Raw genomic sequence first — 72089 nt, 5'->3', positions numbered from 1 at the left:
CCACCCCTCCATGTATGTTCCTGTCACTTCATTGGATGTGGTGGGTGAATATCCTGCCTCCCCCACAAACCCCCAAAGCCAGTGGGCACACACAGCCCACACAGAGGCTGCCCCTTGAGTATCGGGCTCTGGTGGCTAGGTGGATTGCATTTCTGAGCCCATGGTTCTGAAACAGAGACACTTCAAGAGACAGCCAATAACTAGGACAGGATTTAACAATAAAGCTCATTGCCAACATGGGGCCACCTCTTCCAGACTGGGAGAGATAGCTGTCTTACCTAACACAGAAACAAACATGAAGAGTCAAGCAAAATGAGGAAATAGAAGAATAGGTTCCAAACAAAAGAGCAAGATAAATCTCCAGGAAAAAAAAAAATGAAATGGGAAGATAAGTAATTTACATAATGAAGAATTCAGAGTAATGGTCCTAAAGATGCTCACTGAACTCAGGAGGAGAATGGAAGAACAGAGAGAACTTCAGCAAAGAGATAGAAAATATCAGTATAAGTACTAAACAGAAGTCACAGAACTGAAGAATACAATAACTGAACTGAAAAGATACATTTATAGGGGTTCAACAGTGGGCTTAGATGAAGCAGAAGAAAAAAATTAGTGATCTGGGAGACAGGACAGTGGAACTTACCCAAACAAAGCAGCAAGGAAAAATAAAAGATGGCTTAAGGGACCTGTGGAACAACATCAAGCAAAGTAATATTCATATTATAGGGGTCCTATAAGGACAAGAGGCAGGGAGAGGAGCAGGAAACTTATTTGAAGAAATAATGGCTGAAAACTTCCCTAACCTGGGTAAGGAAACAGATGTCCAGATCCAAGAAGCCCAGAGAGTTCCTAACAAGAGGAACCCAAAGAGACCCACACCAAGACACGTTGTAATTAAAATGCCGAAAGTCAAAGAGAATCTTAAAAGCAGCAGGAGAAAAACAATTTGTTATGTATAAGGGAACCCCCACAAGACTAACAGCAGATTTCTCAGCTGAAACCTTGCAGATCAGAAGGGATTGACATGATGTATACAAAAGGCTTAACGGAAAAAACTTCCAACCAAGAATACTTTACCCAGCAAGATTATCATTCAAATTTGAGGAAGAGATCAAAAGTTTTCTAGACTAGCAAAAGCTAAGGAAGTTCATCAACACTAAACTGGCTGTACAAGAAGTGTTAAAGGGTCTTCTTTCAGGTGAAAAGAAAGGGTACTAATTAGTAACTAGAAAACATAGGAAAGTAAAAATCTCACTAATAAAGGTAATATATAGTAAAGGAAATGGATTAATCACTTATAAAGCTAGTATGAAGGTTAAAAGAGAAAAATAGTAAAAACTATACAATAATTAGTTAATTATGGATACACAAAAATTTTTAATGTAAAATGTGACATCAAAAATATAAAATGGGGGGAGTGTAAAAATGTAGACTTGTAGAATGTGTTCACATTTGCTATCAATTTAAAATAAACTGTTATATATAGAGACTGTTATATGTGAGCCTCATGGTAACCTTAAAGCAGACACCTATAATAGATACACAAAAGGTAACGAGAAAGGCATCGAAGCATAACACTACAGAAGATCATCAACAACAAGAGAAGAAAGCAAGAGAGAAGAAACAGAGAGGAACTATGAAACAGCCAGAAAAAAAAATTAACAAAATGGCAATTAGTACATACCTATCAATAATTATTTTAAATGTAAATGCACTAATTTCTCCAACCAAAAGACATAGGGTGGCTGAATGGATAAAAAAACAAGACCCACCTATATGCTGCCTAATCTAGTAAGAAAAAGAATCTCATCTGTCTGGGCAGGTTATACAGAAGGTAACAAACAACTACTTCTTCTGAGAGCAGACTGAATACTGCTACACAAATTTGTCATTTTAAATAGAGAGAAAATGACATTCTAGTACTGTGTTAATGTAATATTTTAGCAGTGAAGACTTCATGAGGTTTTTCTCTTTATCTTACAAATAAACTCATAAAAGCTGAGCCGACTTTGCCAACATTTTAATGGCTTTCATTGCTTATCTTCCGACTCATCATTTGCAGTTATTATAAACTAAGACAGTTAATTTTCTTGAAACCGTCGAAACTTTCTCTGCCCATACAAGTTTGCTACTGTCTTCTTTAACTTGCTGTACAGAATATTTGCTTTAAGAAGAAACTACTCTTTTTTCCCACTGATAAATAAAAATACATCCCGTTACTTTGTCTACATATTTAATCTTTTAATCATTGTTCCCAGAATAGCTTCAACACTCATTTTAAACCAAAATGTCCGATTTATTTTTCGCAAAGAAAATTGAAAGATAAGTAATAACTGTTTCATGCACAATCTTGTTAGCATACCAGCAAATTTCATGAACACACAAAAAACAACTACCTACAGCTACAAGCACCATTTTTACACCTTCAAAAAGTGGCAAAAATGAACATGTTAAGTAAAGAAAAAGTATTTATGTGAATATGAAAGAATATGTGAATAATAAGAAAACATAAATATGTAACTAATAAGCAAATACTGGTGACCAGTATTTCAGTATTCTATTTTATATAGAAATTATCCAAGTATTCAAAGATTATTTATTAATTAATCCAGTGTAATATTAGTACAGGGTTTTAAAGTTAACTAAAAAACTTGGAAACGATGTCTAAGCAGATATGCCACTGAGTATAATTACTATTGACAAAAGAAGTCTGTTAGAATTATATTTCAGTTTAATTGAATACAACTTTTTTTTTTGCATTGGTTTCACCACACCCCCCGCATGCTTCTCAAACATGTAATCTCAGAATTTACAACCACACAGCGAAGTAGACCCTATTAGCCCTGTTTAAAGATGAATTAACTGAAACACTTGGATGGTAAGTGGTGGAACCTGTATTCTATCCTCAATCTATCTTGCTTTCCAACTTGCCAAGCTACTTCTGAATGTCTGCGTAACTTGAAAGCTCATATTCCACATTTCACACTTGAACACTTTATTATATATCCTGCCTTATATTATTCACTGATTCACGTGACCAGTCTTAAGTAAGTCAGTGACATTTAGTCTTTAGAATACATTAGGATCACTTAAGTGCTTACTTAAAATACATGTTTTTGTTCTCCCTACCATACCCAAGGTTCAGTTTAGTAGGTTTATGGTAAAGCCAAGGGATGTGCATTTTAACAACTTCTTTCCTTTCCCCACCCCCATGATACTAATTCAAGTTTCTTTTTGAGATACATTGAATTAAACTAAATTTGAGGGACAGAACCATTATATATTGTGCAAGGACTCAACTGTTGGCAAATACTGATATATTTCTATTTTCAACTGACAGTTTATTGGTAGGTTATTAGATACATTGTTTTCAGCTGCACAGAACAACTCCAACCAAAGTGACTTAAATGTAAGGACATTGATTAGCTCACCTAAAAAAAAATCTACAGTTTGGTTAGTTTAGAGGCTTAACAACATCAAGCTCCCGGTTGTTTCACGGGGTCCCTCCCTCCCTCCCTCCATCCCTCCCTCCCTCCCTCCCTTCCTTCCTTCCATTCTTTTTTTTTTTTTTACCTTTTCACAGCCTTCACTCATTTCTCACACCCCTGCCCTTTGCCACCTACCAATCTGTTTTCTGTACCTATGAGCTTGATTTTTATTTTTAAATTTTTATTATCATATTTTTTAGATTCTACATATGACAGGTCACATGGTATTTATTTGCCTTTTTCTGCCTAATTTAGTTCACTTAGCACAGTGCCCTCAAGCTCTGTCCATGTTACCCCAAATGGCAAAATGTCATTCTTTTTTATGGCTGAATAACATTCCACTGTATATGTATACTACCTCTTCTTTATCCACTCATCCATCTGTAGACATTTAGGTTGCTTCCATGTCTTGGCTGTTGTTGATAATGCTGTAATGAACATGGGTATGTAGATATCTTTTTGAATAGTGTTTTTGGTTCCTTCAGATAAATACCCAAAAGTGGAATTACTGGATCACATGGCAGTTCTATTTTTAATTTTTTGAGGAATGTTCATGCTGTTTTCCATAGTGGCTGCACCAATTTACATTCCCAAAAATAGTGCACAAGGTTCTCTTTTCTCCACATCCTTGACAACATTTCTTATTTCTTGTCCTTTTAAAAAGAGCCATTCTGACAGGTGTGAGCTGATATCTCATTGTGGTTTTGATTTGCATTTTGCATTTGATTTGCTTTAATGATTAGTGATGTTGAGCATCTTTTCACATACCTGTGGCCATCTGTATGGAAAATAAATATTTAGATCTTCTTCCCATTTTTAAAATTGGATTGTTCGGTTTCTGTTTCTGTTTTTTTGCTATAGGATTGTATGAGTTCTTTGTGTGTGTGTATATATATGTATATAGGATATTAATCCCTTATCAAATACATATTTGTGAATATTTTCTCCCATTGGGTAGGTTGCTTTTTGATTTGGTAATGGTTTCCTTTGCTGTGCAGAGCTTTTTAGTTTGATGTAGTCCCACTTGTTTATTTGTGCTTTTGTTACCTTTGCTTTTGGTGTCAAAACCAAAAAATCATCACCAAGACCTATGTCAAGGAGCTTACCTCCTATGTTTTCTTCTAGGAGTTTTGAGGTCAGGACTTGATGTTCAGATCTTTAATCTATTTTGTGTTTGTTTTTGTGTATAATGTAAGATAGCGGTCAAGTTTCATTTTTTTGTATGTGGTTGTCCAGTTTCCCCAACACCGCTTATCAAAGATATTGTCCTTTCCCCATTGTATAGTCTTGGCTCCTTTGTCATAAATTAACTGACCGTACATGCGTGGGTTTACTTCTGGGCTGTTTATCCTGTTCCATTGATCTATGTGTCTGTTTCATGCCAATTCCATACTGCTTTACTACAGCTTTGTAGTAGAGTTTGAAATCAGGAGCATGACGCGTCCAGCTTTATTCTTTCTCAAGATTGTTTCAGCTGTTCTGGGTCTTTTGTGTTTCCATACAACTTTTATAATTTTTTGTTTTAGTTCTGTGAAGAATGCCACTGGTATCGTAAGTCCCCTACATATGAACCTTCAAGTTGTGAACTTTGAAAGATGCAAACGTGTTCACATGTCCCATCACATAAGTTAGTACAGTACTATATAGCTGACTGTGTTAGTTGGGTACCTAGGCTAACTTTGTTGGGCTTATGAACAAATTGGACTTACGCAGTCTCTGAACGGAACTCATTCGTATGTAGGGGACTTACTGTATTTTGACAGGGATTGCATTGAATCTGTAGAATGCTTTAGGTAGTATGGATATATTAATATTATTAATTCTTCCACTCCATGAGCATGGAATATCTTTCCATTTGTTTATGTTTACTTCAGTTTTTTCCTTAATGTTATGTAGTTTTCAGTGTGTAGATCTTCCAATTCCTTTGAGAAATTCACTGAATAAGAGTGTTTCTCTTTGCTGGTATTTTTATAGGTAGTTAACTCTGCCTGTTGAAGCAAGTAGCGTGGGTTTTATAGTGAAAAAAAAGTACTGTCTTTCTCATCCCATATTTAATATGTTTAGAAACATATAAAAGCCTAATATTACTGACAAGTTTAATATCTTTAATTTTTAAATTTAAATCATAAACTAGGAATCTTTAGGTTATTTGCAACAGATATCCACTTCTGCTTGCTTAAGTTGAAAGAGGAAATTTACAATGAGGATATTCAGATATGTTGAGAAAGCAAGGAGATTTGAACAACCAAGCCTCGGGAAAAGTGAAAACCAGGGTAACTCGAGGGATCTCCTGTGGTTTCTTAGTTCCAGTTGTCTCTCAGAGTCCAGTTGACTGTTGGATCTATATGGTCATCCTGGCAGGTTATAGAACAGAGCAGTAGGGGCTTACTTCACAATCAGTGTACATGGGTGAAAATATAAAATTCAGGAATGATCCTTCCTCCAAATAGATGTTCCAAAGAATTAAAACATTTTGTTTTATACACAGGTGAATGAGTCTAAGGGGATACCCTTTTTTTAAAACTCACTGAACTTATGCATCCTCTTTATCCTAGTACTTGGCTATAAAGAAAAAAGTATACAAAAATAGAACAGGCTGAGTTCAACATTTTCTTTATATTTTGTTTGGGAAAATGTCGGACATAGTGCTTGTCAGAGGCAAACGTTTCCAGAGAGCTACAGTTAGTGGCTATAAAAAGATTAAGAGAAGCGTCATATTGAATGTTACCCTTAGCCAGTAGATCTAGCTGAAGAAGAAAATGACAAAAGAAAGGGATGTTCTAGACTACAAAGGATATGATGAAAAGTCAGAGCTCCCAGTTTGGAGAAATCAAAAAGTCCGTGTTTGAGTTTTAACGCCGCCTTTCTATTTGTACTAGCAGAGGGAAATGGATTTGACAGAGCCTAGGGCGAGCCGGCCTGAAGCACTATAGTAGGTACCAGTCCAAGAAAGGTTAAAAGGATCATGTTACCTGAGGTCTCTGGAAGGGCCCAGAGGAGAGAACATTGTGCTTCATACCAGACGCTAATAGTAGCTAATGATAACTGAGGGCTTATTATGTGCCGGATACCTACGTTCTCTTGCTTTATTTCACTTAACATTCAAAATAACTTAATGAGATAAGCACTGTACTTTACTCCAGTTCACTGAAGTGGCCTCACAGAAAGCCCAAGCTTTTGGACCATGTGTATTTATTCTGATTTTCCCTATAAACAGATGTCAGCATAAAGAATTTAAGAGGAAAACCAGTCCCTTCCTTGTTAAGAGTTTACCCTAAAGTATACTAAGTGATGACAGTTTCTCAAGCAGCACCCAACCTTAGTGAAACACTACCTTTGTGCCATATTAAAGATGTGTAAGTTTGCTGGGGTTATGAATTTGATTATTTTTTAAATGGCTGGCAGTTTAGCAGATCTTTTTTGCCAAACCCCTCAAGGCTTCTCTTGCAATTATAGAAAAGGGTGCCTCACGCTTTGGCAAGTGTGAATAGTTCTCATTTGTAGGCTTATCCAAAACAGGGGATACAGCTATATGTTCTCATTTCTATTTCTATATATTAGAATCAGCAAGGCTATTCATTATTATTCTGAGCATGTGTAATAAAATTACTAACGATAAAATTATAATTGTTAATGAATTTGATATTTCTGTAATTTATGTATTATAGCTTAAGTAAAATATATAACTAATATAAATATTAATTACAATTAATGAATTTAATAATAACAAGGTAATTAATACTTTGTAGAACTATGAATTTTCACATCACATGTATTTTTTTCCCTGTGCGCATTTTGTGTTTCCTGAAACCTAACTTGTACTCGGATTATTTGAGTATCTCCCCCACTATCTTTTAGGCACAATTAGCCAGGGGCTATAACTTAATTGTAGACCCAGCATTTGTATCAGTGGCATCTTCCCCAGTTATGCCACGAGTTAGTAGTCTTTAATTTTTTGTGCATCAAGTACACCACTTTTACAGTAGCTTGGGGGTAATTATTCTCCATGTCTGTTTCCCTATCACAACAATGCCTTCTATTGCTTGTTTCTATTCCAGGGCCTATAAATTGCTCCGCCGTAGTATTTTTGAAACTAGACGTTGTGTACCACCTCCACAGTTTTTGCCAAATATGTCATCTATACTGTTAGCTAATTAATATTTTCTTTAAACAAATTCAAGACTTTTATCTAAAATTTATTTGCGAAGGAATGATGTAACTACTGCAAATGGGAAGCCAGAAGAAGGCAGGTGATTCTGGTTTCCCATTTGCAATAGTTATATAGTTCCTTTATAAACAGATCATATTTATGTAATTTATAAATATAATCATCTATCTGATAATCAGATAAACATGATACACTGAAAACAAAACTTTGACTTTATTTTCTTACCTGCCCTTAACTGAAATGAGGAGAGAGAGAGTAGCAATTATCAGAGAAGCATTAAATATACACTGACACTGAGACTTTATCTTTGATGTAATAAGGTTAGTCAGAAGGAAATTTTTAAAGGAGTAATTTTCTTATGATCTAATGCTATGTTATTTAATGCCACTTTAAAAAATACCCATAATCGTCTTGTTTCCAGCCATCGTCCACTTTGGGAAACATGCCTTATAACATGGTGCACAGACAGAATGTGCATCAGCCCTAAGCTTAAATCCCCTCTTTTTAATCGCTTGCTTTTTGACAAGTGACTTAATTCCTTTAAACCTTGATTTCTTACTGTAAAAGAAGAAGAAGAATATTTGCATTTCAAGATGATTTTGAGAATATATGATGTAATATTCGTAGTGTGTGTAGACTTGTGCCTGGAATTTATTGAAAAAAAAACGTGAACACCTACTACGTGCCAAGCACCCACCTTTGGTGCTTCAGGATCTAGAAGAGCACATGACAGAAAAGAGCTCTGCTTTCATAGAACTTAATTCTAGTAAGGGAAAATCAACCACGAACAACTCAAGGTCATTTCAGGCAGTGACTAAAGCTCTGAAGTAAATGAAACAAGGCAAGATGAGGTTTTTTTTAGAACACATGATCTTCTTTTAGAAACAGGGGACATTTAATTGATCATGTTACACAAATTAAATGCATTTGGGGCTTTATCACCTACTTTTGGGGAAAATTTTAGGAATTTTTGTATGAAATCCATATTATATTTATACATAGATTAATTTCAGTAGGTAATTTCTTAAGAGAAATATTTTTTTGGAAAAAATTCTAAATTTTTTTTACAGTATAAAAAATAGTGAACCACCATCTTAAACTGAACTAAATGAACCTTTTATAGACTATCCAGAAGTGGGAATTTACTGCTGAATTCAACAATCAGCAGATTTCCTGAGTGGTGCAGAGCTCCAGGTCAGAGTGCTAACGATGATAGAATGGAAAACCAAGATGGAATAATTAGATTTTGCATGTAAAGCACAGGATGGATTTATACAGATAAAGAGAAACAAGTTCTGAGAGTTCAAAGACATATTATTTGTCCTGTGAAAGATAAATTTGAGGCATTGCAGATTAATTTTGGAGGGCTAGGAAAAAAAAAAGTATCTTCCAATTCCTTTGTCACTTTTCCACTTTTGTCATTTGCAATGGCTTTGAGTTGTATTGCTCTTACTGGACTCTGTTAACATCTTTCCAGTATCCCAAATGGCTTAATATTGGAATTAAGATTTTGAAGATCGACTCGAGGATGGAAGATGCCTTAGAGGACTGGGACGGGGAGGGTGGGGGGGACTTGGGGGAGGGTGGGGGGGAGTCAAGGGAGGGAGGGAATACGGGGATATGTGCATAAAAACAGATGATTGAACTTGGTGTACCCCCAAAAATAATAAATAAATAAAAATAATAATAATAATAAAAAAAAGATTTTGAAGAATCAATTAAAAGAGTATCTAGTTGGAGACATGACACCCAATTAGGAATATTGAAATGGCAGCTACTCTGCTCCTGGTGTCTTTCATCTCAGCCATTGTTGAATCTTGCTTCTCCTTCTCAAGTAACAATAACTCTTTTGATCTCTATGAAAGAAGGGAGGATCAAGTTGATCCTCAGAATCCATAAATGAATCTCTTACACGCTCTACTTCTTCAAAGATCCAGCTAAATTTGACCTGCAGTCATGTTTTCACTGTAATTACCAGGCACAAAAGAAAATTGCTTCCTTTATTATCATAACTGAAAAATATCATTTCTTTCTTCTTCCATTTTTTTTAATGTTACATTTTAAATCAGTGAGATTCATGTAAAGTTTATTTTTCCTCTGGCAATTCACTATAAGAGACTTTCAAAGTAATGCCAGTTTTTGTTTTTTTGGTTTTTTTTTCCTGTCAAAACCCCTACCTCTAGAATAAGTAGTTCAGTGCTGCTTGTCCATAATTTACTTTAGAAACATAACGATTTCTATTTCCCAGAACAGTAATTATGAGTGTTTAACAGACTAGATGATGTAGTGGAAAAAGCTCTGATCTAGTTCTGACCCCAGTATTTACTATTTGTCCTTCAGCATGTGAAATCTGAATTCCGAACCTCCAGTTACGTATCTGTAGGACAACAGTATTTTGTTTTAGTGTTATTTGGAAGGAGAATCAAATGTGGAAATGCATATGTGCTGCTTTTTAAACAGACATGAATGCTACAAGTAAGTTTCCTGTTACCATGGCACTAGAAGAAAAACTCAAGCAGCACACAAAGGCTCATAAAGCATTACTACAATGGTTAACCTCATTTTTTAGTGTTCATTTTATGAGGCCGCTTGTGTTCATTTGGACAAATGTCATTTTGGGAGCTTGAATTATGGTGTTGAATACCTCAGTTCTGCTCTAAACGAATCCATGGAGATGACCACTGAGATACCAAACACAGGATGAAAGAGCCGTTCAGATCCACACCTACCCCCACTCTTGACATATGTACCTTACCAGTGGACTGCCTCAAAGGCTTCATGAAAATTTACTTACAGCAATAATGACATAAGTGACATACCGTCCATAATCATACTGATTCAGTGACAAGTCTGTATGAAAACTGGGGGGTCGACCTGCCTCACAGAACCCATTTCTGTCTCTGTTTTCTCTTCCACCAAACATACCAGCCAGGAAAGCCTCTGATGCACAAGGCCACCGGGGATTTGGTCTGTGTAGCTGTATCATCCAGAAGCTCTCTGAAATCCAGATGAATTCAGTGATTTCAAGTCTATAGCAAACTGGAGACCCTTAAAAGGCTAATATTAAGTTGCATTTTACTTTGTGGAGTAAGGTGGAATTGAGCAGAGCTGACTGAGGAAAAGATTTCAGAAAACAGAGCCTAACAGGTAACAAGCCACAGTGATGGTTAATTTTATGTCAACTTGACTAGGCTGTGGTGTACAGTAGTTTGGTCAACATTAGTCTAGATTCCCAAGCAGAAGGATTTCAGCCTTAAGACTCCAGTGTAGAAGCCCTGCCTGAATTTCTCACCTGCCTGACCAGCTTTCAGAATTTGGACTCAAGACTGTGACATTAACTCTTACTTGAATTTCTAGCCTGTTCCCTTGCCCTGCAGATCTCAGACTTGCCAGCCCTCATGAACATTTAAACTAGTTTCTTATGATGAAGTGCTTGTGTATGCTTTCTCTCTCTCCCTCTCTCTGCCTGAAATAAACAAATAAATAAACAAATTTCAGTACAACAAAATGAAGGGGGGAAAGTAGGCAACAGTTTAAGGTGTAAATTCACTCACTACATAGTCTCTTCAAATTTCATCTACTTCTAGTTTTCCAACCTTTACTTCTTGCATCCCAAGTGTCTAACTTGAAATTCTGCCTCACTAAAATTCTATGTTCAAGATGCCAAGTTTCTAAATAAAAGTTGTGTTTTTTTCCTGCCAAATTCTAATCTTATCTCAAGGATAGTACCCTCTGATCTTAAATTATAACCATTTGCAGATCTCCTTAAAATCTATGTGTGTGCTTTGGCAAGAAAGCCAAAGTTGCTATCTATAAAGACATAATGAAGCTGTAATTCATGTTCATTCTGGGAAGCCCAAGACACCATTTTTTAAGAAAATGAGAGAACACAGAAAGGAACTAACATTTAGGAGACTGGCATAGAGTTGTTTGAAAAGATGAAGAGAAATGATCACTGTGGATGTAGTCTGCGTGTTGCACATGAACCCGTCAGGAACAAGCTGACCCAATTATCTGGCCATAACTGTGCCAGGCTCTTTGGGTGCAGAAGCCTGGAATCTAATGAGAGAGACCAAGCTATCACATAGTAAGCATTTACATAAATATTTTCAGGCTCACAAAACCTTTTGTTCAGATGCATGAATAAAATAGTAAAGCAAAAACCACCAAAAGAAAAAAAAAAAAAAAGAATAAGTTGAGCTGCTTGTTCAAGGTTGTAGGAGTGACCAGAGCAGGGCCCCACTGGTTTCCCTCAATTTCCTACTGCTTCAGCCCTGCTCCTGGGGGCTCCGGAGGTGCTGTGGAGGGGCTACCTGAGAACCATTGAGAAATCAGTATTTCCTATTTTCTCCATTTCTAGAACCCAAGAATTGTACGTGTGTTATTTCATTTAAGCACATTTGGTTGAATCACTAGGGGAAGAAAAACAAAAACACATATATACACAGAGAAGTACTTCAGTTTCAGAAATTTTTAAATTAAAAGGTGCGTGGCTTAAAGACTCCATTGCACAAAAATTATGCGAAAATGATTACAAGGCTATAGAAATTCAGAAGAGTAAATGACAGTGTGACTGAACAAATCAAGACAGCCTTCACTGGGAAGCCAGCACTCAATATGTCGGATTCGGACAAGGAAAAGGACAAGAAGGGAACCATCTAGGAGTGGTGACAGCGTGAGCACACGTGCTGGAGCAGGAATGACAGAAATTGACATTGGGAGACTCACCAGTGTGGAGGGAAGAGGCTGTGTGATGAGTAGTTGAAATAATTGGATAGATTGGGAAGCATTACTGGGGGCAGGACACCGGACGTGTTGGATCACCTCTGAACATTAAGCGTTTAGAACTTTCCCCAATACATATTGGGTGTTTAAAATTCAGTGTAAAATGAGGAAGTTTTATTGGATTCAGGAGTTAATGGGAGAGCTTTTTTTTTTTCAATTAGAAAAGCGCCCTGTGCTGTTTGCTCCTATAGACCTCATATTTAAACTATGTATTGTTAATGCAATTACATTTTTTTTCTTTTTACATTTTGGCTGTGCCACAAATTGAACCCACGCCCCCTGAGTGGAAGCACGGAGTCTTAACCGCAGGACCACCAGGGAAGTTCCAATGCAATTATGTTTTTAAAGTAATAATCCAATGTTGATTTGAACTATTGGGTTCACAATATTATAAAAGCACACATTCCCAAACCCCCAAAACTTTGCAGTTATGGTGTTAAATGGACTAGAGTTAACCAAGTACAGAGACATGTGTTTTCCACTACCGCAAGTTACTTTATTTTTCTGTCATTCAAGTAGTTCATCATAGCCTTGATGGTACTTGGGATTTATTTTAATAAGGTATGGTAAGACATGCAGACTAGGAAATGAATGTTTATGAAGCAAGAACTCTCACAGATCCCTAGAAAGAGGAGGCACAGCACACCCTGCAGGGGGACCGCACAGTTGGTCAGGAGGCAGAGGGCGTGGAGGACATCATGGGCAGGAGCCTTTACTGTGGTTTCCAAGGGAAGGCACAGGTGAGGCCGTGTAAACAGGTTCACGATTGGCTAGTTTGAAGAGGCTCAGCAGTCCCTGGGGGCGTAGGGCTTCATTGTCTAGTACAGTAAATCCCCTATTTATGAACGCGTCCCCTTCTGAGAGAGCATTTGTAAGTCCAATTTGTTTGTTAGTCCAACAAAGGGAGCCCAGGTACCCAACTAACATAATACTGTACTGTAATAGGTTTATAATACTTTTCACACCAATAATATATAAAAAACAAACACAAAAAATGAAACATTTTTCATCGTATAGTACAGTAGCTTGAAAAGTACAGGAGTACAGTACAACAGCTGGCGTACAGGGACTGGCATCGCATGAACAGGCAAGAAGAGTTACTGACGGGAGGAGGGAGAGGAGGTGGGAGGTGGTAGAGCTGAAGGATCGTCCGCAATAGAAGATGGAGGGCAAGCTGCAATTTCACTCATGCCTGATGTTCATGGCACAGGTTCTGGTTCCCTGCTGGATTCAATTCTATCCACCTTCTTAAAAAAACGATCCAGTGATGTCTGGGTAACAGCTCTTTTTTTCTCATCATAGATGACACGGTAGCACTGTATTGCATTCTGACCAGCTGCTGCAGCCTTCGTGTACCATTCTGTGTTTGGGTTCTGTGCCTCCAAAACTAGCAGTCCCTCCTCAAATAAAGAAAACCCCCTTGCCATTTCCTGTGTCGTGAATCTCTTCAATTCTTCAGTTACCTCTTCCTCTTTTCTCTCTTCGTCCTTTCTCTGGGCCTCCCATTCCATCAGGTCTTCATTAGTAAGCTCTTCCTGTTGCACAGCAAGGAGTTCAGTGACGTTGTCCTCCTGCAGATCTAGCTCCAGCTTCTCACTGAGGGTCATTAAGTTGCTGAAGACCTCTTTGGACTCCTTATCCACCTTCTCAAATCCAGGAAAATAGTGAACAAACTGCAGGCAAAGGTTCTTCCAAACCCCATTCATGGCAACAGCCGTAACCTCACGCCAAGCAAAGTCAGTGTTTTTATGGCCTTGTAGATGTTATAGTCCTTCCAAAATTATCACAGGTTTGTTCCCAATTCATCACTTGCCTTTACTGCCTGACGAAAAGTGTGACATCAATAATATTTATTGAAAGTCGCTATAGCTCCCTGGTCCATAGGCTAGATGAGTGATGTAGCATTCGGTGGCAGATGCGGTACTTTGACACTGGGATGAAAGTTGTCCATGAATTGGGGGGCAGGGGGAGGTGGCCCGGAGATTGTTGAACAGCAGAAGAATGTTGAATGGGACGTCCTTCTCCAAGCAATATTTCTCTATCTCTGGGATGAAGTGGTAGAAAAACCAGTCCTGGAAAATGGCCTGTGTAACCCAGGCTTTGGGGTTACTCTTCCACACAACAGGGAGAGAGCCCTTGGCTGTGTTTGTAAGGGCTCTTGGATTGTCTGAATGATGAACTAAGAGAGGCTTCAGCTTCATATATCGCTGGAAGCACTGCCACCAAACAGTTAGCCTATCCTTTGCTGCTGTATAGCCTGGCATCAGCTTTTCCTCCTTACTGATGTAACTGTGGTCTGGATTCTCTTCCAGGACAGACGTCTCTCATCCACATCAAAAACCTACTCAGGTAAATATGTGCCTTCATCAATAATTTCTCAAAGCATTTCAGGAAATTCTTGGGCAACTACAGTATCTGCACTTGCTGCCTCACCACCTACTTTTACATTGGGAAGTTTGGCTGTAGCCTTGAACCAATGAAACCAGCCATGGCTGGCATTAAAAGATGTGCCCTCTGATTCTTCGCTGTGTTTCTTCTTCGAGTCTTCATAAAACCTTTTAGCTTTCTCTTGAATCAGCATTAAGCTGAGCTGGACTCGATGCTGATGCTGAACCTGCATCCACACAGTGAGAAGTGTCTCCATCTCCTCCATCACTTTTCCACACTTCTTTGGTATTATTGCCGACATCATCGGCACAGCAGACTTCACATGTTCCATGATCTTGTCTTTGTTCTTTGGAATTGTGCCGCTAGTCGAACGATTCATGTTATAAAAATGAGCGACGTCTACCATCTTTTCATCTCACTCCACTCAATTTTTTTCACTTTTGTTTCCATCGTTATGTATTGGCGCTTCTTAGCAGTACCAGCTACACCACCATCGCTTTTACACTTGCTTCTGGACATCCTGGGCTTGAAATAAAGATACTGTACTACTGTACTCTATATAATACTGTATGGTAAGGTACACAAAAGTACAACCACTTGTAGAGGATGCCCGCACCTGAAAATGTACGCCAGACACGTGAACTAACGTACGTGATTGGACGTGTGAACGCATGTTTGCATCTTTGAAAGTTCGCACTTGAAGGTTTGTATGTAGGGGACTTACTGTACCTAGCCTTTGGAGGAATTGGGACAAGGGGATATTGGTCTGGAGTGTAAGAGCCCAATAAAGGAAGTCATTGGGGATGTGGGCTCTGGATTGTTTGGTTTACATTTGAAAGGTGCATGCAAGGGAGAGGTTTTTTTTTGGTTTTTGTTTTTGGTTTCCTAAGAATTGGCTAACACTGGGAGGGGCAGTTCTTTCACGCTAGCAAGGTGTCAGATGTCAAAGCATCAGAATGCAAAAAAGAAAGACGTGATTAATACAGTCATATAATGATGCACGTGTGCAGTCCAGGAGTTGTGACCACCTAGTCTATAGCTCTGATCTACTAACTAGAGACCAGAAAATCCTAAGTTGTTATAAATAAAGTCAGCCAAAAACACTGAAAAACTGCCTAGGGAACCATTTATAAGGCATGAAATAGACCTAGCCTTGAAGCACTGGGACTGACTCTGATATTCCCAATATTCGTGCTGAGGAAGCTCTGTGCTACTGATATAAAAGTCTTTCTTTAGGCTGGTAGCTTCAGGGGGCTAGATAGGGGGCAGCTGAAGAACATGAAATGAGAATGACAAGGGCAGGAAAAGAGCTTTAAAAATGTTTATTCAAGGGGAGCCATCAAACTAAAAATACAGGAGATATGAAGACAGTAAAAAAATAACCATTCAGAAGATGAATTCATTCCAGATAAAAATGAAGAAAATGAGCCGTCTTAAAACGACTTTGTCTGTTTAAAATGCTGTCTTAGTCTGCTCAGGCTGCCATAATGTAATACCAAAGACTGGGTGGCTTAAACAACAGAAATTTATTTTCTCACAGTTCTGGAGGCTGGGAAGTCCAAGATCAAGGTGCTCGCAGGGTCTGCTTCTGGTGAGGGCTCTCTTCCTAGCTTGCAGAGGGCTACCTTCTCACTTTGTCCTCATATGTCGAGAGGGAGGGGGTGTGGAATCTGATGTCTCCTCTTTCATAGGGACACCAGTTCCAGTGTATCAGATTACCACCCTTCTGACTTCATTTAACCTTAATCATCTTCTTAAAGGCTCTATCTCTAATACAGTCACATAGAGGATTAGGGTTTCAACATATAAAATTGGGGAGGGGACACAATTCAGTTCAAATATGCCTCTAGCCACTCCAAATTCATGTCTTTATCATGTGCAAAATATGTTCATTCTGTCCCAACAACCCCCAAAGCCTTAACTCATTCTAGCATCAACTCTTAAGTCTAAAGTTCACAGTCTAATCTAAATATCATCTAAATGAGATATGGATGAGACTCAAGGTACAGTTTGTCCTGAAACAAAAATTCCTCTCCGGCTGTGAACCTGTGATACCAGACAGTTTATGTGCTTGTGAACTACAGTGGTGGGACAGGCATAGACATTCCCCACTCCAGAAGAAAGAAATGGGAAAGAAGGCTGGCCTGTTGAAACCAAGGTGATGGCCCTACCCTTCGAAGCTGAAGAGGCAGCGCCAATGATCTCTGAATGGCCTTTGGAGTAATGCTTCCCTTTTCTTAAAGAATAGTGTACATTTGCACCCAAATAGCTCTGCGGTCCTGTCTTGTAGAATCTAAGGTTGACAGCCTTCTTTCATTTCATCCTGTCTCAGTCTCCTTAACTGGCAGTGTTTCTGCTAGTAGAGTCCCATCTCTATCCCTTGTTTTTGCTGAGGTAGCTGAATAAATTTGTGATTCTAATCCCTGCTAATCTTCCTTTCAAATGGTTGTTTAGCCATACCCTCAGTGTTTTCTTCAGTACAAGCTTTCTCATTTTTTATAAAATGGGTAGACTGAGAATTTTTTAAGTCTTCAAGTTATGGTTCCTTTTTGCTTAACAATTCTTTCTTTAGTTCATCTCCCTCTTCTTGCATTTTACTGTAAGCAGTCAGGAGGAACCACACTGCTCCTTTAACGTATTTGCTGAGCAATCTCCTCAGCTAAATACCCATTTTTTTAGATTTTATTTTATTTAAAGAAATTATTTTTAATTTATGTTTTATTTTTGTGTTGGATCTTTGTTGCTGTGAAAGGACTTTCTCTACTTGTAGCAAGCAGGGGCTACTCTTCATTGTGGTGCTGGGGCTCCTCAGTGCGGTGGCTTCTCTTGTTGCAGAGTATGGGCTCTAGGCATGCAGGCTTCAGTAGCTGCAGCACGTGGGCTCAGTAGTTGTGGTGCATGGGCTTAGTTGCTCCACAGCATGTGAGATCTTCCTGTCCCAGGGCTCAAACCCATGTCCCCTGCATTGGCAGGTGGATTCTTAACCACTGCAGCACCAGGGAAGTCCCTAAATTTTATTTTTTAATTGAAGCATAGTTGCTATATAATATTATAGAAGTTACAGGTATGTGATTTAGTGATTCACAATTTGTAAAGATTATATTCCATTTATAATTATAAAATATTTACCATATTTCCCATTGTACAATATATTCTTGTAGCTTATTTTATACCTAATAGCTTGTACCTATTAATTCCCTCATGTCCTGTCCCTACTTGTAACCACTAGTTTGTTCTCTGTATCTGTGAGTTTCTTTTTTGTTTTATTCACTAGTCTGTTGTATTTTTTTAGATTCCACATATAAGTGATACCATGTAGTATTTGTCTTTGTTGACTTATTTCACTTAGCATAATGCCCCCCAAGTCCATCCATGTTGCTGCAAATGGCAAAATTTCATTCTTTTTTATGGCTGAGTAGTATTCCATTGTATATATGTACATTCCGTTCATCTGTTGATGGACACTTAAGGTGCTTGCATGCCTTGACAATTGTGATTAATGCTGCTATGGACATTGGGGTGCATGTATCTTTTCAAATTAGTTTTTGGTCTTTTCAGATATATACTCAGAAATGAAATTGTTGGGTCATGTGGTAGTTCTGTTTTTGGAGGTTTTGAGAAACTTCCATACTGTTTTCCACAGTATGAATGGATGCACAGAGTGAGAAGTTAGAAGTTTTTAACAAAGAGAAAATATAAAGAACAACCAGCCAGAGAGGAAGAATACAATAACTGAAATGAAAAATACACTAGAAGAAATCAACAGTAGACTAAATGATACAGAGGAATGGATCAGTGATCTGGAAGACAGAGTAGTGGAAATCCTGCCACTGAACTAAATACTCATTTTTACTGCTTGCAAGTTCTGTCTTCCACAAAACACTAGAAGACCAGATCAGCCAAATTTTTTGCCCTTTATAACATGGTTATTTTTTTCTTACAGTTTCCAGTAACATGTTCATTTCCATCTGAGACGTCACCAGAATGACCTTTACCATCTATGTTTCTACTAACATTCTGTTCATGATTATTTATGTATTCTTGAAGAAGATACAGACTGTCTCTAGATTCTAGCAAGGGTTCAGAAAGAAAAGAGGAGAGTTTGAGAATACATAAATAATCATGAACAGAATGTTAGTAGAAATATGGATGTTAAAGATCTTTCTGGTGAGGTTCAGAAGGCAATACTGCTTTCACAGCAATTCAGGCTTTTCCTAATATGCATCTCAAAAACTCTAGCCTCTACTCACTACCCAGTTGCAAGCCCTTTCCACATTTTTAGTTATTTACTACAGAAGCATCCTACTTCTTGGTACCAGGATCAGAGAGGAAAAGGAAGGAATGACCTCTGTTTAAAAAGATAAAATCATATATGTGAATAGGAAAAAGATCCAATTAGTAACCCCAGAAACTATATCAGCATTAAAAAAGTCATAAAACTGAAAGTATAAACTCTGGAATGAACAAAGTTAAAGACTTAATAAACTGGAAGAGAGAACTAAGAATTATACCCAGGATGCAGCATAAAGAAAAAAATTGAAAAAGTTGTTGAGATATGGTGTTCTTCAAGAATCCTTGTTTCGTAAAATTTTAATGGGATTCTAGCAAAATAGAGGAATATTATAGCAGCATATTCAAAGAGATAATGCCTGAGAAATTTTAATGTGTATAAATAAAAATCAATAGGGAAAACACTAGTCTACAGTTTACCAATCCAAGAAAAGTTAGGAAAGGAGGAGAAATGAAGCCGTGAGAAATTGCTGATGAACGTAAACCATGGAATAAAATGGTGAGTGTAACTCCAAATACATTATAGTGACAGTAAATGTAAATGGAGTACATGATTCTGATTAAATTAAAAATCAAATTATTAGCTTGCATATAAAAAGATCAGTTATATGCTCTTTATAGGAGACACTGACACACACATACACACATTGCCACACCCATGCATACCTACTACCCTAAAACAGAACATTGAAAAAGAAAAAAAGGAAAAGAGATATGCCAGGCTATATGGACCAAAAAAGAGCTGGTATAACAGTATCGCTCAAAATACAAGATGAAGCAAAAGCATTAACATGAATAAAGAATATGTATGAAAAGAGTATAAAAATTATAAATTTATGTATACTTAACGCAGACAAGCTGTAAAACACACACACACAAAAAAAACCTACAGAAACTCAGAATTACAAAATAAAGTTGACAAACTCATTATCATAATGGCAGAATTTAACACCTCTCTTAGAAACTACTTATTTGGAGAATATATAACAGAGGATTTGAATAACACATATAGCATGATTTTGAACGTATATGTCTCTGTATCCAAAAGAGAACCCAACAGAGAATGCATTCAACATTTTAAATGTATAAAATTTACTATATACTTTCAGTCATAAAGAATCACAGTGATTCACATATCATCTGATCACTATGTAATTAAATTAGAAATGAAGTATTATAAATAGTAATGGAAACCCTGAAAAAATAAAAAGCCTAAACAATGAATGGATTAAAAAATAACTCACAAAGAAATTATAAAATGTATTAACTGAATGATGATTAAAAAAACTAAATTACTAAAAAAATAAAAATAAAAAATTTATGAGATGTAGCTAAAGCAGTACCTAGAAGTTATGAATAGTCTTAAATGTATTTATTATAAGTAAATGAGCTAGCATTTAATCTAAGAAGCTAGATGAAGAAATCAAAAGAAGAGTAAGAAGGCTGAAGCAATGAAATTATAAAAACAACACATTAATCTAGGAAAAACATTAATGGAGATAATTTTAAAAATCTATTCCTTTGAAAGCTAGTAAACTAGTCAAGTCTCTAGAAAGTTTGAGCAAGATAGATATATTGGGTTGGCCCAAAAGTAACATCTCATGGGAAAACCCGAATGAAGTTTTTGGCCAGTCCAATACGTACGTAGATTAATGTGTGATTCTTATCATGGAATACTACTATACAGCAACTAGACTGAGTGAATCGGGCCTGCATGTATCAGTATACAGAAATCACAAAAACATATGTTAAGGAAAAGAATAAAGTTGCTGAATGATAAAAATTTCTGTTTTATTTATTCATTGGATAAAGTTTTATGTTATATATAAAAATGTATATATGTGTGTGTGTGTGTGTGCGCGCGTGCATTAGTGTGTTGCGGGTATTTATGTAACAAAATTACCTATTAACATTCTATTTCTTAAAAAAATGGAAGCATACGGCAAAATGTTAGCATTTAAAAACCTTTTAAGCAATAAAATAATATACATATGCTTGAAGTCTCTTTTTCACCTTTCCTATATCCCATTCTCTTCCTTTCATCCACAGAGGTATCCGTTATCCTGAAGTCAGTATCGTTTTGTTTTATTTTACTTTTCCAACTCGTTTTATACCTCTGCATTTCGGAAAAACTCCCACTGTCACAAAGTAGTTTCTCTTTTCCCATTTTAGGAAACTATAACTCCTCCTTTGAGAATTTTGTTTTCTAGTAGTTTCTTTTACATGACAAAGGAATGATTTCATTCTTTGGAAAGACTTAGCCAACCAAATGAATACTGACATTTAGACCCAAGGCCAAAAAGAAATCAGTGTCTTCCTAGCACCAGTTATGCTGTGGACATGTAAAGCATAAAAGTGGAAAATACAGTCACCATTCACTGCAGATCTTTAGAGTACCTACTGGCTCATTTGGCTAGCATGGGAGGAATGATGGAGAAATATGAAAGGCATTGCCCAATCCTTTCTGAAAAAAGATGGCTTTTTGTACAAATATATACTCCATCCCCCCAATTCTTACATGTTGCTTTTGTGGAATAAAAGTTGAATATATGTATTATACATATTATATATATTTTTTCCATTCAATATATCATAGTAATTAATTACCATAAAGAGGATTAGTTTTCTCATAAAGGTAGCCTATGAATAGCTTTGTTTCTGAAATAAAATAAGATTTTCATCCTCAGTATCTTTGCTGTACTTTTGAAAATGTTTCATCTTAATTACATCATTAAATGCAGGTTGATTGATGATTATACAGATCTTACCAGCTGGTAAAGACCAATATCAGAAAGTCTTAATTGCCTTTTGTACATTCTGGATCAGACAACTGGGTCCTTTTATAGTTTATCAGTTCCTAAATTTTCTAAAATTTAATAAATTGACTTTCTCAATGATACATTATACTTGAGCATCCTGAGGGGGAAAAACATTTATTGACCATTTCCTCATGGCAAGCATCTCCTCTATGAGTTACAATTGACAAATTAGTTATTTTCAGCTTTTCTTTACCTCCTATTATTTCTTCTTTTCAAATTTGAGGGACTTTTGTATATCTTTATTGGCTCAAAAACTCACAGTTGCACTGCCCAACTATGTTTTTTGCCCCTTTTATTATGGAATTGTTGCTATTTAAAAGAAATTTCACACAAGCATGTAATTATTCCCAAACACATCACACCAATATCCCATTTTTTGCAAGATGAATAAAACTAGTATATCCCAGAACCTGTGAATAGTAGACTGTGAAGATATGACTATATCTAAAACACTTTAGTCAAACTGATGTCTTATTGCCACCCACTGAAATTCCATTTGTGCTGTGTTCTACCTCTTCAGGTTTAAAATTTGCAGTCATTACCAATCTATGTAAAATTTCTATATTCTTAGAAAAGCTCACAAATTCAGACATTTTTTTTAGTACACATTTAGCCAGGCGTTAAAAGTAATATAAAACTAACACAAGGTATAACCATTTACCACAGGAATTTGGATTTGTTGAGCTATGTATAAACATACCAGCATAATTCCTGATGTTGCAAAGCAGCATATGAGCCAATGTCTAATGAAATCAAATGCTCGTGCATTATTAAAAAAAAAACAATTAATTTGAGCTGGAATGGTCAAGGACAGCTTTGTGAAATTTCTAGGAGAGTAGAACCCATGTGGCTACCTAGTCTGTGGATATGTAGAGACCAAGGGTAGTTGATAATTGTACGTAGAAACATGAGTGTATCTTGTTCGGGAAACAGTGGAGTGTCTGACCTAGCTAAAGAAAAGGTTCTACACTGGGAAATAGTGAAGAGAAAACTGATTACTGGAGCAGGTTGCATTGTGGAGGATCTTCTATGACCTAAGAAGATAAATGTAGAGCAAAGTTTATTAATATATTCATTTATTAATTCATTCATTAATAGGGTTCCTCCCAAAGGATCTCCCAGGTCAAATAAATGTGGAAAATACTGTGTTTTCTGTACTGTGGGTCTTCTCTAAGACATTAATATGTTAATGGGCATTTTGATTTCTGAAAAGAAAATACAGCATTTCCCAAACCTATGTGATCATGGAACCCCTTCTAGGAAAACAATGCGTAGATCAAGTATTCAACATGTATTGGTACTAATCTCAGTCTACAAACTGATATATGTAAGATATGTACTGTTCTATACTTTTAAATAACTCATTTGATTTCTAGTTTAATCTTTTGTTCCCAGATTGGCAGAAATTCAAGATCGGTTTTCTCCATGAGTGTGTCCATGTGCTGGAGTCTTCTAGTGCCAAGGAGTTAGGAGGTTATGGAGTGGGGAGACGACATGTAACTTATCCTCTGTGTCATCTGTGTATGCTGGGCATCTGCTGAGATGTCCTAATTCCTATCTGGTCCCAGGGAATTGGTCTGTACAACTGTTGCTGAGATGTGTCATTCAATTCCAGTGGCTTTGTTCCTTCCATACCATTCTCAGATTGATGGGAATAACTTCACTGATGTGTTCCATGTTGAGGTACAAGAAATTCTGCATGAATGTACAACACCCCATCTTTCTTAGACATGTCATTTAGTTGTTCTGTGAGGGCTTCCTGATTCCTCTTGGTTTCTGTTCAGGAAATGGGTCACATGTTCCGTACATCGAATGGTTTTGGGCTTTTCCCATGAGGTTTCCACCTAAATCTTTACTCTGTGCCATGAACTGTTTTGTTTTGTTTGAAATAAATTTTCAAAACTGATAAGCAACAAAGAGCTCTTTTCCCCTCATATTCTTCTGTAACTTCTGTTCCCTGAGGAAATGATCTAGCTGTCTCTTAAGACAGCTTAAGACAGGGAGAAGGGTAGAGGCAAGAAATATCTGAGGAAAAAAAATCAATTATTGTTTCAGAGATATTTTCTACCACACTTCCTAACACCCCTTGGGAAGTGCTGTTCTGAAGAACGGAGGGTTGAAAGTGGATGAATAAAGGGAGGTGTGTGGTAGTAATGCTGTCGAGTTATGATTTTCATGTCTGGTAGATTACAGGAATAGCCCTCAGTAAATAATGAATAACTCATTGTCTTTGTGGTCTTTTGTGGAGTCCTCTCCTACACTGACTCTTGAAAAGCCTCTCGTGCTGTTGGGAACTCTTCTTCCACCATGTGAAGAAGACTGGCTAGCTTGTTGAAGACAATGGGGGTCGACCCAGAGCCAACAGCAACCAGCAGACATGTAAGTCAGCTCCAGGTGAGCTGCCAGCTGACTGCAGGGTGCGTAAGTGATCTTAGTTGAGACCCAGACTGCCAGATGAGCCACCACCAGTGTTAATATGAATCATAAGCAAATAAAATGGTTGTCTAACCCACTTTTATTAATATAAAAATGTACAGTAAAATACAAAAAACATAATATGGCAGGAATAGAAGATAGAGGAGATATTTTGTGGGAAGATTTTCTCAAATATGCATACATGGGATCAAGACAAAGAAAACTCAAATGGGATGAGCTGCGACCTTGTAAGGTCTTAACTTTCATTCAGTGATCTACAGTGTTTTCTTGGTTTAAGGTGCCTCATGTATATCCTTCTGCCAGGAAATTCATTTATTTCTGGACAGGATCTGAGGATTTAATCCAGACTGAACAAAATCATGCACATGTTTCGTGAAAAGAGTTCTCAAAGAGATATTTCTTTTAAGCTCTTTATTGGAATATACTTGCTTTACCTTGTTGTGCCAGTTTTTGCTGTACAACAAAGTGAATCAACTGTATTTATACACATGCTCCCATATCCCCTCCCTCCCGTGACTCCTTCCCAACCCTTCCTATCCCAGCCCTCTAAGTTGTCACCCATCATCCAGTTGATCTCCCTGTGCTATGCAGCAGCTTTCCCCTAGCTATCTATTTTACATTTGGTAGTGTATATATGTCAATGCTACTCTCTCACTTCGTCCCAACTTCCCCTTCACCCCCCACCCCGTGTCCTCAAATCCGTTCTCTACATCTGCATCTTTATTCTTTCCCTGTCACTGGGTTCATCAGTACCATTTTTTTAGATTCCATATATATGAGTTAGCATACAGTATTTGTTTTTCTCTTTCTGGCTTACTTCGCTCTGTATGACAGACTCTAGGTCCATCCACCTCACTACAAATAAATCAGTTTCATTCCTTTTTATGGCTGAGTAATATTTCATTGTATATGTGTGCCACATCTTCTTTATCCATTCATCTGTTGGTGGGCATTTAGGTTGCTTCCATGTCCTGACTATTGTAAATAGTGCTGCAGTGAACACTGTGGTACATGTTTCTTTTTGGATTATGGTTTTCTCAGGGTATATGCCCAAGAGTGGGATTGCTGGCTCATATGGTAGTTCTATTTTTAGTTTTTTAAGGAACCTCCATACTGTTCTCCATAGTGGCTGTACCAACTTACATTCCCACCAACAGTGCAGGAGGGTTCCCTTTTCTCTGTATCCTCTCCATCATTTGCTGTTTTTAGATTTTGTGATGATGGCCATTCTGACCGGTGTGAGGTGATACCTCATTGTGGTTTTGACTTGCATTCCTCTGATGATGAGTGATGTTGAGCATCTTTTCATGTGTTCGTTAGCCATCTGCATGTCTTCTTTGGAGAAATATCTATTTAGGTTTCCTGCCCATTTTTGGATTGGGTTATTTGCTTTTTTTGATATTGAGCTGCATGAGCTGCTGGTATATTTTGGAGATTAATCCTTTGTCCGTTGCTTTGTTGGCAAATATTTTCTCCCATCCTGAGCGCTGTCTTCTTGTCTTGTGTTTGTTTTTAGTTTTTGTTTTTTTGGCGCATGGCCTTAGTTGCTCTGCAGCGTGTGGTATCTTCCTGGGGCAGGGATTGAACCCGTGTCCCCTGTGTTGGCAGGCGGATTCTTAACCACTGCGCCACCTAAGAAATCCCTTCTTGTCTTGTTTATGGTTTCTTTTGCTGTGCAAATGGTACCTAAGTTTCATTAGGTCCGATTTGTTTATTTTTTATTTTATTTCCATTATTCTAGGAGGTGGATCAAAAAGGATCTTGCTTTGATTTATGTCATAGAGTGTTCTGCCTGTGTTTTCCTCTAAGAGTTTTATAGTGTCTGGCCTTACTTTTAGGTCATTAATCCATTTTGAGTTTATTTTTGTGTATGGTGTTAGGAAGTGTTCTAATTTCATTCTTTTACATGTAGCTGTCCAATTTTCCCAGCTCCACTTATTGAAGAGGCTGTCTTTTCTCCGTTGTATATTCTTGCCTCCTTTGGTGCTCATATGTGTGTGGGTTTATCTGTGGGCTCTCTATTCTGTTCATTGATCTATGTTTCTATTTTTGTGCCAGTACCATACTGTCTTGATCACTGTAGCCTTTAGTACCGTTTGAAGTCAGGGAGCCTGATTCCTCTGGCTCCATCTTTCCTTCTCAAGATTGCTTTGACTATTTGGGGGCAAGACTGAACCAGGAAGAAATAGAATATATGAACAGACCAATGACAAGCACTGAAATTGAGATGGTGATTAAAAATCTCCCAAGAAACAAAAGTCCAGGGCCAGATGGCTTCACAGGTGAATTCTATCAAACATTTAGAGAAGAGCTAACACCTATGCTTCTCAAACTCTTCCAGAATATAGTAGAAGGAGGAACACTCCCAAACTCATTCTACGAGGCCACCATCGCCCTGATACCAACACCAGAAAAAGATGTCACCCAAAAAAGAAAATTTCAGGCCAATATCACTGATGAATATAGATGTAAAAATCCTCAAAAAAATACGAGCAAACAGAATCCAAGAGCACATTAAAAAGATCACATACCATGAATGCAAGTATTCCATGAATACCCTGGAATGCAAGGATTCTTCACTATACACAAATCAATCAATGTGATACATATTCACAAACTGAGGGATAAAAACCATATGATCATCTCAATAGATGCAGAAAGAGGCTTTAATAAAATTCAAATGAGGTATTATAGGAAATACACAAAAAGGAAGGGTCAGGTGTGATTATGGGGAATTCTAATCTTCAGTGACTTTGAAAATTGTAGACAGGTCGCTAAAGAGAGGAAAAGGAAGGGTCAAGTGTGATTATGGAGATTATAACCTTCGGGGACTTAGAAAATTGTAGACACTTCGCTGGGTGGACCCATGCTAGGCGGGGTCTTGGCATCATCCTGCAGTTGTGCCTTTTTGTAAATCACTATCTCTCTCACTGGCTTGGATTCAAGAGGTTGTTCTGTTGTCACTGATGAAATGAAAAACAAACAGTTATCTAAGGATAAGCATCTTCTCAGATACTAGGCTCATCTCAATGCCTGATTAAATGGCTTTTCCTAACGGTTTCCTCGAAGCAGTGAGGTAAATGTCATAAAACCAAGAAATGTGAAAAATATGAAGGAACTCATGACACATGTCCTCAGGTTCTGAATCTAAATGCTGCCGCATAAAATGGACTGCTATCAGTTAGCTGTGATTAGCTAGGCTCAGTTAGAACTAGCTCTGATCTCACGGAAACTTCTACTGGCCCCATTAATTGCTTTTTTACAAATTTATTTTACATCCATTGTTTTATTTAATCTTTTCAATAATCCTAAGATTTAGACATTATTTTTATTCACATTTTAGAGACGAAGAAACTGAAACTGAGCTAGAATAACTGGCTGAAGTTAACGCAGCTGGTAAATAGAGGCACATGAGGTTATAGTCTGGAAAGGCTGTTTGACGTGAAGTCAAGTCCTTTTTCTCTCAGTGATGCTGGTTCTTTTCAACCTATTTCAAAGACACGGGGTACCTGTGGTACGTCAGGAACCACTGACCAGAAAAAGGAGAGAGAGGGGAATAAACCAAGCAGTGCTCTGGGCCTCTCACTCTGGTTTCAACCAGAGCACATGTGATACATATATCAGTCCCATTTAAAGTTTTGTTTGAAAAACCAAATGCTGTATTATACCGTGATGTCTCCTAATGCTGTGCTTGCAACTTCTTGCAGTTAGATCTGTCTCATCCTTTCTTTGCTCTCACAACAGTGTGAAACCTCACCTGACCTGGAGCACATGGAAATCGTTGCCCTTGGGATGTGCTTTAGGCTCCAGGACAGCACAGTCTAAGGATCTGCCGTGACCCCTGGCAGCCTTGCTGTCTTTCTCATCAAGGCCAGTTAAATTATTCACAGTACCTGCAGCCTTCTCACGGCTATCAGTGATATCACTACTATCACAACTCATTGGGCTCTCTTCAAAGAGGGAAGTGATATCTTCTCCAAATATCTTGAGGCAGTTTTCAATGAGAAATTGTACAAAAGAAATCTGTTACACAAAAGGGCCAAAAACAAGGTATTATTTTACATATGGCATAGTGGTAAATCACACTTCATATATGAATCTTGGCTATAACAAAAAAGCAAAATAATCCTGAGAGAAATTCAGACTTGATTAAAAAAAAAAAATATATATATATATATATATATATACACACACACACATACATATTTATAAACCAGTTTTCTCTAAGAAATAACCAATACTTTCAAGAGGACTTTGGGCACAGATTTTAAAATTCTTTCAATCAGTGGGCTAAAGTTATAATTTGTGGGCTAGTTTAAATAGTGAACATTTTTGTAATGATGGTTACGTCTTTAATACTAGGATAATTTTCAAGTAACCCACATAGAATGTTTGGGGCCAAGGTGTGTATTCTCTTATTAAATTTTATTTATTTTTATTTAAAAATTTTTCCAGTTTTATTGAGATATAATTTATATATAACATCTTATTAAAATTTATAAAGTATCCAATACAGAAAAACTTGTGTGGTTTACTTCAGTTAAGAAATATCTGAAATATGGGAAGCAGAGATTTCAGTGGTTTTTTGTGAAAGAAGGAAGCAGCTGGAGAGAAAACATGTCTGCTTGTCTAACTGCATTGCCTTGCCTCATGCTTGCTCTGGGTAAGCTTGAGGGAAGAGCTGTGATCCTATTAGGCATGTTGTGGCTCTGTTAGGATGTTCTGAAATCTTTTACTAGTTTCTTCATCCTGTAGTGGAGGTGAAATAGTAGCCAAGTATTTTTCTGAACGAGCCAGCGGGAGGCCAGCATGTGTGGAGCCACAGGTGCTCACGTTGCCCGAGCCACCTAGGATGTGCCAGCAGTGACCGGAGCTGCAAGGTGTTGGCATCACTATGTAATGATGAAACCATGGCTTGGAAACTTTGCCCAAGTTTACACATCCTTCAGTGATTAGGCTGAGAGTTGAACCTTGGCTCTCAGACTTCAAAGCCCAGATTCTTTTCTATCATATCATCCTACTCTCATCTTTCTATTGTTTGGGACTCCTAGATGGAAAAGGAGAAGTGACTCAACTGCTCTCAGCTTCCCGCTTAATAGCCCACCTTCCCATATCCCACCAGAGAAGGACTCTGCCACTCCAGGGGAGTGTAATTAAAATGTGCACTTTAAAAAACTGGTCCATCAGAGTTAATACCACAAACTTCAGGTTCAAAGCAGGGACTCCTTCCCATAAGGCATAAAAACGAGAGATCTTATTACCTTTTTTCTGAAGTCGTTTTCTAATGCTGAGCTGCCAGAATGAGGTGGGCAAAGAATGCTTGGGGCTATACACACTGATAAATTGTGAGCTGTCATCTGATTGGATGAGGAATTCTGCTCAATGTTGCGTAACACTCCAAAAAGGTATTGCAAGAGAACTACATTAGCTCTTGGCAGCTGGCCTAAAAGACTAAAGGCAGAAGAATGCATTTCTAAATAAAACAAGTCATTTTGCTTAGGAAGTGGAAATACAAAGACAGAAAATAGAGGACTTCTTCGTATACTATGTACACATTCCACTCTCACAGAGTTGCAGGCGTGAATGCATACAAAAATGTTTCATTGAATTTAATTCCTGATCCAGATAAGAACTCCTCTGGTTAGTTATGTGTTTGACAAAGTTAAAATCATATACCCCTGGCAGATTGGTCCTTTAGCATCTCTTTTTAGACCAGTGGATTTCATCTCCAGCAGTTTCATGTATTTAGAAGGTATAAAATGGTCAAGGATTCCATATTAATAAGATTAGGAGAAAAACACGAATTCAATATCAGCAGTAAGGCATGTGTCTATTTTTTATACTGGCTGCCGTGGTTAGGATCAAGTGGAACCCTTTGACATTGGTCATTATTTTAGTGGACAAAGCTGTAAACTATAAGCTAATATTTTCCTGAGAGTATGTTGGTTGCATTTTTGAGGTGTGAACAGGGTTGAGTAATTATTGCATCATTACCTCTGGGCTGCAGCTATTTTCTCCTCCTCGTTCCCCTGGTCAATAACACTAAGCCATTTATCATAGAGACTGGCCGAAAATATACTTCCTTGGATATTTCGAAGAAAATCCTTACATGGGTAAAAAAATATATATTAGTCTTAAGTTAAATATGTTGGAGAAATTACAGAGAAAACATTTAGTTGAAAAATTGAGTTCAATGCCCATTTCCTTCACAACTACACAAACTGTGATCCACACAGAGCTTGGCTCTGATTCTCCATAGACTTGCACATCCAGAAGCATTGCTTGGATTTTCTGCAACTGAAATTAGAAGCATAAAAGTAGAGTCTGGGCTGTAGAGAGAGTGAAGCTAAAGCCCCTTCTATCACCTGGAACTTACTCTTTGTGTACATGTTAGCACAGTAGCACAAACTGACAAGGTCTGGTGATAGCTCATCCTAAATCGTATTAGTTTTTTGAAAAGAAATGCACATACCCATTTTGCTTGTTTACTTTAGACACAGTGCTTGCTCTTAATTCAAGCAAGAGAAGTTCTGAAACAAAAAAATAACCAAAAAACACACTCCCACATGCTCTTGCATCTTAAGAGAGAACTGGGCTTTCTGACTTGAGGTATGTGTGCTCCTTGGGAAAAAACTACTCTAATAATAGTTTCAGTCTTCCTTTTTTTTATAACTATATAAAAGTTTGTTCTGCAGACTTCTAAGCAGCAGGTGTTGAAATATATCAAAATCCCCAGTGGGTAACTACATGTTACCTCTTACACCTCCTTGAATGGAACACATCCTCCTAAAAAAAGGAAATTAAAAATTTAGATATATAGCAGCTTCAGGCCTCTGAGTATCAGGCTAGTGATATGCAAATGTAAGTTTCCCAAGTGGAGGCCTGGAAAATTTGTCCCTTTAGAGGGCTGAGGAACAAGTCTTAATATCATAGAATTGGGCCCATTAAAATTTATGAAGTTGTAATCTTCTGTGCAAGACTGAGGGGAAATTATTGCATTGCCTTGCTAGTTTCAAAGGCACACCTTGCTTCCACTGATCTTAATATATAGCCCGACTTCTCTTAGTAGTAGTTTGTCCAGGAAGTGCTTCTAGGCAACTATCATGATTATAATCCAGTAACTGTCCACTTGTTCTGATACTTATTGAGCTACTCTTTGTGCCAGACACTCTGCTGAGTACTGGGGATAGAGCAGTGAAGACAATGGACAAAGTCTCAGTTCTCTCAAACCTTCACTGTGTTATTGGTATACAATACCCACTCACGGTCTTTAAGTTCTTCACTGTTTCCTACGGAGTGACCCCAGTGTCTTTGGAGAGAAGCAGCACTCCAGCTTTGGCTGGTTCTGGGAGTCTGGGAGGGTGCAGCAGGGCCTTTGCCTCATGTGTACCAAACTGCATGCACTTGGAGTGTGTGTCTCCTCTCTTTCCTGGACCCTGTGCTGCAGAGTCCACTGGTGGGGCTGAGTGTCATTAAGCCAGAACATGACCCATGCAGAATATGCCAAGGGTATTTGCTGTTGGACCTCTGTTTACAGAAAGTTTAATGGCAAGCTCGGTGCGGGACGCATGATACATTCATTTCTGATTGAGGCCAACTCTCTGGTTAGTTTGACACGTGGTATCATCAAGGTCAAGGTTGCAAAGTCTGATCCTCCACCAAGGTCCGTCAACTTTAGGAAGAGAAAACTTTGGGAATGTCTAAGAACCGTACCCATGAGTAGCCACCCTCTTGCTAGTCTGTGCTTATAACACGGAAATAGGTAAGGGCCTACTAACTCTTGCTAGAAAATCAAGTCAATTCCATGTGTGTACCTTACAGAGGGCAACACTTAGCTTGCTGTTTGCCTACCTAGTGTGTATTATTATGGTGCGAGTGTAGTAGCGGTCAACTCTAAGTCATTTCTAAACTGTCGCTCTTTATCATATAATCGAATTATGACCGAACAGTAATAGGGGATAGGGAAAGACCACATGTTACTGAGTTCCTAAGATAATTTTAATAACCTGTTTACTACATTAACATATTTTTGTTCAGAGCTACTAACAAGTAGAATGTAACTAGACACTTGTAATTCAGCTGTATCATTTCAAACTCAATCTATTTTTGTATGAATCTATTGAATTTTCAGAATTCCAAACTGATTTTGACTGCTGCACCCACTTTAAAAGTCAGATTTATAGGAAAAGGCACGTGGGTAGGAGCTGGTTACCATGTAACTATAACCGCAGGTGGTGGGTTAAACATAACAAGTATTAACAAAGGATGCCAAAGGTGGTACAAGGAGGAAAAAGGAGGAACAAAGGGTGGAGTCATCCCTACACTAACTTTAAAGTAAAAGGCATTGAGAGACAGGGGAAGGAAGATGAAATGGTCAGCAATTTCAGTGGCCTCACTGAGCATTTTTTGATTTATGGTAAGGCAAATGTTTACTTACTGTGGTAAACTTCTGTAACTGTTTCCAAAAGCTTAATATGAATTTTCTTTAATATGAACTTTGCCTTCATTAGTGGCAAGGAAGTCATTACAAGCAGGAAGCTTGTTTTGGTAAACACTCTGTGTGTATAAGTGTGTGTTTTGAAATTTATTATTTTTATTCTTTTGCATAGAGTGTTCAGGAGTAAATGAGGGAGGGTGTTGTGTGATGAAAAAGGAAAGTACATGTAACATGTGGGGCTTTTAACACCCAAAGTAGCTTCCTCCAATTCTGACTTGGTGAAGTTTTCTTTTTTTTAAGAACTTTTATTGAGATATAGTTAACATACAATAAACTGCATATATTTAGAGTGTACAATTTGGTATTTTTTTTCTTAGTAATGTATATATGGCAGTCCCAATCTCCCAGTTCATTCCCGCCCAACCCTCCCCACTTGGTGTCCATATGTTTGTTCTCTACATCTGTGTCTCTATTTTTGCCTTGCAAACCGGTTGATTTGTACCATTTTTCTATATTCCGCATATATATGTTAATATACGATATTTGTTTTTCTCTTTCTGACTCATTTCACTCTGTATGACAGTCTCTAGGTCCATCCATGTCTCTACAAATGTCCCCGTTTTGTTGCTTTTTACAGCAGCGTAATATTCCATTGTATCTATGTACCACATCTTTTTTTTTTTTTTATATTCAAATTGTTGTTTTATTTTTTATTTATTTATTTTTTATTATTTTTTGGGGGTACACCAGGTTTAATCATCTGTTTTTATACACATATACCCGTATTCCCTCCCTTCCTTGACTCCCTGTACCACATCTTTTTTATCCATTCATCTGTTGATGGACATTTAGGTTGCTTCCATGTCCTGGCTATTGAAAATAGTGCTGCAGTGAACATTGGAGTGCATGTGTCTTTTTGAATTATGGTGCCCTCTGGGTATATGCCCAGTAGTGGGATTGCTGGGTCATATGGAACTCTATTTTTAGTTTTGCAAGGAACCTCCCAACTGTTCTCCATAGTGGCTGTATCAATTTACATTCCCACCAACAGTTCAAGAGCATTCCCTTCTCTCCACACCCTCTCCACCATCTACTGTTTTTAGATTTTCTGATGATCCCCATTCTAACCGGTGAGGTGAGTGAAGTGTTTTTATATTACGCCTGTTAGGGTTCTTGGGCAGTCATGATGCAGGACCAGTCATATAGCTTCAGAGTTACTCTGTGTGGATAATGCTAGAAATTTCCCTACCTTGAAGACGGATGCTGCCACAAGAACGGATTCCTCATCCAAGTTCACTTTGTCCCCAGAGTTTATCTTCTCCTTTAGGGCTCTGCATGATTTTATACCGCCTGGTTTACTGAAGATGCCTTCTGTGAGTGGCCCTTTTTGATTGATAAAGTAAAGTATATCCTATAGAGAAAAAAAAAAGAAAACTGTGTAGCATTTCATATCTACAAGCTCAGAGGACAAGCTTGCCCCCTTTTTGACAGAGCTGAGGTGTATGAGGGTACAGTGCTAGAGCTGCAAGGACTGGAGTCAATTTGAAATTTTTTTTCAGTGTCTCTAAATATATTTTCTACCCAACAATCCATTTTACATTCATACACTGAAACATTTTACACACTTGCTTAATCAGATTTTCCTTTTTAGTAAATTTACACTGTCAAACTTCTCTGCTTTGAGGCGTTAGTAGAATCATCCTCTCCTCCTCCACTGTTCCTTTCTCAGTATTACCTAATATAGGTGCTCCTTCCTAAGTGTAGAAATCTTTTTCCATACTCATTTCCCATTTGCTTTTTCTTTTTTCCGTGACTGTACACCCCATTTCTACTTCCGGTATTTCCTCCCCTCTCTTAAAACAGGCTCAAAACCCTTCTCCTCCTTCTCTGATCACATTCCCTTCCCATCAGTCTTTCATTTCCTTTTGCTGTGTCTTCAGGTCCTGTACTTACAGGGTAGAGAGATAACAGATGTTGGAGTCAGGTAATCCAAGCACTCTGAACTCTGTTATGCTACTCATCTGCTGTGTGACTATGGGCACAGCACATACTTTATTGAGGCTTTTTTATTTTTCATTTATGAAGTGGGGATGGTAATTATCATAGTTAGCCCCAAATTTGCTGTGAAAGGTGCAAGGACTGGGGTAGGAGCTAGCATGTACCTATTAATAGCGTGATAAATTTCTTCATAGATAGCGTAAGAATCCCTGCATCTAGGACAGTGCTTGGAGGGATAGTGGACCGTGAACAGATGTTAACACTGACAATTCAATACACTACTTTGAGATAACAGAGGCCAAACTCTGTGACTTTCATTTGACACATTCTGTCAGGATTAAATGATTCGTATTTGCCAGAGGATATCTTTATGCTTAAGCATGTGAATTACAAATGAAATCTCTGTGAGATGTTCTGAGTGGTAAGGTGGAGTAGACTCAGCTGAAGGAGACTTGAGACTTGTATGGAGTTCAAGGAAGGAGATGAGACTATGAGGATGAGGTGGGTTTTCAGAGATTCATATGCACAGAGCCCGTTACAGTTGATCTGACCAGGTGCAGGTGGGTCTTTGCTGAAACCAGTGGAATGGCCAAGAACATCTTTTCCTTGTTGTATTTGCCTTATGACTCTGCGCTACCTAAATCAGATCCTATTCTTTGAAATAGTGTTAACAAAACTTCTCAGTCAGAGCCAGGGGCTGTCTAATGACGTCTCCATTTGACGGTGGATTTGGATGAGAACACTTGATCTCTCAGAGCTCCCCTCCTCAGGAGGGCTGCAGAAGCCCAAAATGAGACCTACTCGGATTGGGGTGGGCAGGCTGTCATCATCGCACACATCCTCCAGAGAAACTCCGAAGAGCGGTTTTGGCTTTGTGGGCGGTGGGGCTGGGCCCTGGCTGTCCCGGCGAGTCCTGAAGCTCCGCCAGAAGGCCCAGTTTTTGGCAGAACTCTTCTTGACTGTCTTTTGGCCTGCATCTAAGGAAGAAGTGAGATTATTACGAATAGCAGTGTAGTTTATTTAACCTGATTTCCACGGTTTACATTTTACAGCATATTCATTGCAGTGGCCGGAAGAGAGAAAAACTGAGTCATTTGTTGTACAGAATTTCCCACATTCTGAAATTGGCTACTTGCATCCTTGTGGTGTTCATGTGTTCTTCTTCAACGTATCCTGCAACCCAGTATTTAAACTTAGAGGCTTGATTAGACTCAGGACTGATTCTCCCAGTGACAGTATTCCCCAGACAGTGCTATCTACTGCCTCTTAACTGTGTCCTGAGGCACTTAACCTGTATTATACAAATTTCCTGATGTTAAGTGTTATCAGTGGATTCAGGTGTCAGATCTCATTTTAAAAGCCAGAAAGATTTGGTATTCAAATCAAGCAGAGTTTGGTAATCATTTACTTTTGTAGTAGGTTTCTTCCCACTCTTAGATTTCCTGTTTGGCTGAGTACCCAACCATGGTCAACTTTCTCCCGTCAAAAGGATCTGCCTGTCATGACACATCCTGCCTGACCCCACTTCTCAGCCAGCTTCTGGACCTCTCTTCTGGGTGGCCACAACCCTCTGGCAGCTCTATAGATGACTTTCTGCAGTCAGGGTCCTTGGGAAGTAGTCATTAAATGCTGGCTATATGGTAAGATGCCAGGTGGCCATCTTCCTGTAACACCCTACCCAGCTACCCAGGCCCCTGTCAAAGGAAAGCTGAAGACAGGCTTTTAAAGAAAAAGTGATCATCAATGAAAAGCTGAGTTCAAAATTTCTACTGCCTAACTGTGAGTATTTTCTGGATATTTGCTTAAGTAACCTGTTTAACATTTACTTAAAAAACCTGCTTAAATAACCAACTAAAAAAGTCAACAGAGGTGCCAAGTTGTAGGAAAATAAACAGATGAGCAACATTTTACCAAATATCCTTAAATGCCCATCCACTTGGCTTTCCTGAGACATAGTGAGTGCATCACCATGTCCACTCATGTGGATGGAGCACTTCTGGTTCTGGATGAGAGAACCAGAAGGCTCCTGTTCTGCCAGCTAGTTGGATAAGTTACTTTAAACTCTTTGAGCTTTGGTTTGCTCAAATTTAACATAAATGATGCTACCTACACTTCATTGAACTACATAATGTAATGTACTACTCAACACAAGACATGGCTCATAGCAGCCTTAGCAGAGGTAATTTCCCCCCCCTCAGAGAGCCTAAGGCAGCCTAGACATCAGTCTCCTCCCTGCAAAGCAGACCCCACTCCCATTCTTCAGTTGAGTTTGCAGCCTGCAGATGTGCAGTCATGAACGAATGCCACCAGTCCACCTTAGGCTCTTCCTGCCCTGGCATGTATACCTCCATCATTTTAAAAGGAGAGAATGAAGAAAGCAAATACATTCTTAAATCCAGGAGGAGATTTTTCTACCTTAACATGTACAGAAGTTTAAGATACATGTTTAGATAGGTTGAGTTGTTTTATGCAACCTGGTTTCCCTATTCTTAACCTGACTGTATTATTTTTAAAGCTATCCAAATGTACTCATGTATTACAACTGTATTCATTCACTGTTCAGCTTTAATAAGAATACTCCTAAGAAGAGTGCTCTATCCCTTGCTATAAAGCTATATATCCAGCTACTCTATGAGCATAGACAGAAAGCAAAATAGACATTGAGTCCTATACTTTCTCAAAGATACTTTCAGGCTTAGTTGGACCTCTCATAATGTACATTAAAGTTCATGTTGCCTCTGTGACCAATCAAAATATATGCTATAGCCATGAAAAATATGGAGACTAGTAAACAAGCTAACCTTACAACCTCATCTTTCTTACACAGTCTTGGCAAGATGTAGTTTAGTGTTTCCTGATGCTCAGATTAGGGTTTGAATATTGAAAAAATATATAATTTTTGAAACTTTTTGCTTACAGAATAACAATCATAACAATAAAAATACTTTAAGTAGGAATTCTATTCTGGCCCCAGTACTTCCCAGACTAATTAAGAACATTTTATTCAGAGAAAGAAATATCAGTGGGACAATATTGGAATGGTAGGGGGAGAAAATTGCAAGAGGGAAGATTTTTAAAAACCCCAGCCATAAACGTTCAGTTCCAATCGCAACCTGGGTCTGAAGCAAAAGTGGAAATGAGACTGCTGTGGGGGTAGAATTAAGAGTTCAGTTCTAACCAGAACCCCCAGAGCCACTTCAGCCTAAGTCCAGAATAGATTTGAAGTCTTTTCTAAGCCATACAGTCATCTAACCACCTCCTGTGAAGGCACAAGATGCTAGACACAACATGGGGAACATGTGTTCCCAGGCCATAAGAAGCTCATACTCTAATAAGACACACAGATGTGTACAGATGTAATTATATGTAGGCAGTGCTCTGGGGATACAGAGAAGGGAGATGTGTACCTGGAGGAATTAAAAAAAAAAACAAAACCAAAAAACCAAAAGCCAAAACCTTCCTGGAAGTGAGTTGGATCTTGATTTCAGACCTTTGGTGTTTCTCTGAGCTTGATTCTGTGGGTATCGGGGCCTGCCTATACGGTTCCCTTAACCCCACATGGAGAATCGGCTGTATGTCATGAGTTTGTTTACAGCAGGAGAGACAAGAGCCAAGGGAAGACACTTACAGGAAAGGAAGGGGCTCACCTTTCCCCTGCTGATTCCTGGCTTGGTTCCTGGCTGTGTGCTTGGGTTTCAGGATAAACCGGCCTTGGATCTCTTGGGACTCCTGCTGCAGTGGGAAGGCCTCCTGGAGGGCAGAAGGAGAGGTGGAGTCCTCCGATCCCCGCTGCAGGAGCACAGTAGCTGGAAGATGGCTCATTTTAATTCCATAGGGATGTTCATGCCCTATGTGGAGAAAAATCTACATATAGATTCAGGCTGATATGATGGGTACAGTCAGACCTACCTTACCGTGAGCAAGTGCCCCACACTGGTGTGGCTGCTGTTCTTCTGGGGCTTCTGGGTAGAGAAGGCTGTACTTTCTGAGTAGGATGTGCACTGTCATGGGGGACACCCTGCAAAAAGCAGGTGCCCAAGCAAATGAGTTTAAATAGTAAAGAGAAGAATGTTTTGAGACACCTTGCTTGGTTTGGAATGTATATATCCATCCCTGCATTGCACAATGTTGACTTTTGTTGTGTTTTCCATCTGAGAATATTGAAGGCCTTCTAGTTTCTGCCTTGACACTCACTAGATTGTACATCTCAGGCAAGCCTTACGTTTTTCCTTTGAAATGCTCACCCTCACATAGACTGATAAGGAGCAAAGTAAATATATGAATAAACATTGGTGCTTAATATTTTTAAAATGATTGGACTATATACGTTAAGAATTGCTATGATCACTGTTCTCTCACACATGTCAGTTTAACACACAGATTTTTCATTTCCTCTTGTCAGTTCAACAGCCAGAGCTATTCCAGAGCAGCGGGGTGGTTTGCCTTTATGTTTCCCTCCCATTGCTGCCTTCCCTCCGTGGGGGGGGTTCCTGCGAGGCAGTGATCAGAGGCAAGGCTGCGCGGTGGTGGAAACCCGGAAGCACAGTGCAAACCAGTGTTTACAGAGTGGAAAACCGCACCAGAAATCCTCAGGAGTTGCCTGCCAAGTGATTTGTTTTGCTCTTTCATGCTTTACATTGCTTCCTCTCCATAGAATGCCCAAAGACCCTGTGTTGTGACGTGGATTTCATTTTTTAAGAATAGAAGGAAAGTTCCTTTTCTTTTGTTTCTGATTTATTATTGAATGTAACTTGGGGAGCTCTTGCTTTTGCTTTTCATCTAACATAAGTGCAATGTCAGCGTTCTGGTCAGAGCAAGAATCACAGTGACTTCCATCCTTTAAAGCAAAAGAAGCTTCCATGACAGCAATAAAATGCAACCAAATCACCAGGATAACCAGGAGCTAATCCGTAACTGTGAGTTGAGAGCAGGTTAGGAAATGCATTCAGGGTGACTGCTGAGGTAGCATCATGAAGGTCAGGCTCTTAGGAGTCCTTAGAGCCAGTCACGGTGTGTGAAGCTGTTCTAAGCCTAAAGATTGTCATTTACATGGTTTTGTTTAAATGAATGCATTTCATTAAAATAAATATATTTAAGTATTCGATTTTTTTCACCTTATTGCTGGTGGACTTTTACAAAAATGTCAACATTAAAAAAGAAAAACACATGAAATAGGTGAGGGGAGTTTGTCCTCAGCTTGGTGCTTGGTGACTCCATGTATTTCTGAGACTGGGAATATACATATCATAGAAAAAGCTCAGTTGATTAGATTTTCTAGATCACTTGAAAACGTTCTTCAGGTCACTTGAAAGAGTAAAAGCCTCACAGGATTATTGAACAGATCAAAAAAAGAAAAAAGAGGGAATGCTCTAAGATTTCTAGCAGAAATCATTGTCACCGTTACTGTATTGCAAGTTCTGCTACAGGTTTTGTCCTTTCCTTTGTTTTATTCCCTCCTTTTTTCACTGACCACACTGAACAGACTTGCTGATCTAAGAAAAGCAAGTCTTTCCTAGCTTTAGAAAAGCTAGATTATTTTTAGCTATTATTATATTATTATTATTTCTAACTATTATATAATAACTATTGTAGGAAAGATGGAATCTATGTATCAAAAACCTCAAGAGCAATGCTGGTAAACAGCTTGAGAAACAGCAAAGTACAGGTGGTTTAGTCAGTGAAGACTTGAAGAATCTGAGTGTGATTATCTCATTCTCTTTATGATGCTGAGAAAAGTTTTGGGCACAGAGCAGATTATTAAATAAATGTACTCAGGTACAGAGGCATGGCTGGATTTTAGAAGAGTCTCACAAAATAGAGACTGCTTAGTAGTTAGGAAATGGATCAGAGGACCTCAAGACTGGAATATGAAAAGTATAGGGAAGGTGGGAAGGAGTCGCAGGAGGGAGAGGATATGGGGATATATGTATAAATACAGCTGATTCACTTTGTTGTACAGCAAAAACTGGCACAACAGTGTGAAGCAATTATATTCCAATAAAGAGCTTAAGAAAAGAAAAGTAATGTATGAGAAAAAGAAATTCCAGTTTGTGTTGCTTTCATACCTAAGTAAGTAAGTACGTAGGGAGGTAAATCAATGTTTTCAAGACAAGTCTGTTTGTCAAGTGAAAAAAGTAAAGAAGAAAAATTCCCATTTCTCTCCCCAGCTAGACCGTAAGTTGCTGAATGAAGAGATGTTATTAGTGCTCAGGATAGAGTAAGTGCTTGGAATTAGTTAATAAATGTATGAATAAATATTGCATGAGATTTTCATTTTTAAGGGTATTTAAGTTCAAGACTGATCAGCTGTTACTTTGAGACTTTAGAGTTACAGTTTTGAACCCAATCAACCCCATCTTAGGTTTTCCCTGACACTTACCGATGAGTGGGTATGAGGCCTCTTTCTTACCAGAACTGGCCCACAGCTGGTAATCTTTCTCAGAGCCCTTGGAGACAAAAAGAACTGTGTGTCACAGCAAATCTTCCCAGTAGGTACTTGAAGAACCCATTTCCTTACAACTTTTATACTTCCAAAGAGAAAGAATTTGGGCCAGTATAAATGCTATGTGGTGCATGGGGGTGGCTACAATTTTTGAGTTAACAATGCTGATTTCAGCATCTCCTGTCTCTTTCGCAGCCTCCAGTGGACCTTCTGAGATTCTTGTCCTTTTTGGTAAAGGGTGGGGATCTATGGTACCACAGTGCAATTAGCCCCTCACTTTGTGGGCGGCCCATGGCATAAAAAAAATCGCAGTAATGCCCCTTCGCTGTGGAGGAGAAGTCTAATCTCAGGAGTCCTGCTTTCTGCTGTCTCTAGATTCCTTGGAGAATGTTGGCTTTTGGCTTCGAATATCCCAGCCCAGACAAGCATGTTGTCCAGAGAGCCACACACTCTGCCATGACCATTCCTGAGCAAAGTACAACTTGAAAGGCATCATAAGCTCAGCAACCATGAGCAAAAGGAGACAGATGCCCAAGAGGCTTTGAGTAGATGGCAGAATCAAGTCAGCCCACTGGCTCTGATGTAGATGAGTGCCATTCAAGGGAGAGAAGGGACAAGGACTGTAGCCTAGAGAGTGTCAGATGCAGAAAACAATCACTGCCTAGGAATATTGGATATCCCATTTGAAACAAGCCTAAATTATAAAAAATGCTGAATTAAAGAGTCCTCCAGGAGAGGATAAAAAAAAAAAAATGTTTGAAATAGAGTTGTTGGTGATAGGTACTATGCTTGCCCTTGACTTCTGATTAAAAACCATGGCCTTGCCATGAAGGAGGCAAGGTCCCAGGTAGTGGAAGCAGTCACACACACACACACACACACACACACACACACACAGAGCTAAACCTGCTCAAAATTGTATTGCAAATAAGAAGTGAAAGCTAATAAAAAAATCTTTTCTTTTAAGGTAAAGATTGAAAAAACTGTGTTGGAATCCCTTAAATCAGGCATACACATATAATAACAAATAACCCCAATTCTTCATTAAAATAGAAATTTTTTCTTGTCTAGTGAGATTGATCACTTTAAGCAAAGGAAAATTACAAAAATGAAATAAAATGAGCTCTAACATTAATCAGTCTCCCCAGCCTTATCCCTAAAACCACTCTCTTGTAAGATTTAATTCTTATTCAGGACATACGTATCAAATAGGTTAGAAATCAATGCAGAGGGGTACTTCACCCAGTGCATATAAATTCAATTTTATTTATAATGTATTATTAAATTCCATTTTTACAGAATCAACGCTTTCTTATATCAAATTCTGGCTGCCCTGAGTTTTTAAGGGGCTTTATTACACCACTGAGTCAGACAAAACTTAAATACAAACATTTTAATTATGTCATTTCACAATAGCAAGACATTTTCGCATTTATGTATATATATATATAAATATATATTCATATTTGTATATATAAATTTTATATAAGGAGCCGTGCTTTACAAGTGCTTTTTTCAATTCTGTCCATCTGAATGTCCCTCTCCCTCTCTTTTCCCCTATGCACCCTCATCCCCATAGCCATCTCTTTCACCAAAAAATTCTTACAAGCCATAACAGTCCTATCAAAACATAAAGGAGAGGGAGTCGCCGGAGGGAGGGAATATGGGGATATGTGTATAAATACAGCTGGTTGACTTTGGTGTACCTCAAAAACTGGTACAAGAGTGTAAAGCAATTATATTCCAATAAAGAGCTTTAACAAATAAAATAATCAAAATATCAAAAAAAAAAAAAAAAAGGAACAGACACTTGAAAGCAAAACAAGATGAAAGTGATGTGTACACAGATGCCCCCAGATCCATGGTCTTACTCAGAACTTATCTTCTTTACCAGTTCACAGGTGGCATTAGCCATCTAGTTCTCAGGACCTGCATCAAGGGGATGTAGTGTCTAGCCAGTGGTCTTTACGTCAAATTTACAACAAAACATATCATTTAGGATTTCTGATGCTGAGATTGAGTCCTCAGGTGGCAATCAGGATAAATAGGGATGGGACTAGAGGAATCAGGAATGAAGATACAGAAAGAACAGTCCTAGAGAGGAGGAGATGTTTAGAATCTTATAATATTTTATTGTCTATATATATAATATAGACAATAAAACGCACATGTTTTCATTAGCACTCTAAAATTATAGCCCGATTTCATTATGCTGTGACTTTCAACTCACACAAAATTTAAAATGAGAATACAAGAATAACATGCATAGGCTAATAATATAGCTTTGCTGCCTTCAACTTCTAAATTTAGGGGACAAAATATGACTTACATATCTGTAATAATCAGCTGTCTTATGATGGTAGGTACATTACACACACACACACACACACACACGAATCTCAAAAATCAAAGTTGGTTTTTAACTAAAAATAACTTTCAGGTACTTACAGTTATTCCTAGCTTTGAAAGTGACATGTTGATAACATCATTCACTGTGTCTGAATTTGTTACTGTTATAGTTACAGACTGCAAGAAGCAAGAAAAATTGCTATAAATAAGTTTTAAACAGGTGAGTAAATAACTATTGTCAAATTATTATCCATATTCTAAAGGCAAAGCTTGTTTTCAGGTAATGACAATGTAAAGCGCATGTAGAACACAAACCCCTAATTATAGTTGATTTCCATTTCTTTATATAACATGAAGCTAGCTAGGAGAAAGCATTTCAGTAAAACAGATATTTCTCTTAAAGGATTTGTGGCACACAAAATATAGAAGCTTAAGTAAGAAAGAGAAAGACAGAATTCTGAGAGGGCACATGGGCTGGTCTTCAGCACCTTAAGGCTGTGTCTATAATAGAGGAAGGATAGTTTAAAAAGAAGGATCTGGACCCTCTTCTCTCTTCCTGAGTTGTGTTTTTATAGTATGGTTTTATTGCTTTGCAATTACATAGTAAAGTAAATTAGTAAAATTAGAATAAGAGCTGGCTGTAAAATATATTTCTAAAAAAACTACTATTTATTGAGTACTTTCTCTGTGTCAGGTATCATGGTTACTAAGATTTTCATGATTGAAATCTGTTGAGGACTTCCCTGGTGGCACAGTGGTTAAGAATCCAGCTGACAATGCAGGGGATGCAGGTTCGATCCCTGGTCAGGGAAGATCCCTCATTCCGAGGAGCAACCAAGCCTGTGTGCCACAACTACTGAGGCTGCGCTCTCGAGCCCGAAAGTGACAACTGCTCCACCCATGTGCCACAGCTACTGAAGCCTGCACGCCTAGAGCCTGTGCTCTGCAGCAAGAGAAGCCACCGCAATGAGAAGCCTGCGCACTGCAATGAAGAGTAGTCTCCTCTCGCTGCAACTAGAGAACGCCCTCGTGCACAGCAACAAAGACCCAATGCAGCCAAAAATAAATAAATTAATTAATTAATTAAAAAAAGAAATCTGTTGAGTCAATTAAATAAAATCAATGAATCTAGGAAATGAGATTGAAAATTTTAAAGATTCCAGTTCCATTCCAAACTCTGCCAGTGAATAGGGTATTTATAATAGCTCTACCACACATCACATTAAGAAACTGCTCCAAAAAAATAGGAAGACAATTTATAGAAAATTAATATGAGGTAATAATGATTAAAATTTTGCAAACTTGGTGAAAGACATAAATTTACAAATTCAAGAAGTTCAGAAAATGCTAAACAGGCAGATTCAAAAAAGACCATGCTTTGAAACTTCATCGCCACGCTGCTAAAAACGAAAAATAAAGAAAAAAATCTTGAAAGCAGCCAAAGAAAAATGACAAATCACATACAGGGGATTAATGTTTGAGCACAGAATACTCATCAGAAAACACAGAGACTAAAAGACAATGGAACATCTTTAAAGTGCTGAAAGGAAAACATTTGCAAACAAAATTCTATAGCCAGCAAAAATAGCCTTCAAGAGTTAAGGTGAGATAGACTTTTTAAAAAGTCTTTATTGACTTTATTATGATATTGCTTCTGTCTTATGTTTTTTGTTTTTTTTTTTTGACCCTGAGGCACGTGGGATCTTATCTCCCTGACCAGGGATTGAACCTGCACCCCTTGCATTGGAAGGCAATGTCTTAACCACTTGGCTGCCAGGGAAGTCTCCCAAAGTAAAGACATTTTTAGATAAAAGAAACCAAGAAAATCTGTTAGCACCAGATCTGTACAAGAAAAGCTAAGGACAGTTTCCTCAGGATGAAATGAGGTAGTACCAGAGGGAAACTTGGATCTTCAGGAATGAAAAACATCAGAAATGTTTATTTTGTGTAAATTATATATAAAGTTGATTTTTTAAAATTTCAAGGTGATTTTCTGTGAAAAATTCTGAGTGTAACCCGCTGCCACAAATCAAAGCTGGCAGAGATAAAGAGTGGGCTTTGCTACAGGAGAACTCTCTAGTCTCATCTCCCTCAACCATTGCATTTATCTGGTGCTCAGAAACAGATCAGAATATTTGCATGGCTTTTGCTGTTGGCCAGGAAATAACTGTCTTAAACTACCTCTTCTTCTGTCTGCAAATACTATTTTGTGTGATCTAGAGCTACTGTAAACTAGAGCAGAACAGAATGTCATAAAAAATACCCAGAATATCTTGTCACTGTAAATGTTTTGGCTACTACAGTACACGTTCAGAAATTAAATTATATACAGATAACTGGGGCTAATGGTGTGACTTTTTTTTTTTTCTCCAACAGCGTAAAGAAAATCAGGTAGAAATATGCTGGTAATTTCAGAGTGTCATCCCTTTCAGCTCAATTCAATCCTGACATTCTTCAGAATGAAAGACCTTTCAGAAGACTTCTGCATTTGACATGACTAAAAGCAACACCATCCCCTTGATCCTGTACTGGAAAGGGGACAGCACTGAGGTCAGCTGACAAAATGGGAACATGAATGGTTGATTAAAGTATTACATCAATGTTAAATTTAGTAAAGGTCATAACTGTGTGGTGGTTATATGAGAGAAGATCCTCATTCTTAGGAGATACCTCAGTATTTAAGCATAAAGGGCCATGGTGTATGTATGACCCTCAAAAATAGTTAAACACATACACCTACAGAGAGAGAGAGAGGGAGGGAGAAATGATAAAGCAAATGGAACAAAGTGTTCATAAATAGATGAATCTAGGTCAAGGGTATGTGGAGTATTCTTTGCACTATTTTTATTTTTGTAGCTTTTCTGTAAGTTTGCAATTATTCCAAATAAAAACATCACAGGAAAAAAAAAAAACTGTGGAAACAATCCAAACCACAATGTATGTAAGTAGCAACAATTAGAAGAAAAAATGTTTAATTTCAATAGGAAATACCTGCTTATGAAAATTACTTTATTACAGTGAACCACTAAAGTCGTTATTAGAAGAATCCAGAGAAATATTATGGACACTTAACGGTCAGTATTCTTTCCATGCTTAAACAGTGTAGCTATCGTGGATTCCTCTTGCTTCATATTGCCTAGGATTCACTTTTTATGAGGGAGAGTCAAAAATTATCCGCACTCCGGTTATATTAAAACTTCTGTTGGCTGTACTGTCTTATCAGCGCTTTCTGTTCAAGGCTACTGTCTCCCCAGTCACTGGTGTGGAGGTGTGAACGTGTTACATCAGTTCATTTGTAACTGCAGTGCAAGCAAAAATGGATGCCCCACTTGTGATCTGCACAAAAGAAGAGCAGCGTGCAGTGATTTGTTTTTTGTGCTCTGAGGGTGTACCCGGTGCTGATATTTATCGAAGACTTTGTGCGCAGTATGGAGAAAGTGTTTTGTTGTGACGAAGTGTGTATGAATGGATAGAGGAGTTCAAGGAAGGTCACACAAGTGTTAGCCATCAAGAAGGAGCCAGATTCACTTCTGATGAAGAAGTGAAGACAGCAGTGCATTTGAACATTTTTAATGAGGGAATACGAAAGCTTGTTGACAGATGGACAAAGTGTGTTGAAAAGCGAGGGGATTACATCGAAAAATGATGTATTTGTCTTTTCTGAAAGTTAAATTCTACAGCCAGAGTGCAGATCATTTCTGACTCACCCTTGTGTGTGTGTGTGTGTGTGTGTGTAGACACACATTTTTATAGGAAAATACATGTTCCCACATAGTACTTTCTAAATACTCCCTCTCTCTTTCCACTCTCTTTCATTCTCCCTCCCTCCCACCCATCCCATCTCTCTCTCTCTCTCTTGCTCTCTCCTGTATATCTCTATCAGTTTCATTTTGCTAAGCCAAGAACTTGGAATTTCATGTTTGATCTTAAAAACACTTACACAGGCACAGTTCTTGATGTCCTCAGTGAAGATTTTGAGGGGAATGCTTTTTGGCTGGTCCTTCTCTTTGGCTAACTTGATGTACCTAATAAAATTCAGTAATAACCCAAAACAGAGTAGACGAATTAGCTATTAGCTTATTTTCAAATCAATCTGTGTTGCTAACATTTTAAATAGTCTTTTTTATTCTCAAAGCATATAGATAGACTCAACAAAATCAAATTAGGGGTTGGAAGAAAATATGCAAAAATGTTTCAGGAAAATAAGATATGACCCAGAAAATAAAAGGTCTCCTTTGTCATGTGAGATGTGGGCAGCAGATCCAGTCCTCAAAGCTTTCCTGCCTAGATTGGCAGGCCCAGTGCCTTCCTGGGTTCAAGGGTAGGAAGTAGCAGTTGCTTTGAGAATCATTCAGTACAGTCAGTAACCTGCACTTATGGAAATTTAATATATGTTTTGAGAATAATGGTAGCTCCAGCCATCAGGATGGAGAAAAGGGAAAGATGAGAGTGATAATCAGAACTTCCTCAAAAATAAGCAGAACATACATGTAAATGAGAGAACAGTATTTTGCAGTAGGAGCCATGATAAATCTACACAAGAGGGTAGTCTAACAATTCCTACCAAAGAGAGGGAGAAAAGTTTGGGGGCACTGCCTTGAAGAGATTTGTATTCTTCTATCATGGATTAAAGATTTAAGATACGTATACAAAATACCTTTGAAGGAAAGAGTGCCATTTTTCCTTTAGTTTGGAAGAACTGTAATATTAAAAAATGGGAGAAAAAATTACATGAAATACTTACACTAACATATTAAGACTTGTACTAACATATCAAGTGCCATTCCAGATAAAAATATCAGCAGCCAGTTGTTAACTGATGTGTATGCATGTGTAAGTTGTACCTTCCTCATAACTGGGCTTTTGATGGATGGACTCTGCTCTTTTTCAAGCAGTATTACAGCGATCGCAAGTAGATCTTAAGAGAAATTGGTTTGGAATCTAAACACTTGATTGCAGCTGTGTGATGCAAGTTGTGTCATCACGGGCAAGTCGCTTAACCACTCTGAGCTTCAGTTTTCAGAACTGAAGAAGGGTTAATTATACCTCAGAGTGTTCTTGCAGCTGGAAGTGCGATTCAGGTATAAAGAACATTATTATTCAGATTACATCATACTTAGGAACTGGCATTTGGATGGAACTGTCTTGTCCCAGAAACAAGAGTATCTTTTTAGGGAAAAAACCCTACAGTATTTTATTCCTTTATGTGTATAGCGTATAGCAGATTGTAATACATTAAATTAGTTTCTAGAAAACACGTTTTTCAGTACTGTGATCCTCTGATCGAGATCAATCTACCTACTGCTAAGTTATTAAAGAGTAGTAGTTTGTCTGCTAAAGTTTGTGCAGCATTTACTATCCAAAGCTGAAAATGTTTTAAGTCTCATTCATGTGTGGACTTATCACTTACTAGCTTTTATTTATTGTAGTAAATTTCACATAACATAAAATTGACCATGAGTGACCTTCAGTACATTAACAGTATTGTGCAACCCTCACCACTATCTGGTTCTGGAGCATTTTCGTCACCCAAAAGCAAACCCAGTGTCCATTAAGCAGTCACTCCCCATCCCCCCACCCTCAGGCCCTGTACCACATTTTGTTTATACATTCATCAGCTGATAAACACTTAGGCTTGTTTATTTGGCTATTGTGGATAATGCTTCTTGTGAGCATGTGTGTATAAATTTTTGTGTGGATGTGTGTTTTCATTTCCTTTGGGTATATACCCAGAATATATATGTTCTCCAGGGGCTGCCACATTTTATTTTCCTGTCCTCAACGCTGCTCCTGCCCCCTCCATCACCATTTCAGGACGTGTTTTAATCAGGAAGTGGAAATGCCCACTTATCTCCGCAACCGACATATGTACATGACACAGCTTCTAATTACTCATGGCAGTCTGCGGGAGAGCAAAACAGCCAATGGCAAAAGCGCTAGGTGCCAGGCATTGTCATACATGCCGTATATGTTCTTACACAGATTTTTAGCCAGTATGACACGTGTGAACCTGCCTTTCGCATTCCCCCCTCACTAGAAAACAAGAATCTTGGACCCTCCCTTATCATAATCTTTGAATATTCCCAGTTGAAACTGCTTCCTTTCACTTGCAACATGGAAAAGATGTTAAGCCATAGGAGCTGATAATCTTTCGAGAAGTAAGTCATGGAAAGTAGACATGTAGAAAATGACACAAATCATATTTCTTCCCAAAAAGCTTTGAAAACGTTCCTGAAGTCAACAGCTGCATTCTAGAATAGAGTATAAATTAACAACTTGGCAACATTTTCGTTGTCCTGTCTTTGTGATGGTGCCAGAGATTTTGGTGGAGTGGGGCGGGGGGGACAAGAAAGAGGAGTGTTGAGTGCCTGTGATGAACACTCAGTGTGCATAAGAATGAGACTTGAGGTGTGGTTGTTCCCGAAGGGCAGGCATAAGTGTTGCATGACCCCTGGGAACCCAGCAGTGTCGACCTAGGATGTCCACATTCCCCATCCTCACTCCAGCCTAAGGATGCGTCTTGGAAAACTGACCTGTACTCCATGAAATCATACCTTTGTTTTAGACTGTCACCCCTCTGCAGACACCAAATAAGATAACCTGTACACAGCAATGTAGGCGACCTAGTATTTGATGAAATGATGAATGTTATGTGTCTAATTAAATCCTGTTTTTAAGGGAATTAATTTGGGAATATAAAGTCAGTTTTTCAAATGTAATTGTACTTGCTCAAGAAAGATATTCTAGTGATTTAAAGACACAGATACTCCCTTGAGATTAGGGGGCAGGAAGTTGGAGCGGGTTCCTAGGGTCTTGCTCTCATGCTCCTCCTTCCCGATACACGAACACCATGAACACATGAAGATGCAACTTCCCAAGCTCACATGGCCCATTGAAAAACCGCTGGTCAAAACCAAAGGAAGTTATTCCAGTAGTTCCCACTATTTATGATCAATATGCACGTATTTGCACATAAAAACCGTTTTTGGGGAAAGTACAAGGCATACAGGTGTCATGGGCTGTCAAAAGGTGAGTCACTGGCGTGATATACGATCAGATTTCAGTGTTTTCCTTTTTTAACCCTTACAAATACAGGACCAAGCTGTAGGTCTTACCTGAAGGTGGCCACAAAGTTCACCGTGGGCCAGCCTAGGACAAAGGACTTCCTGGCACCAATGTTGGCTTCACCAACTTTGTCTGTACAGTTGGCAGTCCACATGGTGCTCAGTGGTATTTCATTTTTTACCTTAAAGTTCTTTTTATACCTGGAAAGAACCAAACAACACTTCTGTTAGTCTGTTTCTTAAATGTAATGGGAGAAGCTGTGTTCATGCTAAGGATGCTAGTTCTCACTGCTCCAGGGCAAAGCATGTCTCCTTCATCTCTGTTACTCTGTGTGCACAGCATAGCGAGTAGTTTGATAGACCTTTTCAAAGTGTGTGCTGAGCAGAGGCTGGTCCAGGAAGGCCCTGAAAACACTTCCTCGATGGCAGGAAATAGGCATTTTCTGAATGTTGAGTGTTGAGTATGCACCATCGTTTATATTTTAGAGCTGTTTTTAGAGAACCATTAACTCATTCTTATATTTGTTATTTATGACACTATATATTATATATGTATCTTTGTAATTATAATTTATTATACATTCACGTCTTGCCTACTTCAAAAAGTATTGAGGGGCTGAACAAAGATACATGGTACATGGTTTGTAAAAATAATTATACAGTCTTTTTCCTAGCAGAGACAGGCAAAATAAAAGCTGGGATTAGAGAGACTTAAAATACATTTTCAACCTTAATTTTTAAAAACATTTTTTAGTATAGGTTATTTTAAGTTTCCTTTCTTAAGATTTTGTTCATACAATTTTCTCTTTGACTATAGCTAAAACTGAAAAACTGTTAGCATACAGGCTGAACCCCAACTTAAAAATCAGTCAATCTCAGACCAGTGGCTAGGGTGTCTCATGTGTAAGTGATAGACATACTTCCCATTTATCTCTGGGGAGTCAGAAGGTGATTGTCACCAGTGAAACTGCTTTCTGACAGTTTCTGCTGATTCTCTTTTGACTTCTGATATGGAAACTACCATATCTTTTGGTTAATTCACAAATTTAACACTTAGGTGGGCCTAGGATTTAGATCTTTACAAGTCCTATGAAAGATGCCTAGGGGACTTGGGCACACTGCTCTGGAACTCCCCACTAGCCAGAACCACATGTAGAAACACTAAAGGTAGAATGGGATCAAAGACACCGCATGTGCAGAAATCCCTGTGACTCTACTGATTCATGGAACAGTTAAAGCTACAACTCTTCAGTGGGATTTATGAAATGAAAATAATTTTGCAGGAAGCCCACTTGAAGGATAATCTAGATTCAGTGAGCACTATGAATATATATATATATATATATATATATATATATGGAAACATACCTTATAATTCAAGGTGGCTTTTTTCTACACTTAATTTCAACAGTTTTACCCTATGTCTGTGTATTTTAAGATTTCTATGAAACACAATTATCAGATAAAATTCTTTTTCTACATAGTAATTCTAAAGACATTATGAAGCTAAAAATATATGGCCAATGGGGAAGATAGACACATATCTGCTGGATTTTATAGATTTTTTTTCTGATGTAGATATCCATGTGTATTGACACCCAAAGTACTGTGCAGAAACTTCCCAATACACTGACCTTGCAAAAGTCATTTCAGTAATTCTCTTCTTAGTGAAATGAAGTGCCAAAATTATCCACTCCCTTGAAACCAAACCTAGGAGTTATCCAAAAGTCCAGAGCATGGTTTCCACTCTCCTATAACATTGAGCACTTACCATATGCCAAGCACTGTTGTAAATATTTTATCAACACTATTTCCTTTAATTGTCAAACAACCACACCAGGCAGTCTTTTTTAGCCCCATTTTACAGAGGAGGAAACTCACAGAGAGGTTAAGAGAATTGCCAAAAGCAACAGAAACAGGGTTTGAACTCAGACAACCTGACTCATGAGCCTGTGCTCGTAACCACTTGGCCTCCATGGGTGTTGACCTGTAGATCCCTGAAGAAGCCTCCTCCTCTTGCCTGTCCTCAGCCCCACCTCTTCCCACAGAGCCACCAGGCTTTCTGATGGGATTGTTCTTTTATTTGTGGAGTGAGATGATATATCTCATGATATTATACCAACAGAGCTAGATGCTAGCTTGGAAATGTTTAAACTGTATCACAACAAAGCTTTATACTACAGTGATTCTCCTAGGGTCTCATTGTGTTTCTTCACACTCAGTCACAACTCAGTGAGATTTTCTCAGTAGAAGTCAGAAAGAACAAAGCTAATGTAAACTAACTCGAGAAGAAGGGAGAGGAGGGCTGCAGTTTTCATTTCTATCGTGTGTCCCTTACTATGGATACCCCTCTCCTTTCCTTTACCTCAACCTTTATACCAGGGAGTAAGCCCCAATGGTTTGTGGAATTTATAGGAGTCTAGGGAGATTTCTCTTTACACAGGGGTGTCCCCTTAGATGCTTAGGAGAAGGGATTGTGGTGTATTCTGTAAGTATCTGTCATTTCACTGGTAAATTAATAGTAATCGTCATCTTTTGACCTAAATAAAATTCATTTTTCATTGTTTCTGTATTCTTCAATAACTAAACATGAGGATAGTGATGTCTAAAGACGGTGTGAGCTACGTACAGTCCCTTCCCATTTGTAAATTCTTCATGGACCTCTACTAGTATTAATATCTTAGTATTTACAAAGCAAATCCTGTTCTAAACAACAGAGGTAATAATTTTATTTGAAAAATAACTTATTAAGCATTCTAATGAATATCAAAAGTGATATTGAAGGTTTCATCTGAGTTTAATTCTTGAGAACAGAATTTTCTAGTGTATGTAGTATGAAAAAGAAAGGACAAAAACCTCAAAACAATTTTCACTGAATATTAACATCCCACACAACTGGAGAAATATAATTTCTTTGTGAAGAAACAAACATTTTAATCCCCCTTATTATTACATACAAGCTAAATTTTACTTATTCTGACCAACTACATAGGTAGCAATCAGCTGTTTATTCCATTTGTGTTGATTTCTGTAGCATCAGTCTAAAGATGAGTGAGTTTTCACCTGAAGTCTGAAGGTGAGCTGAGGTAAAAGGAAACTTCATTCATTCCCTCCACCCCTTGTTATGGCAAGTGGAAAAACTGGGTGCTAAACTCAGATTATTAATTGGAACAGACTGATTCAGGGCATAACACGGTCCTCCATCTAAAAAGATGAGGCACGACAGGGAAGAAGTACGTTTGTTATCACAGAAGGCTATTTCTTTTTTGTTGTTTCTTTCTGGAATAAAAAAAAAACAATTTTTCTTTCATATTAATAATGATCATGACTATACCTAAATGTATTATGGGAATGATCTTGTAGGTAGTTTTCTAAAAATTGTGGAGAAAATTTGTGCAAGGTTGGCGGCACTCAGTCCTGCTAGTTATTGCAATGGAAGAATTGTGTTCCCCCCGCTCCCTGCCAACACCTTCACACCCTGACGCCCTCACTGCCAACAAGACTATATTTGGAGATGGAGCTTTTAGGGTGTAATTAAGGCTTATGAGGTCATAAGGCTAAGATTCTAATCCAGTAGGGTTGGTGGGCTTGTTAGAGGAGGGAGAGAGCTTTCTTCCACTCTCCCCGCATCCATGCACTGAGGAAATGCCATGTGAACATACAGTGAGAGGACAGCCATCTGCAAGCCAGGAAGAGAGCTCTCATTAGAACTTCCCTACGCTGGTGCCTGATCTTGGACCTCCAGCCTCCAGAACTATCAGAAAATAAGTTTCTGTTGTTTAAGCCACCAAGTCTATGGTATTCGTTGCATTTGTATTCAGGGTTGAGAGCAAAGTGCACCCAGTTGGTTCTGTCTCCAACATGTATTCCAGATCTGTCTGGCCTCATCTTTCATTGTCACTGTCAACCCCACGATGGAGCCTTTGTTCCTGTTCATCAGGACTGTTGCCTCCTCTAACTAGTCTCCCTGCTTCCACTCTTGCTTACCCAAAAGTCCATCATCTTCCAATAGTTAGAAAATTCTGCTAAAAATATAAACTAGATATGGCTCCTATCCTAGTTAAACACCCTTCAGGATAGTATTTCAACCCCTTCCAGGCCTGTGGAGACCCTCTGTGACCTGACTACCATATCACATCTAATGTCACGCCCCCTGCTTCAGGCTCCAGTCACACTGGCCTCCCCTGAACTCCTCCCTCCAGGGGACTGAGCCGCACCCACTTGGGCCTAGACGCCTAGGAGACTCATGCACCTTGGCTGGGGATGGTGGCTGCTGCTCACCCCGCAGGTCCAGTTTAGAGGCTGCTGCCTTGAGAGGTTCTCCTGCACAGCCCCTCTCTAAGATGGTCCCATCTTCTACACGGTACCCTATCTCCCTTGTATCAGAAGCACTCATCACAATCTGTAATTTCCCCCTCTTATTTTTATCATCTGTCTGCAAGCCCCAGGCAAGAGAGACGCTGTCATATTTTCCTACAATAAGGGTTAGCGAATGTGCAATTTTATGATCCTCGGGAGAGCATGCCATGTATACGCACTTGGTATTAGATATAAGCAACACATCGCTGTATAAGAAGAGGTGCTGCTTCTGCCTCCTCCAGCCTCTTTTGAGTTCTACGGGGCTGTGGATCAGCAGGGTATGATTGGCTCCCTCAGAGGATGTAGTATTTTGGCTGTGGGTGTCCACCTCAACGGAAGGGCTTCTCCTGCAAAACACAAACACCATAGAACAGCTAGTCGCTGGTCAGATGTGTGATGGAGTTCATGTTAAATGTCAAGCTCGACACACCTCTAAAAATTAGACTCAATCTCCCAAACAGGGCTTCATAGCTCAAACTCAGGAGTCAGTAAGTTATAGAAAGTTACTGAAAGAAATGAGGTCACCTAGGGAGTTGATATGGACAGAGAAGAGTTTCAGGAACAAAACCCTGGGGCATGTGGACTCTTAAAGGTGGGGAAAAGAAGAAAGCAGCAAAGCTGGTCAGGAACTGTTAGGAAGAGGAGAACCAAGAGGCCAAAGGTAGAGAGTAGGACAAGAAGGTAAAAACCACCACCACCAACACACCAACAACAACCACCCAAAATAGGACAATTTGTGGCCTCATATAGATAAAATAAAAGGATATGGAGATTTGCAAAGAAGTAATTACAATTCAGTTTCACGTGAACATAAAAATGTAGATAACTGAGGATTCTGGAAGATTGACCCCAATCTTATCTAAGTATTCAAATTTGGGGGAAAATTCTCAAAGATCAGCAAATAATGCTGGAAACATCAAAAAGTTTCTAAGTATGGTAGTGCTTAGCTATTATTTGGTTGAGCTATGACTACGCTCTAACATAACTCTCAGGTCATGATAGGTAAAACAACTAAGTTGAACAGAAAATACTCTTTGATAAATAGAACAGACATGTTCATAGATCTACAGAAAGTTCTCCCCCGTGGAGCCAAAAAAGTGTCTCCTACTCCCCACTCCACCCCAGGAATGTAAAGCTGCTCACTTGTGTTCAGCAGCACTGAATCCTATGAACACCAGTAGCTCTTCATGAAACCAGTGCTGAAGTTAAAAATTAGTTCATATGCCTTTGAGGAAATAAAACAAAACACTTCCTGTGACCACCATCTGTTTTGATGATCAAAAATAGTATATTAAAAGACTACCTGAGGCGGCGAAACCTTGACTGACCACCAAAAAGCTCAAAGTGCTTTCTGATTGACGCGAACATCGTTTTTTCTCCAATTCTTGGCACTGAAACCAGAGTATGTCTACAGCACTTGGCAGAGTACTGTGGACAAATCCACGAAAGCTCAGGATTCTGTAGTAGTCAAGATCACTGGCCATTATGATGTCAGAGTTTTGAGGCTTATGCTATAACTGACAAACGCCATACTTGTTTCGCTGACTTTGCTTCCACCTTTTCATATTTTAAAATTCCTCTTTTTATTTTGAAATAACTGTAGATTCCCATGTAGCTATAGGAAATAATACAGAGTCTATAACCTTTTACTCAGTTTCTCCCAATGGTAACATGTCTCTAAGCTATAATACAATATCATAACTAGAATATTAACATTGAAACAGTGAAGATACAGCACATTTCCATCACCTCCGCAATCCTTTAAATTACCCTTCTACAGCTATGTAGACTCCCTCCAACTTTTACCACCTCTTTAATCCCTGGCAACCACTAATCTTTCTCCATTTCTTTACTTTTTGCCATTTTCAAGAATGTTATACCAATGGGATCACACAGTATGTAACATTTTGGGATTTGCTCTTGTCCACTCAGCATAACTGGAGATTCATCCAGATTGTTGCAGGTATAATAGTTCGTTTCTTTGTAACTCTTGGTAGTAGTCCAGGATAATGATGTATCACAGTTTGCTTAACCAACTGGGTTGTCTTCAGTTTTGGCCTGTTACAAATAAAGCCTCAACAAAAACTTGTGTACACATTTTTGTGTCAACATAGGTTTCCCTTTCTCTAGGCTAAATGCCCAGGAGTGCAAATGTCTGGTTGTATGGTAGTTGTACCTTTTGTTTTTAAAGAAACGGTCAAATCGTTTTCCAGAGTGGCTGTACCATTTCACATTCTCACCAGTACTGTATGTGTTTGTTTCCCCAAATCCACACAAACATTTGGTGGTGTCATTTTTTATTTTAGGCATTCTGATAGCTGGGTAGCTCCATCTCATTGTGGATTTAATTTGCATTTCCCTAATAGTTAATGACACTGAACATCTTTTCATGTGCTTATTCGCCATCTGTATATCTTCTTCAGTTTTACGAACCCACGGTAATCTGCTAAAAACATTTCCTGTAAAGACACCTTTCTCTTTCCACTAGAAAATTGACCATTGTGCAGTTGAGGAGGCTGCTGCACAGATAGTTTAGGTACCATGAACCCAAGCAGCCACAGTGTAATGGAAGGATTCAAATCCCGCTGACTCTGGAGGTCACACAGCCTCTGGGCAGTGAGGCCCCTAATCTTTTCTCACAGGGATGGTCTCTTTGCTCTGACAACAGTGAAGGACTGAAATTTGATTATGTAAGAAAGTTTGTGGTTTCCCTGGCAGGCTCCTGTAATAGTTATCTGAATACATATCTTTTATTCCCCACTAGACTCTAAGGACCTCAAGGAATGAGTCTATTTTTTGATGTATCATTAAATTCTCACAGGCATTGGCACATTGGAGGAATTCAAAACATTTTATTGAGTAAATCAATGATATAGCTTTCTGCCCTGGATGAAGGAAAAAAAGAGAGAATCTAAAAGTCTCTCTTCCTTTTACTTCATTCATTTAACAGAGAGTATTTGAACCCGTACTGAAGGAAAGGCACTTGGTTAGGTCTGGGCAGCAGGGAGCAAAAGGGACTCTGGCCCAGCTCTCTCACAAAACCTAGATTGAAATGGGGGAGACAGAAATTAAACAGAATCTCACCAATAACTCTTATGTCAGACTCTGGTAGGTACTACAAAGAAAAATTAAAGAGTGAGATGAGCAATTACAAGACGGACCAGACACCTGACTTTGTGGAGAGGGCAGGCAAGGAAGGCTTCTTTGAACAGCTCCTGTGAAATGAGCTTTACAAGATAATTTGGGGGACTTCCCTGGTGGTCCAGTGGGTAAGACTCTGTGCTCCCAATGAAGATGGCCCAGGTTCGATCCCTGGTCAGGGAACTATATCCCACATGCATACCACAACTAAGACTCCACATGCCACAACTAAAGATCCCACATGCCATAACTAAGACCCGGCATAGCCAAAATAAATAATAGATTTTTTAAAAAGATAATTTGGAATTAATTAGGAGGGTGGAGAGGAAAGGAGAGAGGTAAAGAGGGTTGGAGGGAAGGAGCAGAAAGAGAGAGAGGGAAAGAGGGAGAAGAAGAGAAGAGAAGAGAAAAATGTGTGTTGGGAGAGGATGTTTCATATTTCTTGCTGAAGGGATAGAATCTGAATATATGAAATTTCAGAGACGTGAAAGAGTTTGGTAGATTGGAGACACTAACAGAAGGTACGGGAAGGTGAAGTAAGTCAGGAAAGGTGGGTGGAGGCCAGAAGCACAGGTCTTTTTAGCCCTTTGTGACTTTGTTAAGGTCTTCACTCTTAAAATGAACTAGCATAGAAGCGGCATATAGACAGTGGCCTCCAGAGACTATTCAGCACTTTTAAAGGGACAGTGCTGGTCTGGACATGCTTGACTGTGATTAGAACCCTGGAGGCTCATTGGGCAACACTTTCTGGCCTCTCATCAAGCATTTGGCAGAATCTATTTAAGGCAAGAAATGTAGGCAGACATATCTCTGCACCTTCCCCAGTTCCCAAATTATCTCCATTCTCTGCCTCTCCCTTTTGGAGAGGTTAGGGGCCAGGAAGACGTCTCCCCTTCTAGAATCTAGTCACTGGTAATCAGTTCTGATATTCGTCGAGGAGCTTTTTAGGCTGTCCTCTCCCAGAAATTTTGAGTTACCAGATCCAGAAAACCTGTATTTATAAAAAGTGTTTTGCATGATCCTTACATAGGACCAGGACTGTGATTGTTTTTTTAGGCATCAGTTGAGGAAGAAGTATTCTTACACCATCTTCCCTTTCTAGTGAAGCAAAAGAGAGAACACTTCTCAGAAAGATCAAGGAAGTGTTCCTTAGTCATGTAATAGTAATCTTTAAATGTAATAGCTAAAGCTGAATTTCTTCCAAAATACCATTGTTAGTTCTTTTAATTTTATGAAAGAATTCTAAATGGAAAAACAGTGACGTGTGTTTTCTTTTTTTTTTAACTTTATTTAATTTTTTTATTGGGGTATAGTTGCCTTACAATGTTGTATTAGTTTCTGCTGTACAATGAAGTGGATCAGCTATATGTATACATATATCCCCTCCCTCTTGGATCTCCCTACACCCCCACCCCCAATCCCACCCATCTAGGTCATTACAGAGCACCGAGCTGAGCTCCCTGTGCTATACAGCAGGTTCCCACCAGCTATCTATTTTACACATGGTAGTGTATATATGTCAATCATAATCTCCCAATTTGTCCCACCCTCTCCATCTCCCTCCGTGTCCACATGTCCATTCTCTGTGTCTGCGACAAGGCGCGTTTTCATTTATTTCATTGAACACTGAACTTTTGCCCTAAGTATCAAATAGAAGAGGTGATCCTATGACAATAGTACCAACATTTAAACACGTTGCAAAGACGAGACTATTCTGTTTTTTCCTTTAGATTTTTAACTCTTTGATTAAATGTCTGTATTGGAAAACAGATTGGGTATTGTCAAGAGCATGAGTTCTGGAATCCAGTTACCTAGTTTTGAATCCTTCCTTGTTCTTTACCATGTGGAAAGACTAGGAAAATCGGTGTGCAATGTCCTTATTTGTAAAATAGAGATGATGATAAAAGTACATCATGAAAATTAAGTGAGATTATACTTCAGAAAACTTACTGTGGTACCTAACACAGTAATCCCTCAGTTAATGTTAGTCATACTTTTAGGAGACTGAAACTTTGTATTCAAAGATAGCAAGCAGCATGGTGGATATTCTTCCAAGACAAAGACAGGGAGATAGAACAGCTACCAATGTTGACTGACTGACTACAAGTTGCCAAGCTCTTTGCCATGCAGTTTATGTACATCATCTCATTTCTTTGCAGCAGATTTGTGAGGTGAGAATCATTATTTCTAGTTTTAGAGATGGAGAAACTGAGGCTCAGGAAGGTTAAGTAACTGAGAACCATATAGCAAACAGTTTAGAGTCACGTTTGTCTCATTTCAAAGTCAAAATGTTTGCACAACTGAACAATGTTTCCCCTCTGGAGGAGGGAAGAAAATATATTTAAGCCACATCAGGTTTAGGTTGGCTCCCAAATTATTTAATTGGAATGTATCTAAGTGTTTTCATTAACTGTCAGCATTTGCATTTGGTGCCCATACCCTACTCTGTCCTCCTTAAAATGGCTGGTTGTGGAACCCTTGGCTGGCAGCATGGACTAGCTCTCAGACAGGAAGTTTATATCAGCTCCCAAGGTGGATCGTCGACTCCTGTTACTTTAAGGAGCCAGACCTTGGGCTTCGGGCAGGCTGGGAGTAGCAGTCAGGACTGTGAAAGTGCTCTGATGATTCACCTCCTGATGTCTGGTTGTCCACGTCTCTGTGACACAGACCAGGCTGTGAATGGTGGCTAAACCTTTCCCCTGCCTCCTCAGCCTACTCGCCATTCTGGGTCACTGTCTCTGTGAGTAATTTCTCTCCTGATTCTGGCACTCTGGACCGTCTACTACCTACTAATTGATTTTTACCTCCGCAGAAAGGGGAAAGAGAGGGATGCCCAGGCCTTGGCAGTGAGTACTTGTTCCACTACCCTTTTCTGCCCCCTGCTGACCATACCTGGGAATTATGTTTAACCCCCAGGCCCTTGGTCCAAGCCAGATTCCTAATAGAGTGAATGAATCCTGGCACACACAAAAAAACTAAGTAAATAAAATAAGTGATATTTTCATGCATTATTTTTAAAAGGCAAATTTCAAAAAAATACTTTAAAATATATTTCAAATTTCAAAAAAAATACATGATTAACAAAATATCTCAATGTATCCTTAAAGAATACAGTCATCCCTCAGTATCTGTGGGGGATTAGTTCCAGGATTCCTTGTGGATACTACAATCCACGGATGTTTGAGTCTGTTATGTAAAATGGCATACTATTTGCATATAACCTATGCACATCCTTCTGTATGCTTTACATCATCTACAGAGTACTTATAATAGCTAATACAATGTAAATTCTAGGTACACAGTTGCCAGTGTGCAGCAAATTTAAGTATTGCTTTCTGGAAATTTCTGGAATTTTTTTGGAATATTTTGGACCTTAAGTTGGTTGAATCCGTGGAACTTATGGATGCATAGGGCTGACTGTACCATCTTATATGTACATAGACCCTACCATCCATCTTTTCACTCAAGGGACAGGTCTGATAGCAGAGTTGAAAATCATGCTAACAGTATTGATCAGTCTTTTTCATCATGCATGTGTATGAGAAAAAAACCCCAGAAAGTGTAGTAGAAACCAGCAGCAAAAATGATAGGGTCCAAGTGGAACCGATATAACAGTTGACTCCTGAAGAAAACAGTTAATTAAGAGAACTGAAGAAAAACTTGATAAAAAAAAAAAAAAAACCCCAAACCCTAACATCTTCAGAGTCAAGAAGCCAAAGAATAGGTGGCTGGGAAATTAGAATAATCAAAGAAGAAAGATTTCTTGGAAATTAAAGGTATCATTGGCTAAATGAATAATTTAGTAGGAAGTCTTGAAGATTGGGTTTAAGGAATCCCATTTGAGCTTGACACTTGGAACATTCATCTTTCCATTTTAATGATATAGATTACCTTTTTTTCCTCAATAGGTAGAGCTATTCAGTCTTTCAAGAAGGAGTAATTTAATAATCGGAATAATGTAAATGCTATTTCAGTTTGTAGAATCAACATATAAACAAAACTTGGAAGACAATAGTAGCTATAAAAGAGAATCTAATATTAATAACATTGATAATGTATAAAAATGGAAGTCTGACTTTTAAGGCAGCAGAGAGATGTGGAAGGTAATATCAGACAGATTTTTCTCACGTTATCTAGTAATGAATCAGATATACTATCTAAAACTGATGTAACGAAATATGGGGTTTAAGCATATTCTTTAAAATTATAGATAACCACCAGAAGAACCAAAGCACTATAACTGGAAAAACTTAGTAATGGATAAGGAAATATGAACTAAGTTTATCGTCTTTCAATAGATACTATCTAAAGTTGATGAATGAGAAGTGGAGGAATTAGCATAAGTTTCAGAGATATGGTAATAACCAGCAACAGAATAAAAGATGTTTAAAAATAGGGAGTAAGGGGTGGTGGGATGAATTGGGACTTTGGGATTGACATATATACACTACTAAGTATAAAATAGATAACTAATGAAAACCTACTGTATAGTATAGGGAACTCTACTCAGTGCTCTGTGGTGACCTAAGTGGAAAGGAAATCCAAAAAGGAGGGGATATGTGTATACATATAGCTGATTCACTTGGCTCTACAGCAGAAACTAACACAACATTGTAAAGCAACTATACTCCAATAAAAATTAATTAAAAAAGTAGGAAGCTGGGTTAGAAATGGGCCGTGGCAGAACGAGGTCAGGTAGAGAACTTACATTTTTTAGTACCACTCTGTACTGTTTTATTTTTTTTAACTTGTGCATGTATTAATTTTACAGGTTAAAGTAAAAAGTGAAAAAACACACAGACACACAAAAAACAAACAAAAAAAATTCTGCCGCTGCAGCTCTTGGCACCATTTTCCTCCACAGCTGCAGTCTCTCTGCTTACACTGATGGTCAGATCCTACTGAGACAGGAATGCGTAAGAACAGAAAAGTTTCTACCCTGAAGTTTAGGTTTAAGTATTTTTTGTTTGTCTGTGCTTGTGCTCTGTCTTTTCAGTGGCCCAACCTTTTGGAATACTAACTTTTGACTACTTACATCTGTGATATCTAGAATCTCCGTAAAGTTTTGCTAAACTTTGGTATCCTCCTGTTACTTTTTCTTCTTTTTTTTGTTTTTTCAATCAAGGTAAAATTGGTATATAACATTTATACAAATTTCAGGTATGCAACATTATAAATCAATATTTGTATACACTACAAAATAATCAGCACTGTACGTCTAGCTACCATCCATCACCATACAATTGCTCTCCTTCACTCACTTCACCCTTCCTCCAACCCTCTTCCTTCTGGTAAACACCAATCTGTTCTCTGAATCTGTGAGTTTGCTTTTGTTTTGTTTGTTTTGGTTTTTATATTGCACATAAAAGAGAAATTATATGGTATTTGTCTTTCTTCTTCTGACTTATTTCACTTAGCATAATGCCCTCAAGGTCCATCCATGTTGTCGCAAATGGCAAGATTTCCTTCTTTTATGGCTACACGGTATTCTGTTGTGTCTATATACATTGCATCCTTGGACGTTTGGGTTGTTTCCATATCTTGGCTGTTGTAATAATGCTGCAGTAAACATAAGGGTGCATATATCTTTTCAAATTAGTGTTTTTGTTTTCTTCAGGTAAATACCCAGAAGTAGAACTGCTGGGTCATTTAGAAGTTCTAGTAAATTTCTGAGGCGTTTCCATACTGTTTTCCACAGTGGCTGAACCAGTTTACATTCCTACCAACAGTGCACAAGAGTAATCCTGACTCACTGGCCTCTATTGTGATCCTGGTGTTTTTTTGTTTGTTTCTGTTTTTTGTTCTTTAATACTTATTTGGGCTGCTCCAGGTCATAGGTGCAGCATGCAAACGTAGTTATGGCATGCAGACGTCTTAGCTGCAGCACGCAAGTGGGACCAAGTTCCCCCGTCAGGCACTGAACCCCAGCCCCCTGCATTGGGAGTGCAGAGTCGTACCCACTGGACCACCAGGGAAGTCCTGATCCTAGTGTTTTAATTTTTTTTTTTTAATTTTGACTCTAGTTACCTACGGCCCACCTGGGTCCAACTCAGCCTGCCTAGGTAGGAAGGAAACGTTTATGGAAAAGTGACGACAATTACTAGTATCAGAGTAAATAAAACAGTGTACATTATTAAGTTAAAACATAGTGCTAAGGAAGTAGGGTGATGGTCTCTACTCCATTCCTCACGTTTTCATGGAGAATAGTGTACTTCACCCCTACAGAGAACACACTTGGAAGGATCTGGGAGTAGAGGTTTTCTCTAGACCACAGTCTTGCATGAGACAATAGACAGGAGGAAATGAAGAAACCAGAATATCTAAATAAGAAGGCAATAATGTCTCACATGTCACTCTCTGAGAGAAAGTAGGCAACACATACGGGGGGAATCCCCACAAGCATCTCCCAAACAAAACAAAACAAGAAGAAACACAGAAATACATATATTATACATGTAGAAATACAACTGTTGGGGAGTTTCTGGTCAGTACACACAGATGCCCAGGCTGTGGACTCAACACTGGTGCAGCTGGCTGGCCTGCCATGGGACTGAAACCAGGTGTTCTCAGGTTCTCACTGTCTCCCACACAGCTACCACTAAGTTACCTGCCATGCTCTTTGGCTGAGAATAGCAACATCGAACAACATTCCACCATTCATTTAATTTGGGGATCATAATTTTGTTTGTGATAACTTCTGCAGTGGAGCTGCAGTTTCCTTTGTGGCTACTGACCCCTTGGAGAGTAAAACTAACCAGAGATTTGAATTTAAAGAGGCTGAAGAAGCTACATACCTATGAAAGACAGCTTGGGACACAGCTGCAGATGTGGGAACCCAGACAAGTACGTAAGACCCTCTGGCTGAGACGGAGCCAGTCGTATAAAATTGGGAATGAAGGCATTTGGACTTTAATTTCTGTGGGCTTTTATTTGCAAGGGGATTTAGTTTTGAGGACGTTGAATAATAAGAGTTTCCTATTGTTCAAATTTGGGACATGTTTATGTTGTTGATCCAGTCTTTATATTCATTTCATAAAATCTGGTGGATCTATTCTGGACAACATGACAGGAGATAATTACTGATAAGAATAGAATAGGGAGTGAATTTTGAGCTTAGGGTGCCGCATGGAATCCTGGCTGACTCATGATGCTAGAGTCTTTTGTGGGCAAAAGGTGAAATGCCCATCAGCAGTTCCAGAGGGGAACGTTGTGTAGAAAGGAGCAGAGTGTACCATGGTGAGAGCACAGCAGCACTGTGAGCAGCTGCCTGCCCTGCTGAGAGGACGGCAGCCCTGGCTGACTTCTAACTCGCTTAAGAACAATGCCTTATGACATCGTTTCCCAGCCTTCCTTCATATACGCGCTGCTTTGGGATTTTTATTTATTTGCGCATCACCCATGCTAATACTGATACATTTTTAAAAATATTGTGTGTACTTTAAAATTCTTGAGCTCATGATATGTTAAAATATATTTTTTTCTGAATACAGATTAAAATGCATAATTACTAAAATTAAAAAAAATGCCTGTCACCATCACCCTGCTACCTGAAATCAACTGACATAATGCCAGTGGGACACACACACTGTAATACGCTAAAAGATGAGAAACCTGGCAGAGAAGGGGAGGGATGCGTGTTGCTTCACTCTTCAGGTTTCTGTTCTAATCCTGATGATGGAAAGTGGTACTGGATAAATATTTGGGGCCCCTCTCTACACCTTCTCTCTCGCACCTTCCCAGGCAACAAAGAAGAACTCAGTTTCTAAGACTTGCAGGAGCTCCGGTACAGCGTTTTCTAATTCTGCCCTTGGCGTTCAGGGAGCAGTACTTCTTACTCCCACGCTGGAGCTGGGCTTGAGTGAGGAAGACTGAAGTTCATTTGTGGAGAACTGGAGCAAACCTATTTCTGCTTTAGGCCTAAGCCTCATCTCCTACTCAGCTTTACTAGGGAACCCCATAATTTAGATGATAAGACATACATTTCAATCTCTGCTTCCTGGGTCTATTTCTCAACCTGGCTAAAGTCCATAAAGCAGAAGCCCAAATTCCAACACAGCATTTAGTTACAAAAACAAGTGAAAGAAATGAGAGAAGAAAATGTTGACTGAAGAAAACGAATGCTCCTGTTACACAACAAAATGTTTTGTGTTAATAAACATTTAGTGATAGCTTATTATGCAAAAGAGTTTTTTAAAAAGTTAATGTTCCTTGACACTCAAATATTGTGGCTGTGAGTTTTCACTTCTCCAGCTTGGGGTTAGAGTCGTGTGGTATTGTAGTCTCCTTGGCTGAGTCTGCACAGGGAAACAGGGGAACCCTTCTTTGTTCCCCAGTCTCTGAGAAGCAATGAGATACAGTAGAAAGAATATGGGCTTTGGAGTCGGGTCTGGGGATGTATTCTGGATGTTTCAAGTTGGGCAAATTACTTAACCTTCCTGAATCTCACTGTTTACAGGTATAAAATGGGGATAGTGACTCTCATTGGGTTGTTGTGAGGACTGAGATAATGCATGTGTAATGCACTAACTTGATGCCGGATCCCCTCCCTGCCCACAAATTGAGCTAAAGATACTCTAGGAAGGATTCTTTCTCCCTACTCAGTGTTCCTTCACGGTTATCCTCTGGGACTTACTGGGGATCAGCAGTTATAAAACCTTCATTCTGGATCCAGTCCTTCTCTTTCCACACTCTTCTCCCCTCACAGACCTGAAGTTTTGGAGCTATTCCTTACTCTGGAGGACTTGTCATTTGGAACTCAGACTTCATCATTTTCTTTGCTTCGTGGCTCTGCCTATGTCCCATCACCAGTTTCCAAGACCACAGGCTGTAGCCCAAGTCTCCCACTTCCCCACCTACAAGGAACCAGGCTGAACAGGTGTAAAGCACCGAATTGGTATTTGGCACACAGTAGATGCTCATTACCTATAAATTTCTTTTCTTAGATCTGGAAGCTTTGAACTGTTTTCTACAGAGCTGTATTGACTATTATGATTGAGTACAGTGATCCAAGAACTGTATTTTAGAAATGAAATATTTTGGATATCACTGACTCAATCTTTAAAACCACTAACTTCTGCATTTAGTCAGACTGCCATTCAAATAGAAATCATATCCATGTCTAGGCATCCGCTCAATATGTCCATATCTAGATAGTTTTTAAAGACATTTTGAGATCTTTCCCTTGCATAGAAAGAGTATGGTTTGCCTCCTTATGCTCAGCGGCCTTTTCCAGCACAGATAAAATTCCAAGATAATAAAGATTTTGATCTCATGCAAGTTCCTTGGTGCAAACAGGCTTGCATAGCAAAATGATGCAGATAAACGTGGATGAAAATGGACTTCACACAAATAAATGAAACTATATTATGTTTCTCTAGTATAAAAATAGATCAAATGGCAGGAGGACAAAAATAGGTGAAGTGGTAACATAAACTGACTTGTGAAAAAAAGCAGTCAATAGAAAATGACCTCAAGATGATTCAGAGGTTGGAATTAACAAACAGGGACTTTAAAGCAGCTATTATAAGTGTGTTTAAGGACTGAATAGAAAATATGGTAATAATGAACAGATGGACATCTCTGTAGAAAGAAAGAAGTATTTTAAAAAAGCCAAATGGAAATTCTAGAACTGAAAAATACAAAAGTTCATTGATGGATTTAACAACAGACTGGAAACAACAGAAGGGTCAGTGAACTTGAAGATAGATCAACAGAAAATATCTAGTCAAAAGGACTGAGAGGACAAAAAAAAATCTATAAGAAAGTTAACAGAGCCTCAGTGTTCTCTGAGTCCAACATCAAATGGTCTAACATATATACAATTGGAGTTCAAAGAGAAGTGAATGGGGCAGAAAAAATATTTAAACACATGACCAAAAATTTCCCAACATTAGTGAAAACCTTAAACATACACACATAGTGTGAAAATGACATATATTGTGAAACTCGTGAAAAATGAAGGCTGGCTGACTTCTCATGAGAAAAATTAAAACCAGAAAAAAGTGGGAGAACATTTTAAGTGTTGAAAGGAAACTACTATTAACTAAGAATTGTCTAGGCAGTGAAAATATCTTTTAGGATTACAGTCAAAATAAAGGCATTTTCAGATAAACGAAACCAGAGAATTTGTCACCACCACACGGGTACTAAAGAAGAGTTAATGAAAGCTCTTCAGCTTGAAGAGAAAGATAAGAGATTCTACAGAGAGGAGTAAAGAGCTTGGAACATGGCTTGAGCACATGCACACATATATAAAGAATAAGGAAATGAATCCAGAAAGATATTGCTATGATTTATGTTAAGGAGTTTTATAGTGTTTTCTGTTTTCCTCTAGGAGTTTTATAGTGTCTGGTCTTACATTTAGGTCTTTAATCCATTTTGAGTTTATTTTTGTGTATGGTGTTAGAGAATGTTCTAATTTCATTCTTTTACATGTGGCTGTTCAGTTTTCCCAGCGCCATTTGCTGAAGAGACTGTCTTTTATCCATTGTATATTCTTGCCCCGTTTGTCAGAGATTTGGGTTATGACGGCATCTGTGTGCTGGGATGGTGATGCACTGCCCCTCCTCCCACTCGAGAGGGCATGGAAGTTTTGTGTCCCCCACCTCGTTCCTTGCCCTATGCATCTCTTCTGTTTGGCTATTTCTGAATTGTATCCTTTATAATAAAACTGTAATGTTAATTATAGTGCTTTCCTGAGCTCTGAGTCATTTTAAGAAATCATTAAATCTGAGCAGGGAGCTCCTGAATCTGTAGCTAGCCAGACATGGATGTGGGGATCCTATTTATGGCTGGCATCTGAAGCGGGGACAATACTGTGGCACTGAGTCCTTAACCTGTGGGGTCTGCACTAACTCCAGGTAGCTAGTGTCTGAATTGAGCTGGAATGTAGCTCAAAGCTGGTGCAGGAGAAGTGAAGAACTGACTGTTGTTTGTAAAACCAAACAAGGTCTCAAGGTCAACATCTGTGGTATTCCTGCCAAAAGTGCCTAACTTGTATCTATTCAAGGAAAACATTCTACAAGATAACTGCCCTGTATTCTTCCAAAATACATGTTAAGAAAGATAAACACTGAGAAACTATTCCAGATTTAATGGAGACTAAAGAGATAGAACAAGTATATGCAATATGCAGTCCTGAATTAGAGCCTTGATCAGAGGGAAAAAAACAACTATAAAGGACATCATGGAACAACTGACCAAATTTGACTATAGAATGTCAGATAAGAGTACTGTATCATAAAATTTCCAGATTTTGATTAATGTATCAAAATTGTGTAAGAGAATATTCTTGTTAGAAAATATATACTCATAAAAAAGTCTCCAAATGGTTCAGAAAAAAATAATATGCATATATTACTTACATGCATTATATATAGAAAAAGAAAATAATAAAGCAAATGGCACAAAATATAAACAATTGGAGAATCTGGGTAAAGGGTATACACAAGTTTGTGATGCTGGTCTTGCAACCTTTCTGTAAGCTTGAAATAATATAAAAATAAAAGATAAAAGAAAACGAAAACGGAAATAACACAGTAGACTTGCCAAATTATATGTCGGTTTTCTTCCGCAAAGTGGAATACCTAAAGATTATTAGAACATTGAACAAAGATAGAGCAGTTCCCGAACTGTGTTTCCTGGAGTACAATTATGCCATGACAAATTTATCAAATTTATCAAAATTAATAATTTTGATAAATTAAAGACTTATCAAAATTAAAACAGTTGCTGTTGTTCTTTCTTTCCTCTGAAAATTCATTTTAGAAATAATTTCATTCATCAGAAATTCACTTGAGTAGCAAGTGAGACCTGTAGGATGAGAGCTGGTGAAGATTTGTTTATCTGGAGAAGGACTGAAAAGGGAGGAATAAAGTAGGGGTGGGTGAAGGCCACATGAGTGGCAATGTGACCCTTCCCTAAGACCTTCCAAGTTTCCTCCCTAGAAATCATGGTATCCATGGAGAGGCTGTCTCCAGGAAACAAGAGAAGAGTACAAGTTTTGCATTCCAGTTGACTTAGGAAAAAGGGTTGTTTAGACAATGTAAATCCTTTGACATAGGAAATCTTGGGGAGGCTTATGGCTTCCACAGGTCATGGAACCAGGGGTTCAAAGCAATTTGTGATGGTTAATTTTCTGTGTCACCTTGACTAGGCGAAGGGATACCCAAGTGGCTGATAAAATGTAATTTCTAGGTGTGTTTATGAGGACGTCTCCAGAAGAGATGAACATTTGAATCAGGAGAATGAGTAAAGAAGATCTTCATCAACGCAGTGGGCATCACCCAATCCCTTGAGTACCTGAACAGAACAAAAAGGGAGAGGGAGGACGAATTTGCTTTCGGAGCTAAGACATCCATCTTCTCTTGCCCTCCTGCTGTCCATCAGAGCTCTTGGAACTAAAGCTTTTGGACTCAAACCAGAGTTACACAATTGACCCCTCCCTGATTCTTAGGCCTTCAGTTGATTATACCATCAATTTATCTGGTTCTCCAGATTGTGCAGATGGTGGGCAGATTGTGGAACTTCTAGGCCTCCATATCCAAGTGAGCTAATCCCTACAATAAATCACTTATTTATCTCTGGATATCCTACTGGTTCTGTTTCTCTGAAGAACACTGACTAATACACAATTCAATCTAGATATTAGATGATATCTAGTTTTCACATATGAGGATAATGCCAACACATTTATATAGTTGTTCTGATTATTATGTGTTAATATCTTATTATTAATAAACACTGTGCCACATTCAAGAAATTTGCACGAATGATGGGGCTGATGAAGGAGGAGATGATGTGTGACTGAACACCATTGGTATTTGTGGTCTAATTGAAACTCACTGGTCTAAACTGTGGACCTTGTCTTCTATTTTAAACATATGAATGTGTTATTTTATTAATAATAAAATAGTTGAATCCCTAAATTTATATCATTCTGTTACAAAGTTTTAAAAAGCGAATCAAAAGTTGACCATTTCTTACAATTAATCTATCTAGCAGACTATTTTTTTACTCTTAGCTTCAATCTGAGCACTACTTTGTTTCACGGCCACTTCTTGGATTTCTACTGCTACATTATTAATTTTTAAGTGTTCTTTGGTCTCATAAGCTGAAGAAATGTGTCATTTTCACAGACACGTATTTAAAGAAGTAGGACTCAGAAAACATAGAACGTACTTTCATATTCTGACTATTTTCATAAAAGGCTATGAGACAGTATTTTGACTATTCAAATTATGAGTGGGCTAAGTGATGAATTACCCACTAGCCAACTGATTTCCACTGTTAATACCAATGTAAATTATGGCCCAGATCAATCCCACAACTTCTAATGAAATTCCTGGGATGGGAATAACTTCGGCAAGGCCTCTATAAACACAGATCAAGGGTGTCAAGGGTGAAGCAGCAACATGAGAAATCCACAGACTAAGAGGCTTCAGTCTGGGGTCACTGCAAATCAAGGACACTGAGCCTATTTTAGATGGCAGTACAAGAATTAAATCATTACTAACTGCAAAACAAAGATTACACCATCAAAACTCTAAAGATGGTAAACAGATTAAATAACGTGCATATAAGTGAAGAAATTCTCAGGGCTGGAGAAATTTAGGACCATGCAAACAGATGAAGGCTTTCTCAGCAAAGCTGTAGCATATTTATGGTCCTACTGTACTTGGGACTATAGTGCCATTGAAAAGCGGAAACCCAGCTGTCACCTAAGACAGAAAGGGAATTCTGCAAATTTGGCAGCGATCCTTCAGCTGTGTCCTTAATACCCCTCTTGGAGTCTGCTATGCTGTGACATTACTTAACAGAGCTCAAAGAGGTCATGGAGATAGCTCCGTGAAGAATCAAAATTGAAAAGACTGCTGGTATAGAGTGGATTCTGAAAGCTATCTCAGGATTTAGCCAATCTGAACTAT

General features: G+C 38.5%; 2 protein-coding genes across 2 annotated transcripts in view; both read right to left on the bottom strand.

The window, feature by feature from the left end:
- Positions 1-27626: 27626 nt before the first annotated feature.
- On the bottom strand, positions 27627-56391 carry LOC130844436 (rho GTPase-activating protein 20-like). Its single transcript, XM_057720683.1, has 13 exons — positions 56327-56391; positions 55203-55370; positions 50716-50865; positions 48258-48299; positions 47541-47625; positions 43700-43777; positions 41189-41255; positions 38457-38657; positions 35611-35786; positions 34061-34222; positions 30369-30478; positions 29636-29825; positions 27627-28397 (listed from the first exon to the last, which is right to left on the bottom strand). Exons 1-13 carry the CDS (start codon positions 56389-56391, stop codon positions 28128-28130), a joined length of 1764 nt encoding a protein of 587 aa, XP_057576666.1. The 3' UTR covers positions 27627-28127.
- Positions 56392-70401: 14010 nt separating this feature from the next.
- The window catches only part of LOC130844435 (cGMP-specific 3',5'-cyclic phosphodiesterase-like), a 3898-nt gene continuing 2210 nt past the window's right edge, over positions 70402-72089 (bottom strand). The window contains exon 2 of the mRNA XM_057720682.1: positions 70402-70464. Within this exon, the coding sequence (XP_057576665.1) occupies positions 70402-70464 (63 nt within the window). The remainder of the gene's footprint in view (positions 70465-72089) is intronic.

Source organism: Hippopotamus amphibius, chromosome 2 (genome assembly GCF_030028045.1).
Source record: "Hippopotamus amphibius kiboko isolate mHipAmp2 chromosome 2, mHipAmp2.hap2, whole genome shotgun sequence".
In the NCBI taxonomy this organism is placed as follows: Eukaryota; Metazoa; Chordata; class Mammalia; order Artiodactyla; family Hippopotamidae; genus Hippopotamus; species Hippopotamus amphibius.
Note: the sequence above shows the minus strand (reverse complement) of the source record. Positions and strands in the feature narration are given on the sequence as shown.

Coding starts and splice junctions, on each gene's coding strand:
- LOC130844436 (XM_057720683.1), bottom strand. CDS start 56,391: ATGTTCGCGTCAATCAGAAAGCACTTTGAGCTTTTTGGTGGTCAGTCA. Junction 50,866..55,202: donor TTGCTTATATCTAATACCAA/GTGCGTATACAT, acceptor GGTTCTTTCCAG/GTATAAAAAGAACTTTAAGG. Junction 41,256..43,699: donor TTTCAAAGCTAGGAATAACT/GTAAGTACCTGA, acceptor TTTGTCTCCAAG/GGCTCTGAGAAAGATTACCA.